The 72,089-nt window shown below is 36.8% G+C and overlaps 2 protein-coding genes and 1 pseudogene across 2 annotated transcripts; 1 reads left to right on the top strand and 2 right to left on the bottom strand.

The window, feature by feature from the left end:
- Olfr1169-ps1 (olfactory receptor 1169, pseudogene 1) lies at positions 6,176–6,481 on the bottom strand (annotated as a pseudogene).
- On the bottom strand, positions 18,128–19,066 carry Olfr1168 (olfactory receptor 1168). The gene has a single exon (NM_146531.2). The coding sequence runs from the start codon at positions 19,064–19,066 to the stop codon at positions 18,128–18,130; it is 939 nt and encodes a 312-aa protein (NP_666742.2).
- Positions 19,067–53,861: 34,795 nt separating this feature from the next.
- Positions 53,862–54,961, top strand: Olfr1167 (olfactory receptor 1167). Its single transcript, NM_146294.2, has one exon. It carries the CDS (start codon positions 53,928–53,930, stop codon positions 54,876–54,878), a length of 951 nt encoding a protein of 316 aa, NP_666406.2. The 5' UTR covers positions 53,862–53,927; the 3' UTR covers positions 54,879–54,961.
- The last annotated feature ends 17,128 nt before the right edge of the window (positions 54,962–72,089 follow it).

The following is a 72,089-nucleotide window of genomic DNA, read 5'->3' as shown; positions in this document are numbered from 1 at the left end:
CACAGTGTATGATGAAATTATTGACCATCAACAAATCTATGATTTCTTTCAAGAAGCTTTCCTTTATTTTTCTCCATATTCAGCCTTGCTTAAATATCAATTTTGATTTTTGTAATAATATCCTTAAAACATTATTTAATGTTATTTTGTTTCTTGAGTACATATGTCTAATATTTCAACTTAAGTATTCGTAGCTAAGGTCCATCAGTTCAAAGCACTAATATATTATGTTAACTATAAAAGGTAAATGCAAAGGGAAAATAAAATAAAATGTTCAAAAATATATAATTATTTTGGGATGAACTAGGTGTTGATAAAATTGAATAATGGTGTGTTAAGTTCAAGCACACATATACACAAACACACAAACATACACATACACACACACAAACACACACACACACACACACACACACATACACACACACCACATGTGTTGTTACTACATCTCAATATAGGTTTGTCAGGAGCCATCTGTCTTAGTTAAGGTTTTACTGATGTGAATACACACCATGACCAAGGCAACTACTATTAGGACATCATTTAATTGGGGCTAGCTTTTAGGTTCATAGGTTCAGTCTATTATCACCAAGGTGGGAACATGGAATCATCCAGACAGTCATAAAGCAGGAGTATCTGAGTGTTCTACATCTTCATTTGAAAACTCTTAGCAGAATACTGACTTCAAGGCAGCTAGGACTAGGGTATTAAATCCCACACCCACAGTGATACATCTATTCCAATAAGGCTGTATTCCTGACAGTGCTACTCCCTGGGCAAATATACACAAACCATCGCACTATCATAATAGTATTTAATAACTACTAGGTGATCTCCCTGACATAAGACAAGACACAAGAGAAATTAATTTTAGGAAAGTTTCATGTCATTGATATTTTCCTTGTTATTATTAAAACTATATAATCATCATGGGATATTAGTCCACACTTTTGAGCATATCTTTGCAGAACAACAAATATGTAGTCTGCTGTAATAATGCTATGTAGACAAATAGATGACTTCTTAATTCTTAATGATGATCCAATAAGAATTCCTAAAATTGCACCAGTATTTATTAAGTTCTTTTATAGTAGAACTGCTGATAGGTTCTCTCTGATAATCAAAACTTAATAGAGAATTTTTCCAGTCTTTAATATCGGGAATTAGTTAGTTGCTTCTGAGATAGCAAGCAGGTATCTACTACTCAGAACTCATTCCATGAGTTTGTAAAACCATTAACCAAAGGACATAGATAGGGGACTAACGATCTACTAAAGGTGCTAGGAAAGAAGATTCAAATATTAACTGTGTCTATGTATACAAAACTTTACTAATACCTTGGTAACAGGAGTTATGTTATTTAACTCTCTATGAACCTGCAAAGCAGGAGATAGGTGATGAATGCTTAGCCAGCTAATTACTCCTAATGGATGTACAATGTAAACATTCTCTGTTGTCAACTTTTTATAAAATTTATGACTTAGACTTATGTTTTAACTTGTGGTGAATTTTGGCCATGTGATTTTGTATTCTGAAAGATGTATAAGTGCTGAGGACAAATGGATGAAACAGATCAGAGATGAGAATACCTTTTTTGACAGAATATCTTAAAGACAGGATTAAACTGGAGAATTTTTTTTAGACAGAGCTGAAGAATTTAGATAGAACTGAACTCAAGAGCTTAGAAGTAAAGGCATAGCATGGGTAGGAATAGTATTGAGAATAGGGATATTATTGTGATTGCAGAGTACGAAAAGAGTGCAATTATAGAATAAATGCAGAGTGGAATAACTTAGAAACTATATGCAACTTAAAAAAAAAAAACTAACAGTGCAATACAGAGAATGCTAAGGAAAAAAAGTTACAAAGAGAGCAGAAAGAGCGGGCAGACTTCTCCTTACCATGGCACAGAACAGCTCTTTTCTTAATAGCAAGGGAAGTTTAGTCTTAATGAAGAGAACAAAGCTTTCTTCTTATAGACTTTCATTTAATTCATTTAGCAGTAAAAAGGTAGAATTTTTTTCTCTATATGCAATAAAGTTTTGAGCAGTTTTTTCTTCCAGAATGAATGAGTTATTGCTTCTTGGTCTTTTGCTTCAAATTACAAAAGTAAGTATAGGTGTGTTTGTGTGTGTATAGGTGTGTTTGTGTGTGTGTGTGTGTGTGTGTGTGTGTGTGTGTGTGTGTGTGTGTGTGTGTATAAATATGTAATTATATATGTGAGCTGAATACAACTGGTTTTAACAGAAAGATATAAATATGTATGTGTGAAACTGTATATGGCTTTTTATGAGTTTATGTTTATTGGCCCATGTAAAACTTTTTCTCTTTGCAAATGTAACGATTCTCTTCTCCTGGCTCAATAGAAGTTTACTTCTACAAACTTCCCCCTAGCCTGACAAGCAAGAGGCATGTGGACAAAAGGGAAAGGATCTAGCATATAATCCTTTACTTAATACCCTACTGTTTTATGATGAGGTGCTAAATGCCAGAGACTGCAGTTTCTGGCCTTATAGGGACTCAGGCAGGTTAGCTACTATAGCAAAGTAACCTAGTCTTAGATAGATGAATGTCTTATTATTATACAGCAACCCAAAATATTTGAAAGGACCACGTCTTGCACTTGCTGAAGTACTTTGCTCTCTGCTCCCTTAAGACAAAAAATTGTCAACCCACTACTTGCTCTGCTTCCAAGGTGTGGCGGGGCAATGGAGACGCAGAGCTGTCAAAGTGGCCAATTAATAGAAGGTATAACTTTAGGCTCAAATGATAAGAAGAGGACATGTCCCTTACTGCCTACATCCAAAGAGTCTGAAACTTGCTGGCTTAAAGACATAGGGTAGAACCCAGCACCACTGACCAGAAAAAGAAAAAGTTGATGAAATTATTCCTAATATTATGTTATACTCACAGACTGTTGCCTACCTTAATAACCATCACAGGGGCTTCTTCTGGCTGCTCTTTGGAGTAGATACAGACACTCATACTGAAATATTACATGGAGTTCAGGGACGCTTGCAGAGGACAGAGAGGGAAGATTGCAGGAGCCTGAAGACAGAGGCATACCAGAAAAACACCACCCACAGAACCAACTAAGTAGTACTCATAGGGGTTCACAGAGACTGATGCAACAATCATGGAACCTGCATGCATATATGCGAGGTCTTCTGCATAAATGCTGTTTAGCTTGGTGTTTTGGTGGGACTCATAACAATTGGCATAGTGGTGTGTCTTACTCTTTTGATTGCTTTTGGACTCTTTCTCTACTACTTGTTTGCCTAATCCAACTTTAATATAATGGTGTGTGTCTAGTGTTATTGCATCTTGTTATGTTGTATTTAGTTGATATCACTGAGAAGCCCGATTTTTCTTAAAGGGAAACTGAGAAGCACTGGAACTAGAGTAAGAGGAGATGGAGGAAGTCTGGCTGGAAGCAGTAGAGGGAGATGAGGCAGGATATACTGTAGGAGAGAATAATAATTAAAAATGAACACACACAAATAAAAAAACAAACATACAGACATATAACTGTATGTGTTTGTTATGCCTATGAACTATGGAGCCCAAAATATTTGTCCAGATTAGTGGTGTCAAGATTGGGTTCCTTTGAATTGAATTCTCAAAAATTAATAAAATAATAATAATAATCCTTAAAAATCACTATTTTCATGGGACATCCATCACTTTGAATGAGAAAAAATAAAAAGAGAGAATGTAAAATGAAGAAGTGAGCTAATTTCAAGTGAGGATAAACAAAATAAGTAGCAGACACTGGCTCAGAAACTCAAGGTATAGATGACACATATTTTTACACAATGCTTACAATTTTGAATAAAAAAACAAAGGAGAGAACTTAAGGCTGTGCTGTACAAACGTTTTGGGCTGTGTACTCAACAGTCCTAAATTATCATATATTTGTAGAGATGATTCTGTTTACAAATCATTGCCAGTTGTAAACAGAACTGCTCCAAACATAACCAAGAGTACCACAAATCTACTCAAATATATGTAAATAGAAGACAGTGTATACAATGGAGTACTACTCAGCTATTAAAAAGAATGAATTTGTGAAATTCCTAGGCAAATGGTTGGACCTTGAGGGCATCATCCTGAGTGAGGTAACACAATCACAAAAGAACTCAAATGATATGTACTCACTGATAAGTGGTTATTAGCCCAGAAACTTAGTATAGCGAGATATAAGATACAATCTGCAAAACACATGAAACTGATGAAGAACGAAGACCAAAGTGTGGACACTTTGCCCCTTCTTAGAATTGGAAACAATCACCCATGGAAGGAGTTACAGAGACAAAGTTTGGAGCTGAGAGAAAAGGATGGACCATCTAGAGACTGCCATATCCAGGGATCCATCCCATAATTAGCCTCCAAACGATGACACCATTGCATACACTAGCAAGCGTTTGTTGCAAGGACCGTGATATAGTTGTCTCTTGTGAGACTAGGCCGGGGCCTAGCAAACACAGAAGTGGATGCTCACAGTCAACTATTGGATGAATCACAGGGCCCCCAATGGAGGAGCTAGAGAAAGTATCCAAGGAGTTAATGAGATCTGCAACCCTGTAGGTGCAACATTATGAACTAACCAGTACCCTGGAGCTCTTGACTCTAGCTGCATATGTATCAAAAGATGGCCTAGTTGGCCATCACTGGAAAGAGAGGCCCATTGGACAGGCAAACTTTATATGCCCCAGTACAGGGGAATGCCAGGGCCAAAAAATGAGAATGGGTGGGTAGGCGAGTGGGGAGGGGGTAGGTTGTGGGGGACTTTTGGGATAGCATTGGAAATGTAATTGAGGAAAATACGTAATAAAAAATAGAAATTAAAAAAAAATGGTATGGGTGGGGGAGCGGGAACATGATCTGGTATTGGGAGAAGGAAAAGGACTCAGCCATGAGGACCAGCAGAAAGTAGAAACATGCAACCTCGGAATGTAGGAGGTTGGGGGTACCGTCTAGAATCTATCAGAGACCTGGGAGTTGAGAGGCTCTTGGGACAAAAGAAAGGGACCTTGGATGAAATGCCCTATACTGGGGCAGAGGGAAGTTGTAGAGCCCACCTCCACCAGGAGAAAGGGAATTATGTGAGAGAGAGTGTTGCCATCTCATAGTCAAAACTATGACCCATAATTGTTCCTTTCTGAAAGAACTCCAGGGATGAAAATGGAGAGATTCCTGAGGAAAAGAAGGTCTAGCGACAAGCCCAAATTGGGATCCAGCTCAATGGGAGGCCCCAAGACCTGACATTATTAAGGAGGATATTTGACACTCACAAAAAAGGGGCCTATCATGACTGACCTCTGAAAAACCCAACAAGCAGCTGAAAGAGTCAGTAGCAGATATTTGCATCCAACCAATGGACAGAAGCTGCCGAATATTGTTGAATTGGGGGAAAGCTGGAAGAACCTAAGAAGCAGAACAGTCTCAATTAACCTGGACACTCCAAAGATCTCTCAAATACTCGAACACCAACCAGACAGCATACACCAGATGATATGAGGCCCCCATCACACATACAGCAGAGGACTGAGGGGTCTGGGTTTAGACAGAGAAGATACACCTAATTCTCAAGTGACTAGTCTCCCAGGGAGGTTAGTGTTCTGGTAGGGTGGAGGTGGAGATGTGGCATCTTCCTGGAGAAAGGGGGTCGGGGAGGAGATATGGGATGTGGAACAGTCAGATGGTGGACCTGGGACCCAAGGGGGAATAAAATCTGGAGTTTTAAATTGAAAGAAAGAAAGAAAGAATAGAAAGATAGGTCAACTGCATAGAAATTAGCAGAAGTTAAGCTTTTCTTTAAATTTCAATGTATTTCAAATAATGTCTTCTGCCATGTTGTTGATTTTACATTTAGAATCATGCATACAAATTAGAAATACTAGTTACTTTATATTCAGCCATAAAATATTTATCACAGTCTAAGCGAGAAGTCTGTAGTCCAGCCAGTGGCAGAATCGGTTATGGTTCAATCCTACTATCTGGTTCAGAAAGCAGGGATTCCACTATATTTACAAAGTAGACAGGCTAAGTAGAAGTCCAAGTATGTTTTGTGAGGAAATCTCCCAATTTCTAAATGTTCTACACTTACGAATTAATCATTTCTCAAAAATTTCAGCTTCTAATAGCATCATTTTGAGGGTTGTAGTTTCAAGATCAAAGGAAGCAAGCCATGAGCATATTCATACATTCTATTGTGAAAAGATTAATGAATGGTTAATTTTAAAAAGAGGTACACATTCAAAAATCAGAGGTCACAGAAGGAGAGATTGGTGAGAAAAAAGTACATGGGTGTGTGAAGCTGAGCATCCACTCTAATTAAAATTATCATTCCAAGATTGGCAAGAAATGCAATGAGATAAACAAGTAAAAATGTGATGAACAGGGCCACTTTTGTGTCAGGGTTATTGGTAATTCCTGAGAAAATGAATTTGTCCACAGAGGAGCAATTTCCCCTATCCATTCTTCTTTGTATGTAGATCATAAAAGCTAATTTCAAAGTGGGCTAGATGCATTGTTAGTTACCTCTAGATAAAAGAAAAAAGAAAAGAAGATGAGAGAAAAAAAAGAAGAAAGGGAAAAAAGAAAACAATAGCAATTCATTTTCTGTGTTGGTTTTCCTCAAGAAATCTTGCCAGCCATATTACTCTGTAAGTAGACTTTTATGATATTGATCATAATGAAACATATCTGATAGTCAGAGAGTTCAGTTGTCATGTGTGAAAGCCACACACCATTGTGAAAATTTTAACTTCTTACAATTTTAACATTTTAAATCTGTCTTCTGTTTTGAAATAATACTTCTGATTTGATGGAATTTTAATTCATCTTCAACATTTGTGTACATAGATCAATCATAGAAATATTTGTCTATATAAGAGTAGACATTTCTTCATGTTTAAAACAATGCATTCACCTGAACAAAATATTAAATATAAGTATTCAGATTCTTCAAATTCTTGACTGTATTAAAGAATATTCATCATTTCAAATGCAATGGAAGTCTCTGGCACTGTTTGGCAAAAATGAAAATCATTTTATTCTGATGCTATGTGGTCTGTATCATTCAGTAACAACGGAAAGAAATCAGATTTTAACTAAGAATATATTTTAATTTCACATGTATATGTCTGCTCCAAAGAGTGTTCTAGAGATAAAGTATTAGACTATGATCACCCATGGGGCATATTAAAATAAAATGTTATAATGTATAAATCAACACACTTATCTTTGCCTTTTATAAAGTTTATAAGACAAAGATCTCTTTTAAATTTGAAAAGAGAATAAAGAAACATGAATCTTTCAGAGATACATATGTTTGTCTTTAATATGTGGTGGATTTGCATTCTTAAATCTGTACACATAAATGAAATATGGGGAGTGGGAAATAGGGAAAGATATACATTGAAGATAATTTTTGTTATTTTGCCTTTATAAGTATTATTTGTAGCTTACATGATATAAAAGTGAAGCTGTGTCATCATGTATTGTTACTTATAGGTGATACCTATTAAAAAAGAAACTGCCAACAGAGAACAATAAAACTTCAGTTAATATGCATATCCACTTATGGTCAAACAAACAAAGAGTTGCTTGTGAACCTAGATTAAGATAAATTAAGTAAATAGCTATCTGGATAATTCTAACAGTTTTATTCAAAGTCTTCTACTTTGGAGAACAAACTTTCATCTATTCATTACACTTCAGATTTTACTAATATAAATAATGAAAAATTGGTTCATCTGTATGGCTTTTATCTACTCATCCCAAATCAATATTATTACCTGTGCTTTTAATTGTTGAAACTCATTAACCTACCTTAGCTGAACAGTTAAATATGAGTGAACGCTAGCTGGTGTTTCTCATATCAGTGCAAATTTGATGTCTATATAACTGAAGCTTGTTCCCTAAGGCTTTTGTGTAATGAAAACATTTAATTTATTATTTTCTGGTTCTGTATTTTCCCCATTGAATAAATGAACATCTTAGGCAAAGCTTGAACTTCAGTTTTGATGACAACAAATTGATCTGTGTCGTGATGAAACAGAAAATTAATTTTATTTTCTAAAACATAATTGGTAAAAACATATGTACTAAAATATGTATTTCAAAGAGAAATTAGTTAAACCAAAATGTTTGCAAACTTAAACATTAAAATTGTCCTTCTAGTATTTATCTCATTTTTAACCACTACCATAAATTCTATATTGGATTATTACTAACTTTCAGTCATCAGGTTTTGAGACAAAATTAATATAGAATAATATGAACAGTTTTGAAAGTAAACACTCATTTAATTTTTAATCTTTAAATTATATCATTACTTTTCTGTATTTCTACACATTCATTACTTCAATATGAACCATATGTCTTTCATGTGTACCACACTTTATTACTTTGTCAGTCCTTACGAAGTTACAAAGTGTTTCTGATTCTTTGAAATTATTTGTTTATATTAAAAATGTACATGATACATATAATATATTAGTGTAGTTACATATATATATATGTAAATAATACATAGTATATACATTATATATTTATATATGTTAATGAAGTTAAATATATTTATTTGTGTCTAATATAACATCATTTATATATAACATCAGATACAATAAGTTTTATATTTATTGTTAGTCTTTCATATACTGTGGACTGTACAACTACTGGCTTCTTGGCCCTTTATGTTGGTAGACCTTCATTGTTTGAGTATCTGGACAATAGCCTATAACCCATACTTATAAGTCACATTTTATATGAATGTATATAGATATTCTAAACAATCTCTTCCTCTATAGAACACAGACTAATTCAAGGAGGGTAGTCAGTATAGAAGAAACAGTATGGATGAGAAATAAATAACACTAAATATTTCTAAAAACTGAAAAGAAAACTTATTCTATATTTACCTATATTTTCATATTATATATAATATATATTATATATATTTATTATGTATACAACACATGAGAAAATTCCATTTGAGTAGTTTTTCAGGAGATACTAGGACCTGGATGGATGTTACCCTGCTTTCTATTAAGATGCTGTGATAAATCACTTATTTCTGAATACACTTTATACTTATGACTCAGGACTTAGAAAATTCTAGCTGCATCTGACCCTATTTGCCACAACAATGACCCATAACCCTATAATGGTGGACTTTGTATTGGCATTGACCAACAGCTCAATGATTGAACTTAATCCTTTACCAGTAGGGAAAATCATGCCTGAAAGTGGAAACCTAACCAACCACTCATGGTTAGTGGGGTCATAAGTCTCACAGAAAAAAAAACTATTAATGTCAATTTCCAAATTAGTTATGCTATTTAGTACATTCTCAATTACTCTCATGTTAATAGATAAGTTTAGTTCTTATTTCTCATCTAAGAAGCTTCATTTGCACCAGAATAAAGACTGATAAATAAAAAAAGACAATATTTTCAACAGATGATGCTAGCACAACTGGCAGTTATCATGTAGAAGAATGCGAATTGATCCATTCTTATCTCCTTATACAAAGATCAAGTCTAAGTGTATCAAAGACCTCCCCATAAAACCAGAGACACTGAAATTTATAGAGGAGAATGTGGGAAAAGCCTCGAAGATATGGGCACAGGGGAAAAATTCCTGAACAAAACAGCAATGGCTTGTGCTGTAAGATAAGGAATCCACAAATGGGAACTCATAAAATTGCAAAGCTTCTCTAAGGCAAAAGATACTGTCAATAACACAAAAAGGCCACCAACATATTGGGAAAGAATTTTTACCAATCCTAAATCTGATAGGGGACTAATATCTAATATATATACAGAGCTCAAGAAGTTGGACTCTAGAAATTCAAATAACCCCATTAAAAAAATGGGGTAAAGAGTTAAAAAAAAAAAAAGAATTCTCAACTGAGGAATACCATTGGGCTGAGAAGCACTTGAAAAAATGTTAACCATCCTTGATCATCAGGGAAATGCAAATCAAAACAACCCTGAGATTCCATCTCACACCAGTCAGAATGGCTAAGATCAAAAATCCAGGTGACAGCAGATGCTGGCGAGGATGTGGAGAAAGAGGAACACTCCTCCATTGCTGGTGGGATTGCAAGTGTGTACAACCACTCTGGAAATCAGTCTGGTGGTTCCTCAGAAAATTGGACATAGTACTACTGGAAGATCCAGCAATACCTCTCCTGGGCATATACCCAGAAGATGTTCCAACTGGTAATAAGGACACATGCTCCACTATGTTCATAGCAGCTTTATTATTAATAGCCAGAAGCTGGAAAGAACCCAGATGCCCCTCAACAGAGGAATGGATACAGAAAATGTAATATATTTACACAATGGAGTACTACTCAGCTATTAAAAAGAATGAATTTATGAAATTCTTGAGCAAATGGATGGATCTGGAGGGCATCATCCTCAGTGAGGTAACACAATCACAAAAGAAGTCACTTGATATGCACTCACTGATAAGTGGATATTAGCCCAGAAACTTAGAATACCCAAGATACAATTTGCAAAACACAAGAAAATCAGGAAGAAGGAAGACCAACATATGGATACTTCATTCCTCCTTAGAATAAGGAACAAAATACCCATGGAAGGATTTGCAGAGACAAAGTTAGGAGCTAAGACTAAACGATGGACCATCCAGATGCTACCCCACTCGGGGATCCATTTCATAATCAGCCAACATACACAGACGCCATTGCATATGACAGTGAGATTTTGCTGGAAGGACCCTGACATAGCTGTCTCTTGTGAGGCTAGGCCAGTGCCTGGCAAATACAGAAGTGGATGCTCAAAGCCATCTATAGGACGGAACACAGCTCCCCCAATTGAGAAGCTACAGAAAGTACCCAAGAAGCTGAAGGGGTCTGCAACCCTATAAGTTGAACAACAATATGAACTAATCAGTACTCCCAGAGCCCGTGTCTCTAGCTGCATATGTAGCAGAAGGTAGCCTAGTCTGCCATCACTGGGAATAGAGGCCCCTTGGTCTTGCAAACTTTATATGCACCAGTACAAGGGAACGCCAGTGCCAAGAAGTGGGAGTAGGTGGATAGGAAAGCAGGGTTGAGGGAGAGTATAGGGGACTTTCAGGTAGCATTTGAAATGTAAATGAAGGAGGACATCATGCTGAGTGATGTAACACAATCACAAAAGAAGTCACTTGATATGCACTCACGGATACGTGGATATTAGCCCAGAAATTTAGAATACCAAAGATATAAGATACAATTTGCTAAACGCATGAAACTCAAGAAGAACCAAGACCAAAGTGTGGACTTTGCCCCTTCTTAGAATTGGGAACAAAACACCCATGGAAGGAGTTACAGAGACAAAGTTTGTACCTGAGACGAAAGGATGGACCATCTAGAGACTGCCATACCTGGGGATCCATCCCATAATCTGCCTCTAAATGCTGACACCATTGCATACACTAGCAACATTTTGCTGAAAGGACCCAGATATAGCTGTCTCTTGTGAGGCTATGTCGGGGCTTAGGAAACACAGAAGTGGATGCTCACAATCAGCTATTAGATGGATCACAGGGCCCCCAGTAGAGGAGCTAGAGAAAGTCCCAAGGAGCTAAAAGAGTCTACAACACTATAGGTGGAGCAACAATGTGAACTAACCAGTACCCCCTAGAGCTCGTGTCTCTAGCTGCATATGTATCAGAAGATGGTCTAGTCGGCCATCATTGGAAAGAGAGGCCTGTTGGTCATGCAAACTTTATATGCCTCAGTACAGGGGAATGCCAGGGCCAAGAAGTGGAAGTGGGTGGGTAGGGATGAAGTGGGGTGGCTATGGGGGACTTTTGGATAGCATTGGAAATGTAAATGAAGAAAATACCTAGTGTAAAAAAATTCATCAAGACAAAACTAGAGTGGGAATGATAAGAACTAGATATACACCTGTCTTAGTCAGGGTTTCTATTCCTGCAAAAACATCACGACCAAGAAGCAAGTTGGGGAGGAAAGGGTTTATTCGGCTTACACTTCCATACTGCTGTTCATCACCAAGGAAGTCAGGACTGGAACTCAAGCAGGTCAGAAAGCAGGAGCTGATGCAGAGGCCATGGAGGGATGTTCTTTACTGGCTTGCCTCACCTGGCTTGCTCAGCCTGCTTTCATATAGAACCAAGACTACCAGCCCTGAGATGGTCCCACCCACAAGGGGCCTTTCCCCCTTGATCACTAATTGAGAAAATGCCTTACATTTGGATCTCATGGAGGCGTTTCCTCAACTGAAGCTCCTTTCTCTGTGATAACTCCAGCTGTGTCAAGTTGACATAAAACTAGCCAGTAAAATTGACCCCTTGTCAACTTGACACACAAACACATCACTAGTAAGCCTCAACCCTTACAATCTTATTCATCCCCATTCTAAATAACTTTAAAAGTCCCACAGTCTTTATATATTCTTAAAATTTCAATCTCTTTAAAATATCCACCTCTATTAAAATTCAAAGTCTTTTTACATATTAAAAGTCCCTTAACTGTGGGCTCCACTAAAACAGTTTCTTCCTTCAAGAAGGAAAATATTAGGGCACAGTCACAAGCAAAAGCAAAAGTCAATCTCCAACCGTCCAATGTCTGGGATCCAACTCACGATCTTCTGGGCTCCTCCAAGGGCTTGGGTCACTTCTCCAGCCAGGCCCTTTGTAGCACACACGCCGTCCTCTAGGCTCCAGATGCCTGTACTCCACTGCTGCTGCTGCTCTTGGTGGTCCTCTCATGGTACTGGCATCTCCAAAACACTGCATGACCCTTCAGTCCTGGGCCTTCAATTGCAACTGAGGCTGCACCTTCACCAATGGCTTTCCATGGCCTCTCACAGTGCCGAGCCTCAGCTGCTTTGCGTGACCCCTTCATGCCTTCAAAACCAGTACCACCTGGGTGACCCTTACATATTACCAAGTCCTGCTGCAGCAAGAGTACAACCTTGGCCATCTCTGGAACACAGCCTCTTTTTGCTTTCAGAAAACACTTCCCAGAAGATGTCACCTCAATGAAGCTGGTCTCTTCTTAATCACTGCTAATTTCTTAGCTCCAGCTAACCAGCATCAATAGTCCCAGTAATGCAAAGTTTTTGCTTTAGTAGTTCTGGTATCTTGTTAATCACAGCTGATTCTTCAGCCCCAGCTAACCAGAACTACAGAATCTTCACAATCAAAACAGCAATGGCCCTGAAAAGGGTCTTTAATTTTCCCTCTGAAATTTCACAAACCAGACCTCCATCTTCTGCAGTGTTCTCAACATTATCTTCCAAGCTCCTACACAACATCTGATAGAGCTCTTAACAATGGATGGATCTTCAAGCCCAAAGTTCCAAAGTCCTTCCAAAGTCCTCCCCAAAACATGGTCAGGTTGTCACAGGGATACCCCACTCTGCTGTTACCAATTTGTCTTAGTCAGGGTTTCTATTCCTGCACAAACATCATGACCAAGAAGAAAGTTGGGGAGGAAAGGGTTTATTCGGCTTACGCTTCCATACTGCTGTTCATCACCAAGGAAGTCAGGACTGGAACTCAAGCATGTCAGGAAGCAGGAGCTGATGCAGAGGCCATGGAGAGATGTTCTTTACTGGCTTGCCTCACCTGGCTTGCTCAGCCTGCTTTCTTATAGAACCAAGACTACCAGCCCTGAGATGGTCCCACCCACAAGGGGCCTTTCCCCCTTGATCACTAATTGAGAAAATGCCTTACAGTTGGATCTCATGGAGGCATTTCCTCAACTGAAGCTCCTTTCTCTGTGATAACTCCAGCTGTGTCAAGTTGACACAAAACTAGCCAGTACAACACCTGAGAAGTAATTTGGACATACTGAAATAATGTCTTCAGGTTTACATTAATTTGATGCTGTGTCTTAATAGGAATGGATACAGAAAATGTGGTACATTTACACAATGAAGTACTACTCAGCTATTAAAAAGAATGAATTTATGAAATTCCTAGGCAAATGGATGGACCTGGAGGGCATCATCCCGCGTGAGGTAACCCAATCACAAAGGAACTCACACAATATGTACTCACTGATAAGTGGATATCAGCCCAGAAATTTAGAATACCCAACTTATAAGATACAATTTGCTAAACGCATGAAACTCAAGAAGAACCAAGACCAAAGTGTGGACACTTTGCCCCTTCTTAGAATTGGGAACAAAACACCCATGGAAGAAGTCACAGAGACAAAGTTTGGAGCTGAGACGAAAGGATGGACCATCTAGAGACTGCCAAATCCGGGGATCCATCCCATAATCAGATTCCAAACGCTGACACCATTGCATACACTAGCAAGATTTTGCTGAAAGAATCCAGATATGGCTGTCTCTTGTGAGACTATGCCGGGGCCTGGCAAACACAGAAGTGGATCCTCACAGTCAGCTATTGGATGGATCACAGGGCCCCCAATGTAGGAGCTAGAGAAAGTACCCAAGGAGCTGAAGGGATCTGCAATCCTATAGGTGGAACAACAATATGAACTAACCAATACCACTCCCCCGCCACCCCCCAGAGCTCATGTCTCTAGCTGCATATGAATCAGAAGATGGCCTAGTTGGCCATCAGTGGAGAGGCCCATTGGTCATGCAAACTTTATATGCCTCAGTACAGGGGAACACCAGGGCCAAGAAGTGGGAGTGGGTGGATATGGGAGTTGGTGGGGAAGCAGATGGGGGACTTTTGGGATAGCATTGGAAATGTAAATGAAATAAATACCCAATTAAAAAAAGAGAAAAAAAATTAAAAAGATAAAAAGTTAAAGAAAAAAAGTTGAAAAAAAGATAAATCCATAAATACTAAAGAAAAAGAAATACATAGAAGAACTGACTGGTGATGCTGCTCTGGCCAAGAAGATACAACTACAATATTACCTTAATATCTCAGGCTCAAGTAACATAGCCTATAGGGGGAAGACAGATCTATATAATAAGGATATCTACTGAACAATTTTATTTTTTAGATAAGACAGGATAGATATCCCCATGAAATTTCAACAATGTGGTAGCTTAAATATCTTGAATAATAATGACACCAATTGGCATACCACAGTGAATAGGTAAAATCCCTAGAGATAAGCCCCTGCATATTTCTCCAGTCTCAACTGATCATCCTTAAGATATTTCTATAATCTTTATTAAATTGATGCTTCAGATTGCATTTATTTATGTATTTGCAAATATACATATTAAAATTAGTAAATAGCCATATATTAATCAATAAATTAGTGAATAGTTTAAAAATACTAAGATAACATGAACTTGAAAGGGAACAGAGGGAGGGGGTCATAGGCAACGATACAATCATTGTTCAATTAAACCAAAAAATACTAAATATGAAAAGAAAATCTAGAGAAAGCAAAATAAGATAAAAAAATTATTCAATGTGGTTTTAAACAAAAACTTTATCAATACAAATGAATAATAACGCTAAGCAATATGCTTAATACCCATATCAATTAAGAAGGTCAGAGGTAAATTCAAATTCAGATATTATAGCATTCCTGGACAAAAAAAATCTGTCAAAATTTAAAATCAACAAAGTGATAGCAACTGTTAATAAAATGTTTTATAATCTCAGTTATTTTAATTTATTCTTATTTTGTGCCTACTATTAAACACAGATTCTCCATATCAGCATGAGAAGTGGCCTTTGACGTTCTGCAAAGAATTGTGTTGAAATTTGATGGGTATTACATTGAATCCATAGATTGGTCTTCTGTATTATTTAAAAAATTGTCAGTGTGCTCAGACTGAGAGATTCACTTTTCATTAAGTTTCTGATGTGATAGATTGATCATGTTCTAATAAAGGTCAAATATCCAAGAATATAGGCAGCAAAAACTCTATTTTGTTTTTTTAGGGGGAATAAATTAATTTGTAGTGAAGGAAAAATGGATTTGAGAGAATTAGGTTGCGTATATACACACACATCACAGCACATCATATCACATCACATCACACCACACCACACCACACCACACCACACCGCACCACAACACACCACACCACACCACACCACAACACACCACATCACAAGAATAAATTAACAAGAATCAGCAAACATTGCTCCTTGATCTTTCAATAGCAATAGTCTTAATTCTCAAATTAAAAGAGTAATTGAATGGATGTGAAAACAGGACCTGTCTTTCTGCTACACCCAAGCAACATCCATTAACACCAAGGATAGGGTTAGAACAAAATTATTAAAAGCAATAGACCAAATGAAAAAGCTGATGTAGTTAATTTTAATATTTGACAAAATTGATTTCAAACTAAATCTCATATGAAGAGACATGGAAAAACACCACATACTCATTGAAGGAAAATCCATCATGATGGAATTACAATTTGTAACATCTTAACTGAAAACAAAGAAACAAAGACACACAGTTTATTTAAAAACAAAACAAAACAAAAATCAAGATGATACTACAGCTTAAGCCACATGCTAACACTTGCACACTGTAGAGGCAGACTTTCATTTTTCCCTTTAAATAAAAATGAAGAGTTTCTGCTCCCTGTATATTATTATATATTTGACCTTCATTGGAACATGATCAATCTACCAGACACTGAAAACTTAATGAAAGGTGAATAATTTCTCTCCAAGAACATAGACATTTTAAGTTCTTATCTTTTCCTTTATTGGATAATTTCTTTACTTAAGTTTCAAATACTATCACCTTTCCCCATTTCTCCTCCAGAAACCCCCTACCCGCCTGACTCCCCTGCTTCTATGAGGATGCTCCCCCACCCACCAATTTCTGCCTCCCAATAGAAGACTAAGACAAATGAAATATTTTAAAAAGATTCATTCACATTAGTAGTGCAATGCAAACCCATCTAACAAAACTAGTCTCAAAAATGAAGAAATACATGTCGTACTTTTAGACAAAATTTTGTCAATTTGGATTAATGACTAAAATAAAATTGAAGAAAAGGATGAAAGAGGTTTATGTGTAACTATCAAGAAGAGTTTTAGTAATGAGAATTTCAAAACTGTAAACAATATATTTTATTGGAATTAACTCACAAAATTTTAAACAACAATAAAGACTATTATTGTATCTCATTGATTAAGCCAGCAAAGTAAGTACATATGTTGTTTACTAATGACTAAAAATGAGTAAAAGTTAGTGATCAATGTTATATTTTAAAAATACAAATTTTTGTCTATAATTGGAAAATCCAATCCAAATGGCATAATCTGCAACTCAATATCAGATTAAAAACATAACCATGTATTTAATAAAACTAATCTGTGATTGATAGTATATATAAAGAGAAGCTAGTATCAAATAGAGTCTGTTAATACTTAGAAAACTGAAAGCAAGAAAATGATCTTCCCCAGGGAAGAGCACATGAACAATTTATTGGCATGTACCAAACTATTAATGTTTTTGAAAACATACATAAAAGTACATTATACAATCTGAAATATTATGTTCAGGAATATATACATATGTACATGTAGGTAGGTAATGACAATGGCCATGAACTTGAAGGAAATTACAGAGACTTACATGAGAGTGTCTAGAGGTCAGAATGTGAAGAGAATAATGGAGCTATAATCTCAAAAGTAAAACAAAACAAAGTGAAATTACTATATATTGGTGATAGTAAACATTTTGACATATGATTCCTTATAGTCAGAATTTTCATAAAACAAATTTTTACCATTAATTTACACACTATATAATATCATATATCTGTTTTATAGAGCATTCCAAGTAAAAAGTAAAGGTTAGTTGTGAGGACTTGAATGTTGGTGCAATAAAAGAGCTAAAAGTCAGCTCTAGAGGCAGGATTGCTATAGAGCTATAAGGAAATATTATTTTCTTTTTCATTATTATTTATATAACTCTAATTGAAGGGATTTGAAATGTTAACTTTTCTTTACTGTTCAATGAGCTTGAATCAGAGTACAGAACATTTGTATGAAACTATAAAAAAAATCCAATCCAAATGGCATAATTTGCAACTCAATATCATATTAAAAATATAACCATGTATTTAATAAAACTAATGTGTGATTGATAGTATAAATAAAAAGGGTTTTTTAGAATATGAATAAATACACATTAAACTGAAAATGCATTCTAGTTGTATTATATTGTCTGAGAGTGCAATTTTGAGCTGATGAGCCTCTTGACTGTCTCTTTTACATCTTTGTTCCTTAGGCTGTAGATGAGGGGGTTCAGCATGGGTATAAGGACTGTATAGAGTACAGTTGCTACTTTGACCAGCAGCTTTGAGCTCTTTGCATTGGGTATACAGTAGAGAAGGAGAATAATCCCATGGAAGATGCTGATGGCAGTCAGGTGTGAAGTACAGGTGGAGAAGGCTTTTCTGAGTCCATCTTTAGAAGGCATCTTGATGATTGTGACAACGATGAAGACATAGGAGGCCATAGTGATAAGAAGGCTACTACCCTCACTTAATATGGAAATGACTAAGCATACCATCTGGCTGAAGGAGGGGTCAGAACAGGATACAGAGACAATGGCTGAATATTCACAGCCAAAGTGATCAATGATGCCAGGTTCACAATAAGAGAGCTCTACAAGAGTGTATGTGATTATCACAGCACACAGACCTCCCCACATATAACTTCCAGCTACTAGGAGAGCACACAATTGATGAGACATAGCAACAGTATAGAGCAGGGGGTTGCAAACAGCCACAAACCTGTCATAGGCCATCACTGCTAACATGAACATCTCTGTAATCACACATGCACAGCCAAAGAAAAACTGTGTCATGCAACCATTTAAAGAAATAGTTCTATGTTCCACAATCAAGATCTCTAACAATTTTGGTGTAAATACACTAGAATAACATATATCCAAAAATGAAAGATGGCTCAGAAAAAAGTACATGGGTGTGTGAAGCTTAGGGTTGATCCTTCTGACCAAAATTATGCCTACATTTCCTACCAGAGTGACTGTGTAAATGGTCATTATCATAAGGAAGAGGGGTGGCTGTAGGTGTGGATATTCTGAGAAACCCACCAGAATAAATGTGGTTACAGAACTCTGGTTTATCATTTCATGGGTTACCAGTTACACAAAAATGAAGAACAGGAAAAAAGTAGGAATTTAGTAAGTAGGACTCGGCAGGGTTGAATAGTATGTGTGTAGATAAAGCTTGAAATAAACAACAAAGGCAGATGATGGTCGAGTATTCATAAATGTTCTTCTTCAGTTTAGATTCTTTACCTCAAATTCTCTATGACTCTGCAAGCTATATATGTTCTTTAATTCTATATTTTTCTCATCTGGAATAGAAATGATTAACTATATGAATTGCATATAAATTCCACATGATTTCTTTTCTGAGTTTTGAAATGCTTAATAATAGACAATAATTGCCAAGGGCTCAATTAGACAATCAATGAAATCAGTACTGTCATGTTCTCACATTTGAGAAGTCACCAGGAAAGCTAAGTGTATGCAAGAAAAAGGAAATAATAAAAACTAGTCATAAAATGTCTGAAATAAAAAATAAATCCATGATTCTTCATAATAAAGTTGTTTTGTTTTAGTTGTTTTTTATTTACTGATTCAATCTATTCTAGTGTTGTGAATGCTGGACACGAATGTAACATTGTAGCTCTACATTTAATTTTTTACTTAAAAAAAATAATAATTGAGACAGAGTCTTAGTTGAGTGCCCAAGTGGGCTGGCCTTGATCTTGTTTCAAACCAAATGACTATTAATGATTTTTATAATATTTACTTGATTTTAGTTAAAAATATTTCCACCATATTTTTTAACATGAAGCTCCTCTGCTACCAAATATAATGCCTTTACTTTGCCTTTGAAAATAATAATTACACTGATCATCAAAATTAATTTCAAATTCAATTCAGTAACTTAGAGGACCTTTTGTAGTAGTGATAGCAGTAGGGTTAGTAGTAGTAGTAGTAGTTGTTGTAGTAAGAGGAAGAGCAATAGTTTTATTTGCTTACTCAAACTAATTAAATATATATCTCATATTTGTTCACCCTCTATACAGTACTATTTTCATTCTTTGAGTTTTTTGTATACACATATGTGTTAATCAAATTCCCGTCTTTCTTCTCAAATTTTTCACATATAACCCCATCATTTTACACTTCTAACTTCAAGAGTTTTTTTTTTTTAAGTATTAAAATATTATCTGTCCTGTGCTGAAGTTAATACTAAAATCTGTATCTACTAACTTAGGAAAAACTTACTGTAGCCAACAAAATTATGAATTAGAGTACCTGCTATGGATTTGTGACTTCGCAAAAAAAGTTTAAATCAGAAAGTATACTAGTTTGAACTTATTTATTTCATAGGTCTGCAAAAAAAATCTCTTCATGCATTGTTCATTATTTCATTCTAAGACATTTTTAAAAATTTTGAGACTACCAGTTTATTGATAAATTGTAAATCCAGATTTATTCTGTCTTCTCTTAATACATAATCTGCATATTACAATTTACATATTTTGTTGAATTTTTAACAAATTCTTGCCCTAATACATGACTGCCCAAATACACAGAATCCTTGACTAAAATTCCAGTTTCCATATTTTTTTCTAAATATTTGTGATCATCCTATCTTTCTACATAACATTAAGATTTGAACAATATGTTCAGTTTTTTTTTATTATCATCTCAATGTAGAATCCTAAGATACATATACATACCCTCTTCTTGGTTAAAATATGTATGCAATGAGCATAGTTCTGCATATTCAGAACCCCAAAACTCAGTAGTCTTAAGCAAGAGAATAATGAAAAATGAGTGTAGAATGGTCTGAGTAACATTGTAACACTTTGCCTCAAAACAATTATGGGAAAATCTACATAAGCATAATAATTAAAATATATGGGTAATGAAAAAAGGTTTTGAGTATAATAAAAGTATTCTTTGTAACTAATTAAATTCCTCAATTTCATTTTGGATTGAGTGTTTATAACCTTCAAAATAGAAATAAAAATAAAGGGATGTCAAAGATGTATGTATTGTAACTCTCTTAATTTCGTAAGTAAGATTCAATTTTGTACTCTGATTCCCTATGATTCTTACCAGGACTCTGGGTTAAGTCCTCTGAAGCTCCCCCAGGGTTTTCATTCACTATCAGAGAGAACTGTGCTGATCTTTCCAGTATCTTCATTCATGGGTATTGTGGCGTATACCAGGATAATTTAAAACTACCCAGAAATGTGGACAAATGCCCCTCCATCACCCTCACATTTCTAGCCTTCATTTAAAATAAAAATCCTTGTTATTTGTCAAATTATAATCAAACTTTTACTTAGATTTTTATATAAGAACTGATAAAATTTTGACCATTTATTACAAAATTTATGAAATTAAATATTCTAAATGGATTTCTAGAAGACATATAGTTCATGATCAAGATATTAATGCCGTATCATGATTCTATTCTTATAGTTAATTTCTTAATATTTTTTCAATTGTGATTTTCAATAAGACTTCCCAAGGAAGATGTTGCTTTAGTAAGAATATTGCTATTTTCCACTACTTTCTTTTCCTTGTGTCTTCAGTTCTTAATATCTAAGTTGCATTGCATATTTAACTCTGCGATGTGTATATTCACATGTATGTTGACCTAAATTAATCACATTTCATATTGACACAATTTATATTTAGCATTCAATTTTAAAGTCTTTATATTAGTAATAGCAAAAAAGAAATGGCTCAAACAAAAAAACAGTGTTGCTAGGAATTAAGTATATAGAATTTAGCACCTTAATGTATGCTAAGTATTCAAATGAGGAAGTACCACTTTCTCAACTCACATTTCTATTTAGCACCTCTCAATTTCTGAGGATTTTTCAAATACCTCGTTGAAGATTCAAAATGTGGCAAGAAACTCACCAACAGCAAAATATTCTTGATGTGCATTAGTTATTGTGCCACTTAGTTATTAATAAATGAAAACAATTTCCTTGAGAATTAAAATGTTTTAAGTTTCTCAAATAAAGGCAGAAACTGACCTTTGTAAAGTGAAATTAGGTAAAGGAGGCAAATGTCAAACTCCTTTGAAAGAAACATAAAAATATGTAGAAGAAGACACACATTTTTAAGCTGTATTCATAATAGTGTTGTTTATGATGAACGAAGTCATTGGCTTTGGGGAAACATACCCTAGAGAATCCTATTGATGATTGCCTTGGACTACAGAAAAATGTATAATTAGAGGAAACTTCATTTTTCTTTTTAATTAATAGTTTGTTACTATGTTCAAAATGTTTTATGCACAGGCATGAAAATAACAAAATATACACTGCTACGTAGATATATGCTAGGAAAACATTAACTGTAAATAGGTTCATTTCAAAAATTAAATTTTTTTATATAACTATCATTTAAAATATAAAATACATCCATAATTATTGCCATATGATACTAGAATTTTGAAACCTTGTATTTTATTCTGAAACACTAATTAATATATTTTATGGATGCATTATATATTAGCAAACAATTCTAGTAATTTCTAGAATCTAGTAATTTCCCATAACCTTTCCTCATACATAATTAAAGAGTGATTGTTAACATCTTGTGGTATTCTTTTGTAAGTAACTACCAATGCAGTGTTCATGAGTACAACTCTTACATTATATTCAGAAGGCATGGTTCTACAGCATTCCTTCAAAATCCCTCACTCTTAAATTCTTTCCAATTCTTTTCTATAATGTTACTTGCACTTTGGAAAGAAAGGTATTCTGTCTAGTCCTGAACAATCCACAGTCACATACCCCACATTTAGAACAATGGTCAGTTTCTACAATAACCATTGTTCACTCCAGAGAGACACTTCAGTGATAAAAGCAGAGAGGAACACTAATATATGGGTATAAAGATAGGTGTTCAGAACTGAATATGGCATCATGTATTTAGCCAAGACTACAGTTCTAAAATCTCTGTGACTTAGGCCAACCATAGGCGCTAGACAGTTTACAGTATTAAACAGAAGCTTCCTCTGTAAAGCAGGAGTAAGTCTAAACAGAACACGCGTGATTAACTCCATAAGAGCCATGCTACTGTTGCATTAGTGGTCATATCTTGTGAGAAAAGTCATCACTACAGTTCCCAGGCGGGTAGAAGCCCTGATGACTTTTCTCCCTGCCAGGTTAGATACAGCCTTCTAGGACTGAGAAAACAAGCCAGCAATGCAGAAAATGGCAACTAACAGAGCTTAATTTCTCACTGTCTTGTCAATCTATGTGTGCAGTATCTTTAGGGATCACATCGTTAGATGTATTTCTAGTAGAAACCAATAGCCTGTATGACTGTGGGATATGCTGTGGTCTACCTTAACTACCAGTTCAGACAGAAAATAGTTCCAAATGATTGTGAAATTTTCATTTAATAACTGTATTCTGCTGCAGTCTTGTTATCTATCCTTATCTCAATTTAAATTTATTTTTCTAAGATTTTTTTTTCCATTTTTTATTAGGTATTTAACTCATTTACATTTCCAATGCTATACCAAAAGTCCCCCATATCCACCCACCCCCACTCCCCTGCCCACCCACTCCCCCTTTTTGGCCCTGGTATTCCCCTGTACTGGGGCATATAAAGTTTGCAAGTCCAATGGGCCTCTCTTTCCAGTGATGGCCGACTAGGCCATCTTTTGATATATATGCAGCTAGAGTCAAGAGCTCCGGGGTACTGGTTAGCTCATAATGTTGTTCCACCTATAGGGTTGCAGATCCCTTTAGCTCCTTGGCTACTTTCTCTAGCTCCTCCATTGGGAGCCCTATGATCCATCCATTAGCTGACTGTGAGCATCCACTTCTGTGTTTGCTGGGCCCCAGCATAGTCTCACAAGAGACAGCTACATCTGCGTCCTTTCAATAAAATCTTGCTAGTGTATGCAATGGTGTCAGCGTTTGGATGCTGATTATGGGGTGGATCCCTGGCTATGGCAGTCTCTACATGGTCCATCCTTTCATCTCAGCTCCAAACTCCGTCTCTGTAACTCCTTCCATGGGTGTTTTGTTCCCAAATCTAAGGAGGGGCATAGTGTCCACACTTCAGTCTTCATTCTCCTTGAGTTTCATGTGTTTAGCAAATTATATCTTATATCTTGGGTATCCTAGGTTTGGGGCTAATATCCACTTATCAGTGAATACATATTGTGTGAGTTTCTTTGTGAATGTGTTACCTCACTCAGGATGATGCCCTCCAGGTCCATCCATTTGGCTAGGAATTTCATAAATCTAAGATTTTTTATTACATATTTTCCTCAATTACATTTCCAATGCTATCCCAAAAGTCCCCCCCCCACGCCCCCCCGCACTTCCCTACCCACCCATTCTCATTTTTTGGCCCTGGCGTTCCCCTGTACTGGGGCATATAAAGTTTGCCTGTTCAGTGAGCCTCTCTTTCCAGTGATGGCCGACTAGGCCATCTTTTGATACATATGCAGCTAGAGTCAAGAGATCCAGGGTACTGGTTAGTTCATAATGTTGCACCTACAAGGTTGCAGATCTCTTTAGATCCTTGGATACTTTCTCTAGCTCCTCCATTGGGGGCCCAGTGATCCATCCAATAGTTGACTGTGAGCATCCACTTCTGTGTTTGCTAGGCCCCGGCCTAGTCTCACAAGAGACAGCTATATTACAGTCCTTGCAACAAACGCTTGCTAGTGTATGCAATGGTGTCATCGTTTGGAGGCTAATTATGGGATGGATCCCTGGATATGGCAGTCTCTAGATGGTCCATCCTTTTGTCTCAGCTCCAAACTTTGTCTCTGTAACTCCTTCCATGGGTGATTGTTTCCAATTTTAAGAAGGGGCAATGTGTCCACATGTTATTAGACGCGTTCTCACGACCGGCCAGGAAGAACACCACAGACCAGAATCTTCTGCGGCAAAACTTTATTGCTTACATCTTCAGGAGCCAGGGTGCAGGAAGCAAGAGAGCAAGAAGCAAGAGAGCAAGAAGCCAGAGAGCAAGAAGCAAGAGAGCAAGAAGCAAGAGAGAGAGAAAACGAAACCCCGTCCCTCTTAAGGAGCATTCTCCTTCGCCTCGGACGTGTCACTCCCTGATTGGCTGCAGCCCATCGGCCGAGTTGACGTCACGGGGAAGGCAGAGCACAAGTAGTCATAAGATACCCTTGGCACATGCGCAGATTATTTGTTTACCACTTAGAACACAGCTGTCAGCGCCATCTTGTAACGGCGAATGTGGGCGCGGCTCCCAACATCTCCCCCTATCCTTTTAATAAGAGCAAATAGGCCACCCATATTAATGAGAGTGGAGATAGAGGTCAAATCCCCAGTGTGTAGGTAAAGGAGCCATGTACAGGATTAGCTCTTAGGCTTACAGGCTTTTACCCAGAGCAACCCTGACCTGCTCCCGTGTCGTTTTGCCTGGGGGAAGGGAACTAGGACACTGAACCTTCATGAAAGATGACATGTCTCCCTAGAATAGGCTCATATATGCCGCAGAGCCTTTCCATTGCAGTGCTTAGCCGTGCAACTCTCTCGGGCTGCTGAAGCACACTCACTCTATCCCGTGCAATGAGTCTAGCCTCATGGGATATAAGAGCTGAGTGGCCAGCGACCTATTGCCTAAGCATAGATAACCATATATCAGGGGGAGCTCCATGTTCTAGTCCTGCAAGCGCCTGGGCAATAACCACCTTGTCTCTCCTAGTTTGGGCCTTAAGCTTACAGACCAATCAAAGAAGCAACACTAATCCACAGCAAAGTGTATCTCCAAATAATATTAATCCCACCCATTTTTTAAAGAAAGAAAATGCTGAGGAGATCCAATTGGGTAATCCTTTGGTCAGCGACAGGTCCAAGCGCGTGGAGTTGACCTGAAGTCTCAATTCCCGAAGGATCTGTTCAAATTCAGCCATCCAATTCTGTAACATATACTGAAAAAGACTTTTTGACAAATTAGCTGCCCTAGTAAATTTAACATACTGAATGGAAATAACACACAATCCCGGAAACTTTTGTTCACATCCCTGCTGAGTTATTTGTCATAATACATCTAGTTGTATCTGGACAAGATCTATGAGTTGATTAACCAGCATGAGACCTCTCTGTATCTTGACATTAGCTGAGGCCTGTTCATCTATGACTGTAGTCACTGAGGCTGACAAAGTGTTAATGGTGTCAGTCATCTGGACCTGTCCAGACAGAGCCAAGGCTGTCTGAATTAAGGCCAAACCCAGTTCCTAGTTAGTGGTAAAAAAGCAGGAGAATACTTGAGCATTATACATCACCGTCATTGGGAGTGGAAATGTCGACATTATCCCCCAACGCTGCTCTCTCTTTATTATTGACGCCCTGGACATCACCAAGACGAGGGACATTAGTATTCCCTTGGTCAGTCTGGATTTTTCGGGTGAGTCTTTCTGGTACCCAAAATGGGTTGTCTTCATTCTGTGGGAAAACACAGATAGCTCCCCTGGATCTTATCAAGATAGGATCCGGGCCATACCATTTATTATCAAGGACATTTTTCCATTTAACCATCTCATTGGGCCTATCTGGCTCTGAACAATGACGTTCAGCCGCAGTATGGCCATGAACATCAATATTTAAAAAATTGAGTGTAAAGAGTGCCAAAGACACCGACACTCTTGGTGCTCGGGGTACAGTCTCCTCAAAAGTTCCCCTCTTCTGTTTTATAAGATAGGCTTTGAGGGTGCGATGCGCACGCTCAACAATACCCTGTCCTTGAGGGTTGTACGGAAGTCCAGTCAGGTGGGTTACGTCCATCTGACGGCAGAACTGTTGGAATTTTTGAGACGTATAAGCTGGTCCATTATCAGTCTTAAGGAGTCTGGGTTTCCCCCAAGCACTCCATGCCTCAAGACAATGTTGAATCACATGTGAGGCTTTTTCTCCGGTTAACGGAGAAGCAAACATGATGCCAGAACATGTGTCAATGGACACATGGAGATATTGAAGTTTTCCAAAGGAAGAAACATGTGTAACATCCATTTGCCAGACCTGTAGAGGTCGAATACCGCGTGGGTTAATTCCCACATGAGGAACTGGCAAGAACTCACAGCAGCTTTGACATTGAGTAACAATGTCACGGGCTTCTTTTCTTGTCAAGGAGAAACGACTGCGTAATGTTTCAGCCGTCACATGAAAATTGTTATGAAAATTTCTTGCAGCCTCTACCGGGGATGATAGGGCAGCAGCCACCACTTTAGTGGCCTTATCTGCCAAATCATTTCCCAGAGCCATGGGGCCAGGTAGGCCTGAATGGGCTCTAACATGAGTAATATAAACAGGAGATCTTCTAGATAACAAAACTAATTGTATCTGCTGAAAAATATTGGCAACTCTACTGGAAGGCTTAATCACTCCAGCCACTTCTAAAAGATTTACTGCATTTACCACATAACAGGAATCTGACACAATATTAAGGGGTTCTAAAAAGGTTTTTAAAACTTCTAAGACCACTAAACATTCTACCACTTGAGGTGAATTTTCATTATATTGTTTGGATACCACTTTACCATTAGCCACATAGGCACCTATGCCAGTTTTTGATCCATCAGTATATACCACAATCCCATTTTTAAGTGGGTTTCTTACTGTTATTTGTGGAAACACAACAGATTGATTTTGGGCAAACTGTAAGATTGGATGTTTTGGATAATGGTTATCTATTTTTCCTGAAAAGGAGGTAACTAAAACTGCCCAATCATTAGATGTGGCTGCCAAGGTTTGAACCTGTGCAGCGGTATAAGGTACAATTAAAAGATATGGACTTTGCCCAAAGTGGGTGATTGCTGCTTTTAGGCCTTTAAGGGCAAGCTGTGCAATTGCATCAGGATACCAATCTATTATTTTAGCTGGGGATACGTTTGGATGGATCCACAACAATGGCCCATTCTGCCACAAAACTGCAGTTGGCAATTGTGCTGTCTTAAAGACACACAAACTGAAAGGTTGCGAATCCTCAATACGTTGTAATTGTGCATTCTGTAAGGCCTTTTCCACTTTTTGTAAGGCCTGGTTAGCAGCTAGAGTAAGAGTCCTAGGGGAGGAGATATGAGGATCTCCTTCTAAAATACTAAACAAAGGCCTTAACTCAGCGGAAGGAATCTTTAAAAAAGGTCTAAGCCAATTAATATCTCCCAACAGCTTTTGAAAATCATTTAAGGTATGGAGGTGATCTCTTCTTATCTCTACCTTTTGGGGCACAATCTTATCTGGGGACACCACAGAGCCCAAGAATTGTCCTGTATCAGAAATTTGGACCTTTTCTGTGGCTATCTGTAAACCCCACTGACTTAAAGTTTTAAGTAGAAAAGGATATGCCTTTTGTAGCATGGTAAGGTCTTTATGGCACAGGAGGATGTCATCCATGTAAAGGAGCAAAATTAAAGAGGGGAATTGTTCCCTCACTGGCAAAAGAGCTTCTTGTACATAAAGTTGACACATTGTAGGACTATTGGACATTCCCTGTGGTAAGACCTTCCATTGATACCTCTTATCAGGTTCCATGTGATTAATAGAGGGGATGGTAAAGGCAAATCTGGGCCTATCCCTTGGACACAAAGGTATAGAAAAGAAACAATCTTTAATATCTATAATAATTAAATTCCAGCCACGTGGTAAGGCGGAAAGTACAGGGAGACCCCTCTGTACTGGGCCAAATAAGTTCATTTGCTCATTAATGGCTCTGAGGTCATGGAGCAGTCTCCACTTTCCTGACTTTTTCTTAATTACAAAAATTGGAGTATTCCAAGGTGAGGTAGAGGGTTCAATATGGCCTAGTTTTAATTGTTCCTCTACCAGTTGAATCACAGCTTCTAGTTTTTCAGAGGATAGGTGCCATTGAGGAACCCACACTGGGTCCCCTGTTTTCCATGGTATGGGTCGTGCTGCCCCAATGGCCGCTAAGGAAAAACCCAGACCCTGTCTGTCTTGGTTTCCATTAGGTGAGATGGGCTCTATCCTTCCCTGTTCTTGATGTCCTAACCCTTTTCCTTCTTTATAACCCATCTTTGCCATGATATTTTTTGCTTTAGCTGAATACCCTCCCGATGGGGCGTTTTCATTGGACAAAATAAGGCCCAAATGCTGCATAATATCCCTTCCCCAGAGGTTAACCGGGAGTGGGAGCACATAAGGTATGAATTTCCCTTGCTGCCCTTCAGAGGATTCCCACGTCAAGGCAACGGAGCTTATAGTGGGACATGATTGATAACCTAGGCCCTGTAATGAATGAGATGACTCTGTGGTGGGCCATGCTTTGGGCCACCAATGTGTAGAGATTATACTTTTATCTGCTCCGGTATCAAGGATGCCTTCAAACTCTTTTCCATTAATCTTAAGGCGGAGCTTAGGTCTATCATTTAAAGATACAACCAAATAGGCAGAATCATTTCCTGAGGAGCCCATTTTCTTTATCTCAGGTCCTGCAGATTTCTCCCTGGTATTATCAGGGAGGAGCAGCAGCTGAGCTATCCTATCTCCTTTACTAATAGAAAAAACGCCCTTAGGGCTTGAGCACAGGACCTGTATTTCAGGGGAATGTTGACAATCCATAACTCCAGGGTGGACTACTAAGCCCTGCAAGGTGAGTGAACCTCGGCCGAGAATAAGGCCCATGGTTCCCGGGGGCAAGGATGGTATAGGCTCCACCGGTACCGGCTGAATACTCATTTGAGGCATTAGTAGGAAGTCGGAGGCGGCACGCAGGTCCACCCTTGTGGGTCTTCCTGGGTCGCCTCTCTGACTGCTTCCTGGGTCCTGACAAACCGGTTCCCATATCTTTGAGGGCCCTGGGACCGAGGGCCCGATGACCCGTTTTTTGGCACATCAGTTGATTGACTATCAGGTGGGGGAAGGACTCTGCCCTTTATATCCCTCACAGAGCGACACTGGTCAGCTCTATGATAACCCTTGCCACACTTAGAGCAAAGAGTGAGAGTCCCTCCCTGTTTATCTGGAGCTCTGCAATCTTTCTTAAAATGCCCAGGCTTTCCGCAATTAAAACATGTCCTCTGATCATTTCTGCTCATGGAGCGGTTCTGAGATTGGAGGATGGCGGCCGCTAAGCCTGCATTGGTGAGAGGTCCCCCAAGCTCTCGACAGACCCTGAGCCAGTCTTGTAAGCCTTTGTTCTTTCTTGGGGCTATGGCCGCTCGGCACTCCTTTGTGGCTTGCTCATAGATTAGCTGTTCTATCAGAGGCGCAGCTTGCTCTGACTCTCCAAAAATACGCTCTGCTGCCTCTGTCATTCTGGCCACAAAATCTGAGAAGGATTCCTGAGGTCCCTGGACAACTTTTGTTAATTGACCAGTGGTTTCACCTGCTCGGGAGAGCGCCTTCCAGGCCCTAATAGCCGTGGAAGAAATCTGGGCATAAGCTCCCCAATGGTAGTTTGTCTGATCAGCAGAATAAGCTCCCTGACCCGTTAACAAGTCAAAAGTCCAATCTCTCTGCTCTGGAGTCAAAGCAGCTGCGTTTGCTCGGGCCTGCGCTTGTGCAGCTTCGTGCCAAAGCGCTCTCCATTCCATATATTTGCCCATACTAGGGAGAGCGGCTTTTACAACCGTTTGCCAGTCAGCAGGAGTTAGTGCCATGCCAGCGAGCCTGTCTAACTGCACCAAGGTAAAATTAGCATTGGTTCCGTATTTACGGACCGACTCGGCAATTTCTTTAATTTGTAAGTATTCTACCGGAGCGTGGACACGCCCACCCTCGGCTCCTTCAAAGACCGGAAATGCCTGTTGTATTTTCCTTTGTTCCTCTCTGGGAATGAATGAGTCTGCGCACTGCCTCTCTGCGCATTGCTGACGCACTACGCAGGGCGGGGACTCCGCATAGGGCGGACCTTGAAGCCGACTGCCCTGAGGTTGAACAGTACGCTGGCTTTCGCCAGCCGCTTTTGGCTTTTTTCTTGACCAATTAGCTGGCTGGTAATGGGCTGCTTCTTCCTCCCAGTCTGTTTCCTCAGAGGAGAATTCTTCATCTGCTTCAGAACTACTAAGAGCTGGCTCCCCGAGCTCATCTAGTGACGAGTATCTCCTAGAGACCTCCGCTAATTGATCTTTCTTCTTTTCCCTTTTTCCTCTTTTTCTTCTAATCTCTCTCCAGGTATTCCTACCTAACCTTAACTTTTCCTCGGGTTCAAGACCCTTGGAAAGGCCTGTATACTTATTTTGTGTACCATATTTCCTCTTTGCTCCTACTCTCTCTCCCCGCTTTACTTCTGATAGCTTGTCCTGAATTTCCTCTAGAATCCGCCCTATCTTAACCACTTGATAACATGTGAAAAGGAACAAAAGGGCTCCTAACACCAGAAAAAATTCAAGGCCAAACATATTCCACTTTACTTCTGATAGACTGTCTTGAATTTCCTTAGAAAGTTCAAGATCAGACTTACCTCGTAAAGCTGTACTCACTGGTACTCTCGTTCCCCAGCTGAAAAGTTCTGAATTCATACAGTTGAATCCTTCTTAACAGTCTGCTTTACGGGAACCTTTATTACCGCGACCCGCAGTTCTGGTTCTGGAATGAGGGATCTTCCTTGCGCCAGTCCCGAGTTTTTTCTCGTCCCGGAATTCGGCACCAATTGTTATTAGACGCGTTCTCACGACCGGCCAGGAAGAACACCACAGACCAGAATCTTCTGCGGCAAAACTTTATTGCTTACATCTTCAGGAGCCAGGGTGCAGGAAGCAAGAGAGCAAGAAGCAAGAGAGCAAGAAGCCAGAGAGCAAGAAGCAAGAGAGCAAGAAGCAAGAGAGAGAGAGAAAACGAAACCCCGTCCCTCTTAAGGAGCATTCTCCTTCGCCTCGGACGTGTCACTCCCTGATTGGCTGCAGCCCATCGGCCGAGTTGACGTCACGGGGAAGGCAGAGCACAAGTAGTCATAAGATACCCTTGGCACATGCGCAGATTATTTGTTTACCACTTAGAACACAGCTGTCAGCGCCATCTTGTAACGGCGAATGTGGGCGCGGCTCCCAACATCCACACTTTGGTCTTCATTCTTTGTCAGTTTCATGTGTTTTGCAAATTGTATCTTATATCTCAGGTATACTAAGTTTCTGGGCTAATATCCACTTATCAGTGAGTACATATCATGTGAGTTCTTTTGTGATTGTGTTACCTCACTCAGAATGATGCCCTCCAGGTCCATCCATTTGCCTAGGAATTTCATAAATTCATTATTTTTAATAGCTGAGTAGTACTCCACTGTGTATATGTACCACATTTTCTGTATCCATTCCTCTGTTGAGGGGCATCTGGGTTCTTTCCAGCTTCTGGCTATTATAAATAAGCCTGCTATGTACATAGTGGAGCATGTGTCCTTCTTACCGATTGGGACATCTTCTGGATATATGACCAGGAGAGGTATTGCAGGATCCTCCGGTAGTACTATGTCCAATTTTCTGAGGAATCGCCAGACTGATTTCCAGAGTGGTTGTACACGCTTGCAATCCCACCAACAATGGAGGAGTGTTCCTCTTTCTCCACATCCTCGCCAGCATCTGCTGTCACCTGAATTTTTGTTCTTAGCCACTCTGACTGGTGTGCGGTGGAATCTCAGGGTTGTTTTGACTTGCATTTCTCTGATTATTAAGGATGCTGAGCATTTTTTCAGGTGCTTCTCACCCATTCGGTATTCCTCAGGTGAGAATTCTTTCTTTAACTGTGAGCCCCATTTTTAATGGGGTTATTTGATTTACTGGAGTCAACCTTCTTGAGTTCTTTATATATATTGGTTATTAGTCCCCTATCTGATCTAAGATAGGTAAAGATCCTTTCCCAATCTGTTGGTGGCCTTTTTGTCTTATTGACGGTGTATTTTGCCTTGAAGAAGCTTTGCAGGTTCATGAGGTCCCATTTGTCAATCCTCAATCTTACAGCACAAGCCATTGCTGTTCTATTCAGGAATTTTTTTCCCCTGTGCCCATATCTTTGAGGCTTTTCCCCACTTTCTCCTCTATAAGTTTCAGTGTCTCTGGTTTTATGTGAAGTTCCTTGATCCACTTAGATTTGACCTTAGTACAAGGAGATAGGAATGGTTCGATTCACATTCTTCTACATGTTAACAACCAGTTGTGCCAGCACCATTTGTTGAAAATGCTGCCTTTCTTCCACTGGATGGTTTTAGTTCCCTTGTCAAAGATCAAGTGACCATAGGTGTGTGGGTTCATTTCTGGGTCTTCAATTCTATTCCATTGGTCTACTTGTCTGTCACTATACCAGTACCATGCAGTTTTTTTCACAATTGCTCTGTAGTAAAGTTTAGTTCACACATGGTGATTCCACCAGAGGTACTTTTACTCTTGAGAAGAGTTTTTGCTATCCTAGGTTTTTTGTTAATCTAGATGAATTTGCAGATTGCTCTTTCTAATTCATTAAAGAATTGAGTTGGAATTTTGATGGGAATTGCATTGAATCTGTAGATTGCTTTTGGCAAGATAGCCATTTTTACTATATTGATCCTGCCAATCCATGAGCATGAGAGATCTTTCCATCTTCTGAGATCTTCTTTAATTTCTTTCTTCATAGACTTGAAGTTCTTATCATACAGATCTTTCACTTCCTTAGTTAGAGTCATGCCAAGATATTTTATGATATTTGTGACAATTGAGAAGTGTGTTGTTTACCTAATTTCTTTCTCAGCCTGTTTATTCTTTGTGTAGAGAAAGGCCATTGACTTGTTTGAGTTAATTTTATATCCAGCTACTTCACGAAGCTGTTTGTCAGCTTTAGGAGTTCTCTGGTGGAATTTTTAGGGTCACTTATATATACTATCATATCATCTGCAAAAAGTGATATTTTGACTTCCTCTTTTCCAATTTGTATCCCCTTGATCTCCTTTTGTTGTCGAATTGCTCTGGCTAGGACTTCAAGTACTATGTTGAAAAGGTAGGGAGAAAGTGGGCAGCCTTGTGTAGTCCCTGATTTTAGTGGGATTGCTTCAAGCTTCTCACCATTTACTTTGATGTTGGCTACTGGTTTGCTGTAGATTGCTTTTATCATGTTTATGTATGGGCCTTGAATTCCTGATCTTTCCAAGACTTTTATCACGAATGGGTGTTGGATCTTGTCGAATGCTTTTTCTGCATCTAACTAGATGATCATGTGCTTTTTATTTTTGAGTTTGTTTTTATAATGGATTACATTGATGGATTTTCGTATATTAAACCATCCCTGCATCCCTGGAATAAAACCTACTTGGTCAGGATGGATGATTGCTTTACTGTGTTCTTGGATTCGGTTAGTGAGAATTTTATTGAGTATTTTTGCATCGATATTCATAAGGGTAATTGTCTGAAGTTCTCTATCTTTGTTGGATCTTTCTGTGGTTTAGGTATCAGAGTAATTATGGCTTCATAGAATGAGTTGGGTAGGTTGGGTAGAGTTCCCTCTACTTCTATTTTGTGGAATAGTTTATGCAGAACTGGAATTAGATCTTCTTTGAAGGTCTGATAGAACTCTGCACTAAACCCATCTGGTCCTGGGCTTTTTTTTTTTTTTTTTTTTTTTTTTTTTTTTTTGGCTGGGACACTATTAATGACTGCTTCTATTTCTTTAGGGGATATGGAACTGTTTAGATCATTAACGTGAACCTGATTTAACTTTTGTACCTGGTATCTGTCTAGAAATTTGTCCATTTTGTCCAGGTTTTCAGTTTTGTTGAGTATAGCCTTTTGTAGAAGGATCTGATGATGTTTTGGATTTCTTCAGGATCTGTTATCATGTCTCCCTTTTCATTTCTGATTTTGTTAATTAGAATGTTGTCCCTGTGCCCTCTAGTGAGTCTAGCTAAGGGTTTATCTATCTTTTTTATTTTCTCAAAGAACCAACTCCTCATTTGGTTAATTCTTTGAATAGTTCTTCTTGTTTCCACTTGGTAGATTTCACCCCTGAGTTTGATGATTTCTTGCTGTTTATTCCTCTTGGGTGAATTTTCTTCCTTTTTTTCCTAGAGCTTTCAGATGTGTTGTCAAGCTGCTAGTGTGTGCTCTCTCCAGTTTCTTCTTGGAGGCACTCAGAGCTATGAGTTTCCCTCTAAGAAATGCTTTCATTGTGTCCCATAGGTTTGGGTATATTGTAGCTTCATGTTCATTAAATTCTAAAAAGTCTTTAATTTTTTCTTTATTCCTTCCTTGACCAAGGTATCATTGAGAAGAGTGTTGATCAGTTTCCACGTGAATGTTGGCTTTCCCTTATTTATGTTGTTATTGAAGATCAGCCTTAGGCCATGGTGGTCTGATACTATGCATCGGACAATTTCAATATTTTTGTATCTGTTGAGGCCTGTTTTGTGACAAATTATATGGTCAATTTTGTAGAAGGTCCCTTGATGTGCTGAGAAGAAGATTTTGTTTTAGGATAAAATGTTCTGTAGATATCTGTCAGATCCATTTGTTTCATAACTTCTGTTAGTTTTACTGTGTCCCTGTTTAGTTTCTGTTTCCATGATCTGTCCATTGATGAAAGTGGTGTGTTGAAGTCTCCCACTATTATTTTGTGAGGTGCAATGTATGCTTTGAGCTTTTTGAAGTGTCTTTAATGAATGTGGCTGCCCTGGCATTTGGAGCATAGATATTCAGAATTGAGAGTTCCTCTTGGAGGATTTTACCTTTGATGAGTATGAAGTATCCCTTCTTGTCTTTTTTGATAACTTTGGGTTGGAAGTCGATTTTATCCGATATTAGAATGGCTACTCCAGCTTGTTTCTTCAGACCATTTGCTTGGAAAATTGTTTTCCAGCCTTTCACTCTGAGGTAGTGTCTGTCTTTTTCCCTGAGATGGGTTTCCTGTAAGCAGCAGAATGTTGGGTTCTGTTTGTGTAGCCAGTCTGTTAGTCTATGTCTTTTTATTGGGGAATTGAGTCCATTGATATTAAGAGATATTAAGGAAAAGTAATTGTTGCTTCCTTTTATTTTTGTTGTTAGAGTTGGCATACTGTTCTTGTGGCTGTCTTCTTTTTGGTTTGTTGAGGGATTACTTTCTTGCTTGTTCTAGGGCGTGATTTCTGTCCTTGTATTGCTTCTTTTCTGTTATTATCCTTTGAAGGGCTGGATTCGTGGAAAGATAATGTGTGAATTTGGTTTTCTTGTGGAATACTTTGGTTTCTCCATCTATGGTAATTGAGAGTTTGGCCGGGTATAGTAGCCTGGGCTGGGTTTTGTGTTCTCTTTGTGTCTGTATAACATCTGTCTAGGCTCTTCTGGCTTTCATGGTCTCTGGTGAAAAGTCTGGTGTAATTCTGATAGGTCTGCCTTTATATGTTACTTGACCTTTCTCCCTTACTGCTTTTAGTAGTCTATCTTTATTTAGTGCATTTGTTGTTCTGATTATTATGTGTTGGGAGGAATTTCTTTTCTGGTCCAGTCTATTTGTAGTTCTGTAGGCTTCTTGTATGTTCATGGGCATGTCATTCTTTAGGTTTAGGAAGTTTTCTTCTATAATTTTGTTGAAGATATTTGCCGGCCCTTTAAGTTGAAAATCTTCATTCTCATCAACTCCTATTATCCGTAGGTTTGGTCTTCTCATTGTGTCCTGGATTTCCTGGATGTTTTGAGTTAGGATCTTTTTGCGTTTTGTATTATGTTTGATTGTTGTGCCGATGTTCTCTATGGAATCTTCTGCACCTGATATTCTCTCTTCCATCTCTTGTATTCTGTTGCTGATGCTCGCGTCTATGGTTCCAGATTTCTTTCCTAGGGTTTCTATCTCCAGCGTTGCCTCGCTTTGGGTTTTCTTTATTGTTTCTACTTCCCTTTTTAGGTCTAGTATGGTTTTGTTCATTTCCATCACTTGTTTGGATGTGTTTTCCTGTTTTTCTATAAGGACTTCTACCTGTTTGGTTGTGTTTCCCTGTTTTTCTTTAAGTACTTATAACTCTTTAGCAGTGTTCTCCTGTATTTCTTTAAGTGAGTTATTAAATTCCTTCTTGATGTCCTCTACTATCATCATGAGATATGGTTTTAAATCTGGGTCTAGCTTTTCGGTTGTGTTGGGGTGCCCAGGACTAGGTGGAGTGGGAGTGCTGCGTTCTGATGATGGTGAGCGGTCTTGATTTCTGTTAGTAGGATTCTTAAGTTTGCCTTTTGCCATCTTGTATTCTCTGGAGCTAGTTGTTATAGTTGTCTCTGGTTAGAGCTTGTTCCTCAGGTGATTATGTTAGCCTCTATCAGCAGACCTGGGAGACTAGCTCTATCCGTAGTTTCAGTGGTCAGAGTACTCTCTGCATGCAAGCTCTCCTCTTGCAGGGATGGTGCCCAGATATTTGGTGTTTGAACCTGCCTCCTGGCAGATGTTATGTTCCACTCACCAGAGCTCTTAGGATCCCGTGGCGTATCCTGTGTGGTCTTTGTGGGTGTCCGGAGACTCCCCGGGCCATGGACCCCTGTGCTGCAGTGGGCCGGAAGGGACTTGAGCCCCGGATCAGGCCGAGTTATCTTAAATTTATTTTTATTAGTCAAAGATATTTTTGTTCGTTGATGTTTTAATGCGCATATAAAAAATGTAGATCCACACTTTAGTTTCCCTAAGACTTCCAAATCTCATATTCCTCCTGGAGTGAGACAGAAGCTAAAAGTGGTTTAATTCTATTTATGTTCTGATAAGTAAGACTGATGAAAGTGTAAAAAACTAGTTATCAGCAACTTGTATGTCTTTTTGAGAAATGTCAATTGAAAAGGGTTTTTTTTTTTTCATTTCATTGTATATACTCGATAATAATCTTCTACCCCATGAATGTTAGTCAAAAGCTATTGTTAGGCTTTACTTCTAGGAACCCTCCCTCAGCAGCGTACAATAAGCTGCAAGGGACCTGGCTATCTAAAACTATAACTTGTGATATGGTCCCAACTCCTTTTAAAGTTTTGTTTGTAAATGTACACCTTAATATGGCGGTCTGTAAGTGATATTTAATAGATTGATATGATGTACTATATTTGAAAAATATATCTGTAGAATCTTGCCCAAGTTTACACTACAAAAGATTCAAGATACAAGATTCGTTTTGCAAATTGTATATTATATCTCAGGTATACTAAGTTTCTGGGCTAATATGCACTTATCAGTGAGTACATATCATTTGAGTTTTTTTTTTTTTTTGTGATTGTGTTACCTCACTCAGGATGATGCCCTCCAGGTCCAACCATTTGCCTAGGAATTTCACAAATTCATTCTTTTTAATAGCTGAGTAGTACTCCATTGTGTAAATGTACCACATTTTTTGTATCCATTCCTCTGTTGAGGAGCATCTGTGTTCTTTCCAGCTTCTGGCTATTATAAATAAGGCTGCTATGAACATAGTGGAGCATGTGTCCTTATTACCAGTTGGAACATCTTCTGGGTATATGCCCAGGAGAGGTATTGTGGGATCCTCCGGTAGTACTATGTCCAATTTTCTGAGGAACTGCCAGACTGATTTCCAGAGTTGCTGTCCAAGCTTGCAATCCCACCAACAATGGAGGAGTGTTCCTCTTTCTCCACATCCTCGCCAGCATCTGCTGTCACCTGAATTTTTGATCGTAGCCATTCTGACTGGTGTGAGATGGAATCTCAGGGTTGTTTTGATTTGCATTTCTCTGATGATTAAGGATGCTGAACATTTTTTTCAGGTGCTTCTCAGCCATTTGGTAATCCTCGGGTGAGAATTCTTTGTTTAGCTCTGAGCCCCATATTTTAAGGTGGTTATTTGATTTTCTGGAGTCCACCCTCTTGAGTTCTTTATATATATTGCATATTATTCCCCTATCTGATTTAAGATAGGTAAAGATTCTTTCCCAATCTGTTGGTGGCCTTTTTGTCTTATTGATGGTGTCTTTTGCCTTGCAGAAGCTTTGCAGTTTCATGAGGTCCCATTTGTCAATCCTCAATCTTACAGCACAAGCCATTGCTGTTCTATTCAGGATTTTTTCCCCTGTGCCCATATCTTCAAGCCTTTTCCCCCATACCATTTTACTCCCAGGTCCCTCCATACCTGTTTGTGGTTGCTTTCGTCTCCCTCCCAAGTCGGACTGAGGCATCCTTACTTGGGCCCTTCAGTTTGTTGACCTTTTTGAGTTCTGTGGACTGTATCTTGGGTATCCAGCACTTTTTTAGTGGCTAATATCTGCTTATTAGTGAGGACATACCATGCACGTTCTTTTGGATCTGAGTTACCTCACTCAGGATGATATTTTCTAGTCCATCCACTAATCTGCAAAACTCAGGATGTCTTCATTCTTAATAGCTAAGCAGTATTCCATTGCATAAATGAACCACATTTTCTGTATCCATTCTTCTGTCATGGGGCATCTGGGTTGTTTCCAGCTTCTGGATACCACAAACAAGGCTTCTATGAACATAGCAGAACCCGTGCCCCAGTGGCAGCTTTTAGGTATTTTCCCAAGAGTAGTATTGCTGGTTCTTCAGGTAGATCTATTTCCAATTTTCTGAGGAAGTTCCAGATTTATTTTCATAGTGGCTTGGAGAAATACCATCAGAAATAGAGGAAATTCAGTCCTTCTACAAAAGCATATACTCAACAAAACTGGAAAATCTAGATGATATGGATGGTTGTCTAGACAAATACCACATACCAAAGTTAAGAGGAGGTAAATTATCTAAACAAGCCCATATCCCATAAGGAAATAGAAATCACTAAAAACCTCCCAACCAAAAAAGCCCAGGGCCAGATGGACTTAGGGCAGAATTCTACCACCTTCAAAAAAGACCTGATACAATTATTCCCCAAATATTCCTTAAAATTGAAACAGAAGGAACACTAACTCATTCTATGAAGCCATAGTTTCTCTGATACTTAAACCACACAAGGACCCAACCAAAAAAGAGAACTTCAGAACAATGTCACTTATGAATATTGATGCTAAAATACTCAATAAAATTCTTGCAAACAGAATGCAAGAACACGTCAAAACCACAATCAAGTAGGCTTCATCCCAGGAATGCAAGGTTAACACAATTCACTATATAAACAAACTCAATGAATAAAAATAACATGATCATCCCTTAGAGGCAGAAAAAGCCTTTGACAAAATACAACACTCTTTCATGTTAAAAGTATTGGAGAGATCAGGCATTCAAGGCCCATACCTAAAAATAATAAAAACAATATATTGCAAACCAACAGCCAGTATCAAATTAAATTGATAGATACTTGAAGCAATTCCACCAAAATCCAGGACAAGACAAGGATGCCCATTCTCCCCATATCTATTCAATGTAGTACTCGAAGTGCTAGCTAGAACAACAAGACAACAAAAAGAGATCAAGGAGATACAAATTGGCAAAGAAGAAATAAAGGTATCACTATTTGCAGATATGATAGTATATATAAGTGACCTCTAAAACTCTACCAGAGAATTTCTCCAGATGATAAACAACTTCAACAAAGTGGTCTGATATAAAATTAACTCAAATAAAACAGTAGCCTTCCTTTATACAAATGATAAACAGGCTGTGAAAGAAATGAACAAAACAACTCCCTTCATATTAGTCACAAATAGTATAAAGTATCTTGGTGTAACTCTAACCAAACAAGAGAAAGATCTGTATGACAACAAGTTCTAGTCTCTCAAGAAAGAAATTGAAGAAAAACTCAGAAAATGGAGAGATATTCCATGCTCATAGATTGGAAGAATTAACATAGCAAAAATGGCCATCTTACCAGAGGTAATCTACAGATTCAATTAAATCCCCATCAGAATCCGGAAAATTCTTCAAAAACATTGAAAGAGCAATTCTCAAATTCATCTGGAAAGACCTGTATTTCTTTCTATTGCAGCATTAAAAATCAACTTGAGCTGCACGTGACCCATAATTTTAGGTGAGGTGGCTGAAAAGTAAATAAGTTACTTAAAATGTTAATGCCACCTTCAACAAGATGATCTGGTTGTAAGCATTATGTTTGTTAATTCCCACATTTGAAGCTCCATTTGGTGGAGTTAAGACTGAAACATAGACTAACAACTAATATTCTTCTGAAACCATCAGAGTTGAGCTTTATGTTCTCATTCATCTATCACCAGTTCTATAAACTATATCATTCTATCATTCTTCAGTAAATGGTTATGAGTATTATTTTATTATAATACTGTCAGATTATGTTGGTAGGGTAAATGATGTAACTGTCTTTCTGTGTATTATCACTTCCTTTATCCTTGCTGCTGGAATGACTAAACAAAGAATGAAATGTTGTTCACAAGCTGTACTTTGGACCTGTGATAGAAGTAGCAATAATTCTAATTAAGTCAGTTCAAAAAGGTGAATAAACAAAATGTAAACATTACTAACTGTACTGGCTAGTTTTGTGTCAACTTGACACAGCTGGTGTTATCACAGAAAAAGGAGCTTCAGTTGAGGAAATGCCTCCATGAGATCCAACTGCAAAGCATTTTCTCAATTAGTGATCAAGGGGGAAAGGCCCCTTGGGGGTGGGACCATCTCTGGGCTGGCAGTCTTGGGTTCTATAAGAAAGCAGGCTGAGAAAGCCAGGGGAAGCAAGCCAGTAAGAAACATCCCTCCATGGCTTCTGCATCAGCTCCTGCTTTGTGACCTCCCTGAGTTACAGTGCTGACTTCCTTCAGTGATGAACAGCAATGTGGACCTGTAAGTTGAATAAACCCTTTCCTCCCCAGCTGCTTCTTGGTCATGATGTTTGTTCAGGAATAGAAACCCTGACTAAGATAGTAACTTATTGCAGTATTTTCACTCAAAAAGACCCAACAAGGAATCTAATTAAAAACTGACCAATAACACAGAGGAGTTAAGGAATAGGTTTATCAGATGAAAGTCCCAATGTCACTGGAAGAAATAAAACATCATCTACATAAATTTACATACCACTGATAAGAAAAGAAAGACAAATCTCATGTTGGTTTCTTGGTGATCATATTAAAATCATAGAGGAAAATACAACTACTTTCATTTTAAAACAAGAAATCATTATTAAATAATATGGAAGTTAATTTCATACTTGTCTACTCAGTTAAATAAAATCTTTGACTTAATGGAAAAGGATTCTTTCCTGTCAAAATTGTGTGGATTTTCATGACATCACTTCTTTGTGTGTAAACTCTGTCCAGGTTTTACTAGTATTCTCAGGTTTTAGCTAGTATTCTCAAATTATTTTTTCATTTTAAAGTTACTAAAAAGTGATGCACTACATGTAACTTTAAAATTTACTAATTTTATTCATTGTCATCAGTTAATACAAAACATGAATGTTTCTTAATTCAGCCTTTGTGGACAATATACTACATGTAACTCAAGAAAAAATAAGTGATAAAAAATAAGTGATAGCTCATCACCATAGTCTATTTTTTAAAAAACAAACACACAGACATCCTCTAATATCTACACATGAATAAATAAAAACAACATAAGAAATTGAACCCTATGTGTCTCAGAAATATTGTTTTGGTTTACCAATCTTGATTTCTTTTTTAAAAAAATGTCAAGCTTAAACCTGGTGACATTCTATCATATATACCAATCTGTTGTTCTCTTACTTATTTTGCATAAATGTGAATGCATTTAAATTCTTATGGATATGGTGCACAAGTGTTTACAAATGCATGTGGATGTATGTGTAGGATAGAAATAGCCATTTCACATGATAAATTAAGCAGAGTGTCTCATGGAACACAAGGCTCACTATTTTCACTAGAACCACTGTCCTTTTCCAGGGGATTCTGACTAATCCTCTTCAGTGCTGAGATTATATGTTGGCAAGAGCACATGTCTGACATTGCATGAGTCTTAGGCTACCTCTAGTCCTTACACTTCTAGGTTAAGTTTTTCACACTCCGTGCTGTATATTCAGCCTTATACTTTTTTGACGATATTTATTTCCCATTTTTGGGGTTTTGTATTTCCAAATAAGATGGAATTTATGATAGAATTATAAAATTTCTGTCATAGTGGCACCAAGTATTAGACATCTCTAAATGACATTTAACTTTCCATAAAAGTTTGATAATAAACTTTACCAGACTAGTTTTGTTTATTAATTTATATAAAAAAAACAGTATGTGTATGGCAGAGATTTAGATAACTTGAGGAGAACAAGCTAGACACAGGTGAAGATAGAACAGGTCAGAGAATGAGAAGGAGTGAGACGATTAAAACATTGACAAAGTTAGTATGAGGCCAAGCAGAGCATTTCAGGCAGAAGCTAAGAAAAGCTGAATTGAATCAGTCAGTTTGTCAGATTAGATTTTAGGGATATTAGAAGCTTCCAGACCTAAGCCTAGGTGTAGTAAAGATAGAAAAGGAAATGTTCTGGACTCAACCTAAGCCATGTATTCAGAGCTTGGATATAGTTCTCATCTAAACAATTCATCTGAGAAAATAAAAGAAACATTTATGCAAAATAAATATTGTTCAAATTTTATAGAATACTAAAGTTGGATTAAACTACAAAATAATATCAAGAATTAAAATGACCATGACAAATCACTCCATATGATGAAATTATTGACCATCAATTACTCCATGATTTCCTTCAAGACACTTTCTTTTATTTTGTCCATATCCAGCCTTGCTTACATATCAGTTTTTATTGTTTGTAAAGATGTCCTTAAAACATTATTTAATGTAATTTTGTTTCTTGAGTACATATGTCTAATATTTCAATTTAATTATTCTTTGCTAAGGTCCATCAGTTCAAAGCACTAATATAACATGTTAGATATAAAAGGTAAAAACAACGAGAAAATAAAATAAAATTCTCGAAAATATATAATTATTTAGGGATCAACTAGGTGTTGATAAAATTAAATAAAGGTGTGTTAATTTCAAGCCCCCTCCCCTACACACACCACACGTGTGCTTACTAGATCTCCACATAGGTATGTCAGAAGCCATCTATCTTAGAGTTTTATTGCTATAAACAGAGACCATGATGAAGGCAACTGTTAGTATAAGGACAGCATTTAACTGTGGCTGGCTTGCAGGTTCGGAGGTTCAGTCTACTATCACCAAGGTGGAAACATAGAAGCATCAAGCTGGTAATAAAACAGTAGGATATGAGAGTTCTACATCTTGATTTGAAAGGTTCTAGCAGAATTCTGACTTCCAGGCAGCTAGGACTAGGGTATTAAATCCCACACCCACAGTGACACATCTATTCCAACAAGGTTATACTTTCTAGTAATGCCACTTCCTGGGCCAAATATACATAAACCATCATCCTATCATAAGAGTATCTAATAACTAGTAGGTGATCTTCCTGAACTAAAGAACTTAAAAGTAAATGCATAGTGTTGGTAGGAATGGAATTGAGAGTAAGGGCATTGTTGTCATAGCAGAGCAGGAGGAGAGACAATACTAGAAGAACAATGCAGAGAGGAATAACTTAGAGACTATAAGAAAACTTTAAAAAAAAATCTAAGAGTGTAATATACATAATGCTCTAAGGGAAGGAGGATAAAAGAAGCCACAAAGAGAGCAGAAAGAGCAGAGAGGCTTCTCTTTATCATGGGACAGAACAGCTTTTTTCCTTAATAGCAAGGCAAGCTTAGCCTTACTAAAGAGAACTCTTTCTTCTTACAGAGTTTGGTTTAATTCATTTAGCAATAAAATGGTAGAAACTTTTTCTTTCTCTATGCAATAAAAATTGGGACTGATTTTTTATCCAGAATGAGCGAATTCTTTCTTCATTGGGGCTTGGTCTTTTGCTTCAAATGCATAAGTAAGAAAAGTTATGTTTATGTGTGTGTGTGTGTGTGTGTGTGTGTGTGTGTGTGTAAATATGTAATTATGAGAATTTATGTAAGCTGAGACCAACTGGTTTAAATGTAAATATATAAATATGCACTGTGAAAGTGTGTATGAATTTATGTGAATTTATGCTGATTTGCTTATGTAAAAGTTTTTTCTTCCTTGAATGTAGTGATTCTCTTCTTCTGGTTCAATAGAAATTTACTGCCTCAAACTTCCTGACAAGCAAGAGGCATCTGGACAAAAGAAAAAGGCTCTAGCAATTAATCCTTTACTTAATACTCTACTGTTTTATGATCAGGTGCTAAATGTCAGAAAGTGTAGTTTCTGGCCTCAGAGGGACTGATACAGTTCAGCTACAGTAGCGAAGTAACTTAGATTTAGATAGATGAATGTCTTATTATTATACAACAACCCTAAATATCTCATAAGACCAGTCTTACCCCTGATGAAATTATTCCCCTTCTGCTGACTCAAGAAAAAATGATGTCAATTCAACTACTTGTTCTGCTTTCAAGGTGTGCTGGGGCAATGGAGACTCAGAGTTTGTCAGTGTGGCCAACTAATGCAAGGTATAACTTTAGGCTCAAATGATAAGAAGAAGTCAGGTCCAATACTGCCTATGTGGCCAAGATTCTGAAGTTGGGAGGATCAAAGACCTAGGGTAGAACCAAGAACAACTGACCATTAAAAGAAAAAGTTGATGAAATGATTCCTAATGATGCTATACTCACAGACTGTTGCCTACTCCAATTACCATTAAAGAGGCTTCTTCTGGCTGCTCATTGGAGAAGATGCAGAACTCATACCCAAACATTACATGGAGTTCAGGGAAGCCTGCAGAGGAGAGAGAGGAAAGATTGTAGGAGCCAGAAGAGGCAAGCATACCAGAAAAACACCACCCACAGAACCAACTAAACAGTACTCGTATGGGTTTACAGAGACTGATGCAACAGTCATGGAACCTTCAAGCATCTATGCGAGGTCATCTGCATGAATGCTGTTTGGCTTGGTGTTTGGGTGGGACTCATAAGAGTAGGAGTAGTGGTGCAACTTACTCCTTTGCCTGCTTTTGTGACTCATCCTCTACTCCTTGTTTGCCTAAACCTAATTTAATATAATGTTGTGTGTCTAGTGTTATTGTTAATTGATATCACTCAGAAGACTGATCCTTCTTAAAGGGAAGCTGAGAAGAAGGGAAACTGGAGTGAGAGAACGTGGGGGAAGGTTGGCTGGAAGCAGTACAGGGAGATGAATCAGGATATATTGTGTGAGAGAATAATAAAAAGAAACACACACAAAGAAACAAATATATAACTGTATGCTTTCATTAGGCCTGTGACCTTTGTAGTCTAAATATTTTGGTCAGTTTCACAGTATCAAGATTGGGTTCCTTTGTATAAACTTCTCAAAAAATTAATTAAAATATTCCTTAAAAATCACTATCCTTATGGGATAATCATCCCTTTGCATGAGAAAAAAGTTAAAAGAGAGAAAAAGAGGGAATACAAATTGAAGAACTGAGCTAATTTCAACCGAGGATACACAAAGTAAGTAGAAGGCCATGGATCAGAAACTCAAGGTATAGACAGCACATATTTTTACATAGTGCTTAAAGATTTTAAATAAAAAGCCAAGGAGGGGTCTTAAAGGTGTGCTGAAAAAGTTTAGGGCTGTACACTCAATAGTCTTATATTCTCATGTATTTGTAGAGATAATTCTGTTTGCAAATCATTGCCACTTATAAACAGAACTGCCCCAACCACAATCAAGTGCAGCACAAATCTACTCAAATAAATGTAAATAAAAGATAGTTTAGCAGCATGTCCTTTTATCATAATAATAGTAATGGATTCCCCCAGGACTTATGATGCCCCAGCTGTTAGATTTTTATTGATGTGTTTGTTTGTTTTTTTCATATTTACTCTATACACATGAGTTCTCTTCTGGGATGTCCAGATCTGAAGACTAATCAGAAAGCAGTTGGTTACCCTGAGAGCATTGATGTCACTGCTGCATCAGTGGGTATCAATGGGTATGATATATCTGTGAAGTTAGGGTTTAATTCACAAGCATCATAGTGAGATACAACCATGCTGAATTCTCCAGAAGACTGAGTAGCATCTTCAAGCAATATGAAAGTTATGCTCCAGAGATCTGCTCTCCTGTGCTTTGGGAGAATAGTTCTCCCAAGAGTTATAGCTCTTAGGACAAACGTCTCAGATGATGGAGTTAGGATTGGAGTTAGTTAGGATTGCATCCCTAATCCTTCTAGATAGGATTCTTATATAGAGTTTTGGGATGGGTAAGGGTCTAACAACAGGTACTCCTCATTGGTTTGGTCTGAGATCTTTGGGGAAACCTTATTTGCATGTGGGAGGGCTTGGTGCTACTCCTGTATGACTGATGGCCACATAAATCTCTGCTTGGGAGGGAGGTGGGGCAGGGGGGATGCTGTGAGAGGCTGAAGCTACATGACAGGAGCCAGGGACCCAGGAGGCATGGCCAAACACCCACTGCCCCATGCAGGTGGAAGTCACCACCCATCGGGTTACTGGAGTTCCAGACCTTTGCTTGACTGGCGTCCAGGCTGTCTGTGCACAGCCCTCTGTCCCATATTGTGGTAGGATAAAGTTCTTTCTTAGGCATGTACTCAAGAGTGTGTATACTCTTGCATGCCCAAGAGTGTTATAGCTGGATCTTAACTTAATTGATTCCCATCCCTCTAAGTAACTAACATACAAATTTTCATAGTGGCTGTTCAAGTTAGCCCTCCGACAAGTAAAGAATGAGTATTATTCTTTTTTTTTTTTGTATCTTTGCAAGCATGAGTAATAATTTTCTTATTGACCTTAGACATCTAACAAATGTAAGATCATGTATACAGAAACATCTATTTTGATATGTGCCACAATTTTAATTGGGTTATTTGGTTTTCATATCTTGTTATTTTGCTATTTATATAGTTTTATTAAGTAACCCTTTATTGAATCTGTAACTAGCAAAAATATTTCCAGTTCTGTGGTCTGACACTTTGAATGGCAATGTCCTTTACTATGCACTGGATTCTTAGTTTTATGATCTTCTGTTTATTAACTGTTGATATTAGTTCCTGTGCTAATGGTATTCTGCTCATCAAGTCTTTCTTGTGCTAGTGAGTTCAAGGCTATTCTCCAAGTCTCTAACTGGAGTGGCCTATATGTTAGCAGGGAGTGACTGATGGAGTTTGGGGATAGGAAAAAGCTTCAACTAGGAGTGGGGGAAAATAAGGAGGACAAATCTGTGGGATCCGCCAGAGAAGACATGAGAGGAGGCTGCTACAGATACTCAGCTACAGAGTTAGTCCTGAGACTGAGACTGCTCTATGGGATTTGAAGCAATGGAGAGAGAGAGAAGTAAAGCCTTTGGTGTTAGTTTGTTTTCCTAACTTGTGCCTGTCTCTTGAAAAATCAGCAGATGTCCAGACAAGATAAACAACATGAATACTTAAAACAGAACTGTTGCACTTCATTTCTTGTTCTGATATACATAAATGAATATATAGAACGATTGTGACAATGTTTTCGAAGCCAATAAAGGTCTAATTGAATACATATTTAGTATATAACTCCTAGTCAATATGTGTTTGGGAGAGCATGTCCATGTTTTCATGTAAATAATGTTTACTTCTCAATCATATACCAGTTTTCATGAAAAGAAACCATATAAATTATAATTATGTTGATATATTAGAATAACTGTTATATATTTATTGTTATTTCCTTTTAACTTGAAAATATATCATCTATATGGGGTTAGGATTTATCAAGTCATGAGAGAGCCTAATAATGATTATTGAGAGGAAATTATATTTTCACTAACAGAGTCTAGATTTCCTTTAATTGTTTCTACATGATTCATGACTGCACACAATTTGAATTCCTCAGGGTTTATGTCTCAAGTGTCACGCAGTTACAGATGAAACAATAAACAATATCATGAAATAAATTTTCAGGTTTCAGTCTTCTGCATGACTCCTAATTGTTCTTCAGAAATATTTTCCAGTTGCTAAAATATTAGTATTTGTATATTCAGTTGAATTCTATTTCACTGATTAATTGCTATTGTAGCTGGGAAAATTATAAAAACATTTTAATTTTGACGTAAACTATACATGTGGTTTATTAATTGTATTAACATTATCAAAAATGAATATCAGGAAAGACCCTATTTTGGTGAGTTACTTTAAAGTTGTCTCTGTTTTCAGTCTGTGGATGTACACAGGATCCACATACTAGAGAGAAGTGTAAACCAGTGTGAGCTATTTTATTTAATGATGCATATTTGAGTATTAAACTTGAAGCATATTTTTCATTTCCACTGTACTAAATTTAAAGCTGTTTTCTTACTGTTAAGTTATTGTTCAAAAAATTAAACCAATTGTTACCTAAAAGTTTATCCTAATGTCTTTAGTGAATTTATATGCAGTATATAAAGCCCACAAAACATGTCCAATTAAAGTAACAGTGTATGAGGCATATTATATAAAACCGAATATAATAATTGCAAATAAAAATGAAGTTGTAGTAAAAATACTGGAATTGATAAAGAAAAAGCAGTTTTCTGAGAAGTGTTGTGTACAAAGCTTGTGAGGAAAACAGAATATAAAACATCAAACAGTAATTTTTTCACAAATTATATCAACTTAAAATACCTCTGAAAGTTAATGTGGACCTGTTGAAATGTTATTCCACTATTAAAACTTATTTTAGTTCATTTTTTTTCTTTCTCCAAATACTCTCTTAAAGTCCTTCCTGTGATTTTTCAAAATCATGACTTCTTTTTTGTTATGTGTTCATATATTTTATCTAAGCTATTGGGAAGCACAGGCAGGTTTAGTTTTGTAAGTTTAAAGCTAACTTAAACTTCAGTGAGTTTCAGACTATCTCTATATAATGGGACCTTGTTTTTGTTTTATGTTCTGTTTTGTTTTTAAAGCAATGAACATACTGACAAAAATGAAGAAAGTCATTTGGTTTTTGTGCTTCTTACGTGATTCATTGTAGTGTGTGCAAAGCAGTATTAATTTGTGAATTTTATAAAATTATGTTAGACTTGGGGAAATTAGTATATTTTTTTAATTAAGCAAAACATGGATTATTCAATAATTAGAGATTAGTGAGCCCTTAATCAAAATGACATGAAGTTGGTAATGACAGAGAATAGCACAGAAGGCACATAGTGTTATTTCTTTGATTTGCTGTTCATTGATGTGGAGTACTTTCCCACAGCATAACAATAAGCAGGATAATCAATAAGCACTAGAGAATAATAGGAAAACATTAAAAACCTTTGATGTATCACTGGCATTAGGGGAAGCATCAATGCACATACAGATCCAAAAGTGAATCTTAATCCTAGTTCTAAAAGGAGACAGGATATAGCTCTACAGATCTTATTTTGTTTGATTTTTAAATGCTATAAAATCAGCATGTCTTATTGCCTCTAGTAATCTACCAAGATCCTTTGTTATTTACTGTAATAAACTTCAAAGAACATCTCAGCTATTGTACAAAACTTTACCATCAAAACATCATTTCAGCAATACTTGTTTTAGAAGTCTTGGTGATATTTTTCTTGTTTTATTTTTCTTTGTAGTATTCTCAGCAATAGAAAAAGACATGACTGAAAAATTCAATTAGAGAATGGATAGCTAAAACTTTTCTGAGTGTTTCTACTTTTTAGATAGTTGTTATATTGTGCACTATTTCTTTTGGATGCTTGGCACAATTTATAATGCTCAAATCATACTTCAGGTATTTAATATTTCCCTAGAAATGGGATGCACCTATGGGCGCTTCAATAGATAATGAAAATGCAGCATATACAAACAATAGAAGTTTATTTACGTCTAGCAAATTATAAAATTAATTATGTTTTTATGTATTGATATTTTATCAGTATTTCCAAATAATTTCCTCAAATTCATGAAATTTCTATACCACAATTCTGAATACAGGGGTGCAGGTATTCAGCATCATAGTGCACCTATAATAACTCAGGGTTCAGGGCTGATGAAGAAACTTGTTTATTGTATTCTGAGAATTATCTAGTGTGAGAAAACAAGTAAAAAAGCTAAAGAAAAAGGAAGGAACAAAGGCACAAAAACAAGTGTAAATCTATTTTTTTAGTTAAAAGGAAGAGCAGGCTTGTAGCTTGAAATCTTTGTAAATGTACTTGAAAGTACACTAGGATTCTAATTATTCAGGAACATTCAAAATAAAGCATAAAACTCATAAAAAAGAAATATAAATAAATAATAATAACGAGGAATTATTATGCTATGTATATATTTAAATATAATATTAATTATAGTCAGTGTTTAGGATTCTATAGTGACAACATTAAAAATTATATCTCGGTATGAAGAATGTAACTATTGGGAAAATAGTGGAAATTTGCTAATAAAAAGAGAATACAAGAAATCTAAATTTGTAGGAATCCTTTTACTTTAAACATGCTTTGCTTTGTTAGAGGTCAGAAAATTTACTTAGGTCATTTAATTAACCTATTTTGTAGTTATTCTGGGTGGTCTTTCTGTAATGACTATTGAAGAACATTTATGTATAAAATGGTTTTATCCAAATTATCTATGGTAATTACCTAGTGATAGCAGAATTTTGTCAGTGGCTTTTCAAATTGTATACTTTTAAGACAGTAGAAGAAATCTAAATTCAGATGAGATATTCTTGCCAACACAGCACATATGTCTGACTAAATACATTTCTTAGAGGTCCAATAAACTCTAATGCCATTGGCAGTATGATTATATAGATGATGGTCTATGCTAGAAAATGAGTGACTTGGATTAAGGCAAATTATTTGTTGTTAGAGACAAAATCAAAAGATGTGTCAGTTCTCCTACATACCCAACATATGCAATTGTAATTATTATTTAATATCTTTGAAAAATATACAGAACAGTCACTTATTTTTTAATTCATTTATCTTTATTAGATATTTTCTTTATTTACATTTTAAATATTATTCACTTTCTTGGTTTCCCTCCAAAAACCCCTTCCCCTATCCCCCACTCCCTGCTCAGCAACCCACCCACTCCTGCTTCCTTGCTCTGGCATTTCCCTACACTGGGGTGTAGAGCCTTCATAGGACCAAGGGCCTCTCCTATCATTGATGACCAACTAGGCCAACCTCTCCTACATATGCAGCTGGAGCCATGAGACCCACCATGTATACCCTTTGGGTGGTGTTTTAGTACCTGGGAGCTCTGGGGTTACTGGTTAGTTTATATTGTTGTTCCTCCCATGAGGCTGCAAACCCCTTCAGCTCCTTGGGTACTTTTTCTAGCTCCTCCATTGGAGACCCTGTGCTCGGTCAAATGGTTGACTGTGAGCATCCACTTCTGTTTTGATCAGGCACTGGCAGAATCTCTCAGGAGACAGCTATTTCAGATTCTTATCGGCAAGCATTTGGTGGCATTCACAATAGTGTCTGTGTTTGGTGATTGTATATGGGATGGATCCCCAGGTGGCACAGTCTCTTGATGGTCATTCCTTCATTCTCTGCTCCATACTCTGTCTCTGTAACTCATTCCATGGATATTTTGTTCCCCCTTCTAAGAAGGAATGAAGTATCCACACTTTGGTCTTCATTCTTGAGTTTCATGTGTTTTGCTAATTGTATCTTGAGTATTCTGAGCTTCTGGGCTAATATCCACTTATCAGTGAGTGATTACCACGTGTGTTCTTTTATGATTGGGTTTCCTCACTCACAATGATATCCTCCAGGTCCATCCATTTGCCAAAGAATTTCATAAATTCACTATTTTTAATAACTGAGTAGTACTCCAATGTATAAATGTACCATATTTTCTGGATCCATTCCTCTCTTGACATCTGCATTCTTTCCAGCTTCTGGATATTATAAATAAGGCTGCTATGAACATAGTGGAGCATGTGTCCTTATTACGTGTTAGAGCATCTTCTGGATATATGTTCAGGAGAGGTACTGCTGTTTCCTCGGGTAGTACTATGTCCAATTTTCTGAGAAATTGCCAAGCTGATTTCCAGAGTGTTGTACCAGCTTGCAGTCCCACCAGCAATGGAGAAATGTTCCTCTTTCTCCACATCCTCACCAGCATGTGCTGTCACCTGAGTTTTTGATCTTGGCCATTGTGACTGGTGTAAGGTGGAATCTCTGGGTTGTTTTGATTAGTATTTCCCTGATGATTATGGATGTTCAACATTTTTTTAGGTGCTTCTCAGCCATTCAGTATTCCTCATTTGAGAATTCTTTGTTTAGCTCTGTACCCCAATTTTAATAGGTTTACTTGGTTCTCTGGAGTCTAACTTCTTGAGTTCTTTGTATATATTGGATTATCACTTATTTAACCTTGGATGTGATTCATTTTTATCTCAGGCAATGCTCTTAAGTTGGCTACATGACCAAAGCATTTATAGTTGTTTCAAATTAAATATTAATTTTGTATTAAAATGAGATTTTTATTTTTTAATACTAAAGTATTTCTTTTTTATTCATTTTAATGCTAAAGTATTTCTTTTTGTTTATAATTTTTTCTAATGCTAAAGTATTTCTCTTTGTTTCTAATTTTATTTCTAATGCTAAAGTATTTCTTTTTGTTTCTAATTTTGTTTCTCATTGCTATAGCTTGCTATATTCTCTTTTAATATATACACATAATGGTAAAGGTAAGAAACATGAAGACTTTTCTGGTATATTTCCACTTAGTGTCGGACATTTGACATTTGTAACCTTAGTTGGATATTGAGTTTGTGCGGGCATTCTCTCACTTGGACTAATGTCCATTGCAAACTTCTCAGTGCTTACATAAGTTTGTAATATGTTTCAGATGATTATTATATTTTATCATGAAGTATGCTAGCATCAAATATATGGATATATGATTTACACGTGCATATAAACATAATTCACATATAATGATAATCTACATTTTAATTACAGATGAGAAAAGTACAATATTGAAGAACAAAGGACATTTTCCTAACTTTGGTAAACACTGACTGGCCACATGAAAACCGAAAACGAGGCAGAACATTCACAAATGGAATATGTTCACTTCTGACTTCACAACTTATGGTGAGCCTCACATGAGTTTCTACTGCTCCACTCTCTCCAGTTCCATAAGTCTCATTTTCTCTTCTTCCTCATGTTTAATCTGGAAAGTGATGGCTTATGAAGTGGTGAATCAGAGTTCTGCTACCACATTCATCTTGGTCGGTTTCTCAGAATATCCACAGCTCCAAATACCCCTCTTCCTCCTGTTCTTGACCATCTACTCAGTAACACTGATGGGGAACCTGGGCATACTTGTGGTTATAAAGGTTAATCCCAAACTTCACACTCCAATGTACTTTTTTCTTAGCCACCTATCATTTTTGGATATATGTTATTCTAGTGTATTTACACCCAAACTTTTGCAGATCTTGATTATGGAAGATAGGACGATTTCTTTTATTGGATGCATGATACAATTTTTCTTTATTTGTACATTCGTGATTACAGAAATGTTCATGTTAGCAGTGATGGCCTATGACAGGTTTGTGGCTGTTTGTAATCCCTTACTCTACACAGTTGTAATGCCTATACAATTCTGTGCTCTGCTAGTAGCTGGGACATATATGATCGGTGGACTATGTACTTTGATAATTCTATATACTCTTTTGCAACTCTGTTATTTTGAATATGGCATCATCAATCACTTTGGCTGTGAATACTCTGCTGTCATCTCTGTGTCTTGCTCTGACTCCTCCTTTAGCCAGTTGATATGCTTAGTCATATCTATTGCTAGTGAATTTTCTAGTGTCCTGATCACTTTAGCCTCATATGTGTTCATAGTTGTCACTATTATAAAGATGCCTTCCAAAGGAGGACTGAGAAAAGCCTTCTCCACCTGTACTTCCCACTTGACTGCCATAACAATTTTCCATGGGATCTTACTCCTCCTATACTGTATTCCCAACTCAAACAGCTCACGGCTCTTTGTCAAAGTGGCCACTGCTCTTTATACAATCATGATCCCCATGTTGAACCCCCTTATCTATAGCCTTAGAAATAAAGATGTGAAGGACACAGTCAGGAGACTTATCAGCTCAAAACTTCACTCTCACTTGACATAGTTATGAATACTGTAGGATGTGTGTATGTGTGTATATGTGTGTGTTTTTATGTAGACACAGGAAGAGGCCCACACTGAAGCAGAAACATTGTGAGAGGCAAAGAGAGTTGAGAGGGGGTGATTGACTGTGGTAATTTTCTAAGTTCAAGTGGATTTACATTTTCTATAATTTATATAAATATTGTGTAATTTGACTAAGTATAAGCAGTTTCAAATAAGGAATATTTAGAAACTTCTAGACACTCTGGATGTTAGGATTTAGAAGTTTAAAAGCACAATTCATTACTTACATTATTTTTAATATGAGGTTGGTACATGCAGATAATAGTTATCTCTCAGGAATACATACTCTTGTGTTCATAAGTCACAAATTGTTGCAGTGCTATGTTGTGTAACGTTTACTTTTTCTTTATCTTTTAATTTTTTATCTGTTTTTCATAGAGCAATCCTATGTGTTTTGTGTTTTTTTAAATTGGGTATTTATTTTATTTACATTTCCAATGCCTTCTTAAAAGTCCCCCACACACTCTCCCACCCACTCCCCCACCCACCCACTCCCACTTCTTGGTTGTTTTGTGTTTTATTTTCTGAAAATATCATTTCATATTAAGAAAGTCAATAAATCTAAACTACTAAATTTAAACTAAATTTCTCACCAATTTTAGATAATAATATACTATATTAAATGTTGAGGCACAATGATATCAATTAATTGCTCCATTTTATTTTAATAGAACATAAGTCAATTATTTAATAACACAAAATCATATTACTAATTTGCATCTTGAATTGTGCATTTTATCCCTGAATCTATTACTAAGAAGTTAATTATATATGAAGCTACTTCATTGATGGACCAAATATAATAAATATTATTTATTTCTTTTCTTACCAAATTTTTTAAGTGATAAGATTTACATCACCAAAGTAGATCTTATCTTCATACAGGGGTTAAAGTGGCCCCCCAAAGAGGATAGAAACTCCACAAGAACACCAACATAATCAACTAACTTGGACCCTTGGGTTCTCACAGAGGCTGAAACTCCAACAAAAGAACATACCTGGGCTAGACCTAGGCCCCTTGATAGTATGTGGAAGTTGTACATCTAGGCCTTCATTTGGGTCCCAAAATAAACGAAGCAGCAGCTATCCCTAAAGTTGTTGATTATATGTGTAATCTCGTCTCCAAACTTGGATTCCTTGCTTGGCATTAGTGGGAGAAAAAGGGTACAGTCTTGCAGCGATTTCATGAGCTCAGATGGGAGACACCTGGGACTGCTGATTTCCACTCTCTCAGAGGATAAGCAGAGGAGGATTTGAGAGAAGAATTGTGGAAGGTGGGACCTGGAGGTGGGAGAGAGATCAGGATGTAATGTGATTTTTTTTTAAAGCATATCCCTCAAATTTCCAAGTGATTTCCTGTATCTTTTTTTAAAGATTTATTTATTTATTATATGTAAGTACACTGTAGCTGTCTTCAGAGACTCCAGAAGAAGGAGTGAGATCTTGTTACGGATGGTTGTGAGCCACCATGTGGTTGCTGGGATTTGAACTCCGGACCTTTGGAAAAGCAGTTGGCTGCTCTTACCCACTGAGCCATCTCAACAGCCCATTTTCCAGTATCTTAAGTATCTTAAAAATCAATTATTGAAGTATCTCCTCTAGTTATTAGCACTAAAAGAAAGGTTCCGTTAATATAAAGCACTTAGTATTTAATTCAGAAAGTACAATTCAGAGGCTTCTCAGCCATTCGTTATTCCTCAGTTGAGAAATCTTTGTTTAGCTCTGTGTTCAACATCCTTAATTATCAGGGAATGCAAATCAAAACAAGATTCCACCTCACACCAGTCAGAATGGCTAAGATCAAAAATTCAGGTGACAGCAGATGCTGGCGAGGATGTGGAGAAAGAGGAACACTCCTCCATTGCTGGTGGGATTGCAAGCGTGTACAACCACTCTGGAAATCAGCCTGGCAGTTCCTCAGAAAATTGGAAATAGTACTACTGAAAGATCCAGCAATACCTCTCCTGGGGCATATACCCAGAAGATGTTTCAACTGGTAATAAGGACACATGCTCCACTATGTTCATAGCAGCCTTATTTATAATAGCCAGATGCTGGAAAGAACCTAGATGCCCCTCAACAGAGGAATGGATACAGAAAATGTGGCACATCTACCCAATGGAGTACTACTCAGCTATTATAAACAATGAATTTATGAAATTCTTGGGAAAATGGATGTATCTGGAGGATATCATCCTTAGTGAGGTAACCCAATCACAAAAGAAGTCACTAGATATGCACTCACTAATAAGTAAATATTAGCCCAGAAACTTAGAATAACCACGATACAATTTGCAAAACACAAGAAAATCAAGAAGAAGGAAGACCAACATGTAAAATACTTAATTCTTCCTTTGAATAGGGAACAAAATACACATGAAAAGAGATACAGAGACAAAGTTTGGAGCTAAGACGAAAGGATGGACCATCCAGAGACTGCTCCACCAGGGGGTCCATCCCATAATCAGCCACCAAACCCAGACACTATTACATATGACAGCAAGATTTTGCTGAAGGGAGCCTGATATAGCTGTCTTGTGTGAGGCTATGCCATTGCATAGCAAATACAGAGGTGGATGCTCACAGTCATCTATAAGACGGAACACAAGGCCCCCAGTGGAAGAGCTAGAGAAAGTACCCAAGTTGCTGAAGGAGTCTGCAACCCTATAGGTAGAACAACAATAAGAACTAACCAGTACCCCCAGAGCTCGTGTCTCTAGCTACATGTGTAGCAGAAGATGGCCTAGTCATCCATCAGTGGAAAGAAAGGCCCCTAGGATTTGCAAACTTTATATGTGCCAGTACAGGGGAACACCAGGGCCAAGTGGGAGTTGGTGGGTAGGGGAACAGGGCAGGGGTAGGGTATAGGGAACTTTTGGGATAGCATTTTAAATGTAAATAAAGAAAATATCTAATAAAAAAAAGAAAGTACAATTCATATGGTATTAAGGCAATGAAGCCTGCTGTATGTGTTATAAATATCTTATTTGTCAATAATTAGAACATTTACCAATGTCAGAGTGCTTCTGTTGGGCACTATATCTTGGGGAGAGATTAACAGTGAAAACACAATAACAAAATACAGTTTTCAAGATGCTAAATTTCTGTTTTCATAAAAACTTAGCATGCTCCTACTTTATCAACACACATTTTTTTCTGTGCCTCTCTTTTAAAAGAAAGTTGGTATATTTAGCTTTTACACATACATACTATTATACCTCAACTATATCCTCATTAGAATAAACTTCATACACAGAGTAGTCTTTCATTAACCAAAAGTATAAGAGAAGACAAATTTTGAAATATAAAGCATAATTCAATAATGCAGTTGAAACAGTGAGAAAGTAGAAAAGAGTAATTGTGGAAATATGGCCAATAAATGGAACACACAAACACTGTGAAAATCATGATCAACACAAAGTGTAATAGAATCAATGAGTTTTAGAAGAAGAGGAAAAGGCCAAAATGGTAGCACTGTCAGAAATATAGAAGGAACAGTGCAAAACACCAGTTCTGAAGTCTGCTATTAGTTCAAGAGATCAAATATGAGATTCTGTGTCACAAAAAGAGCTGAGGTATAATAAAAATGTATTTCTTGATTATCTAATTGCAGCGAAAACATCCATGAACCCACAAAAAGAAGTTAAATCATAGATAGTATATTTAAAATGTGCAGCATGCTAGGTTAATTATTGAAGAAATCATTATTAATAATTCAGTAGCTAGGTGCTGTTGATAAATACCTTTAATTCCCAGACTTCAGAGGCATAGGAAGGTGGATTTCCAGGAATTCATCGCCAGCCTGATTTTCAGAGCAAGTTCCCAGACAACCAGGGATACACAGTGAAACCCCATCTCAAAAACAAAGAAAAAAATCAAAATGAAAATAAAATGAACAACATAAATATTCACTAGATAAATTTCTTAAGTCACAAATAAACCATTCACAATCTTATTACAGTATGTTCATTTTTATTTTGTAATTAAATAATTTTTATTCTTCTTTCATAAAATATGTCTCCCATAGTATTCTCCCTCTTCACTCCTTCAAGTACCTCCTCCCTTCTCTCCCAGATCCATTCTTCCTCCATTTCCATTCAGAAAAGAGAAAGAGGGCATAACAAGTTACAATAAAATTTAGCACAAATTTTCATATTAGAGCTGGGAGAGGCAGAGACTCAAAGGGCAGACAAAAGATTCAGAGACACCTCAACTATCACTTCTAGGAGTCCCATAAAGACCAAAAAATACCAGGTTAACAACTGTAACATATATGAGAGGACCTCGTGCTAACCCATGCAGTCTCCCTTGTTTGCTTCTTTTTTCTCTGTGAGGTCTATGAGCCTTGTTTAGTTGATTCTATGAGCTGTGTTCTTCTGGTGTCCTTGACTCCTCTGGCCCCTACAGTTCTTCTTTCTCCTCTTCTGTGGACGACTGAAATCTTCTGAAATGTGGATTAGACACTCATTCAAATGTGATACCAGAAGTGTCATTGCCTTTTCTGTATTATATTTTACCCATCATTACCCAGATCCATGTTCAGTTCTTTTTTTTTTTCCTCTGTACAATTTGTCTTTATGGACATGTAACAAACAGCCTGCTGCCTTTCTAACCCTTAGTATGGACATTCCACGTATAGGTCACTATAAACTTTGGAGAAATGTGGAATTCTAGAGATGGTCTGAAAGACTATATTGTAGAATAGGAAGTCAGGTTCATATATATTAAATTTCCATACTAAAACATGTTTCATATGACCAACACATATTTTAAAAGATATTTATTTCTGATTGTGGAGCATTGGCATTGACATTTATTGGAGATAATGTATGTAATAAATATATACTGAGATGGAGAAAGGATTCAGTCATTTGTTCATATTTTTTCTAAAGAGAGAGAGAGTGTGTGTGTGAGAAAGGAAGGCTCTTAGTGGGTAGGGAGGTTTCTGAGGGATGGGATGAATAAAAACAAGCCAAATACTGTCTAAAAACATTTTCTCAAAAAAAAAAGAAAGAAAGAAAAAAAAAAAACAATCCAAGGAAAAAGCTCAATTCAGAACCTAAATGTCAAGAAACAGATTGTCATTCAAACTGGTGGCTGAATATTATCTTTGTGTTGTGAAAGAATCTGTTGTTGTCAAATTTTAGTGTTATGTAATGTATTTTCTCTCCATATATCATGAAAAGACAATTTTCCATGATTTACAAATTCAAGATTATTCTCTGTGTCTTGTAATTGGTGTGTATGCATTTATAAATTATGTATCATTAATTGAAAACTTGGTACTATTTTATATTTATCCTTAATTTGAAAAATAATGTGGTATGAATTTCATTCTACTAGTTTCACCCTTAAAATGGCAATATATCAACAAACACATATATCCTAACACAACACAAAGATAATATTCAGCCACCAGTTTTTAGCTGATAAAAAGAAACAAATATATTCTCCAAGGATATTCAGTGATAGATTATTATATCAAGAATTGACTAAAGTAGCCATGGGTGTTTATAGAAATTTGTGATTTGAGAGTTGATCAGCTAACTTCTGATATGCCTGTGTGACCTTCTTTAAAGCACCTTTGCCTACCTGTCATTATTTAAAGCAGTAATCATAGATTATTTTCTGTAAATATCAAAATTATCCCTGAAGAATCTGAACCAAATTTATTTGCAGGTTATGAGTTGAATAAAGTCCTATGGCTCAGCCCCAAACTGAGTGTGCTGATTGTTGAAGTCAACATCAGTGATCGTGTTGTAATGCTCAATGTTGTAACAATGAAATTGCTTTTAATTACCAACAAGCTTCCAGGCACTCTTGTGACTCATCTAGATAAAGTTAGCCTCTGACCATGTACTATGAGGGATTGCCCTATATAGGTTAACTAGGATGGCAGTAGGATTCTCTGGGATATTGTAATACATTTTATAAAATAGAGGAAATGATATGAGAACCAGCATTTACTCAATGTACTTCTACCATGATAGACTGAACCTAGAAAGTATGATTCAAAACAAAGCCTACCTCGAGTGCTTTTGTAAGGTATCTTTCGGGAACAAGAGAGGTAACCAATACTAGTGGTACAGAATTGTTGTAGCATATCCCCCTTTTTCTCCAGATATACCAAGATCACCCCTTGGTGTTGATAAGTTACTTGAGATTAGTTACTTGGACAGTGGAGGGAATCACAATAGCCATGGTGTAGTCTGCATTTAATTCAGTGAATTGGTAAATATATTGAAAGAGAAATGAAAAAATTCTTATGAGACATGTTAGTAGACTTTAGGATGTGGGGATAAATGGAATCATTGCAAGCATTGTGAAAACAGAGAATTATTTAGTTTTTAGCTGTTAGAGAAACAGTCATAGTTATAATATTCCAACCTAGTTTTAAAAGCTCTGTATTTGGTATTATACTATTTATCATTTAATACAGAGCCTAAAACTATTTAAAATTAGCACCAATACTTCAGTGTATTTACTAAAGTAGTTGAAATGGATTAATAATTATATACATTGCACTATAAAAAACAGAGCATAAGAAAATTCATAGTTTAAGTGGTTTTCAGAGATTATTTATTAACATCATCATTATTATCATACCTTATACACCATAATGTTAGAATTGATAGTATGTCTTGTTTAATAATTTTTGGTTGCATGAATTAAGATTTTATTAATAAGGAAGAAACAACAAGATTGTTGGGAATGTTACTTTATAATTTCATAATTATATTATATATCATTGTTAAATGTGCATTTTGAGATTTTCCTTCTGAATTTTCTTTTTTATTGATTGCACTTGTTCTTTGAAAATGCCCTGTGGTTATATAAGACATTGTTTGTTTTAAAATTGTAACCCTTGCAATTTTGTTTCTTAATGGATATTTTAAATGTACTGATTCTAGTTTCAAAAAATAGAATGTTTTTGAAAACATTCTTATCATTGCATGCTTTTGTAGTTGCAAATTATTTATTTTTTAAGGTTCATGAGATATGAATTAATTATTATTTTATCCTCTCTGGGATAGCTTACTTAAAATTAAACACTAAAAATAATCTGGATACCGCATTATCATGGTTTATTATTCTAATCTATTTTAATTCATGTCATATTTTGTCTCTGGGATTTGTACGTGAGTGAGGAATGGGTACATGTGTGGACAAAATGTATGTATATGTGCATACATATTCATGTCTATGAATTGAGGCTACACATGCCTTAGCATGTGCAGAGGTCCCTACTCCAATTTTGTTTGGTACTCATTTCTCCCTTGTTGGAGACAGAGTCACAGTGCTGCTTGCTGCCATGCACACCATGATGCCCTCCCAGTGAGCTTCCAAAGACTCTGCTGTTCTCCCTCCATCTCACTATTGAGCTATTGGTATAACAGTGTATGCATGGTAGCACCTCTAGCTATTCAAAAATATTTCTTATATTTTTGAGATTATATTAAAAATATATATTTCAGTCTTTTTTATCATTCAAAATCCTCTCATATGCATCTCCATGCTCTTTCAAATTAATTGTTGTTGCATGCTTATATGTATATGGTTTTACATATTTACTCTTAAATACACAGATACAACCGCCAAACTGTGTAATGTTACATGTTTCTATGTTTTCAGTTCTCATGTAACCAGTTGGTGTGCTCTACCCAGGGTAACTCTATTTCTCCTACTCAGCATTACTTCATTTCCACTCATAAAACTCTTTCTTAGCAACAGATGAAGAACACATCACAGAACACCTGGTTTTTTGTTTTTTTGTTTTTTTTTTTAATTTGGGTTTTGAGAATTTCAACTCAATCTGTCAGGCATGTGTGGCACGTCATTTATTGAGTGAGTCATTTGCACTTTCGTATTGTCATTTTATTGTATATGAAAGTGCATCCTGTGCACTCAAGTCCGATCCCTTAATAAGTGAAACACATTATCATTAACAGATAGAGTGGATCTCTAGAGTTATTCTTTTAACATCTGTCCTGCCTTTCTGCGTAACAACTTGAAAATATTACTTTCTAAAATATAGTCCTTCTTAAAAATATTTTCAATAAAATACTATTTTCTTCTCAATTATTCTACTGTCTTTTTTAGTACACATAAACTGAGCTTGTGTACATAAAACACCCACAGCTTATGGTATTTATCTGTTAAAGCTACAATAAAGTGATAGTTTTGAAGATGAAGATATTATCAGCATGACATATTATTTACATAAACCTGGACCCAATTCTGAGAAATTTTGTAGAATAATAATTTTGAAAAGTAGCATATTCTGAAAAGTAATTTTTTCAAAAAATAGAAACTTCCGGAGAGTGTTTCTGTTTCACATAGGAATCAAAACCGCTCTCATATGTCTTGCTTTTGCTTATCTAATATCTACTTTCATACTAGTGATTATGCAATATGAAAAAGAGCAAAAAATTATAGTGAAATCAACAGCTGTTTTCTGCAAAATTTAATTTGTTCTAATGTAGTTATAGCAATAAACATTTTTATTTTATTTTACCTTGATCAACAGAAATAGAGTCTCCTGAAAATATAAATCTGTTTATCTTCATTTAAAATATTTTATACAACATCTTTTTCACTCTAATTAGTTTATTTTTTATTTACTTCTCAAATGCAGTCTCCCTTCAAAGTTTCTCCTCATAGAGTTTCATCCCCCATCCTCTCTCATTTTCATCTCTGGAATGAAGGAACCTCCCTGGGTATCCCCTGATGCTACATCATCAAGTCTTTGCAGGATTAGGCACATCCTTTTGCACTGAGGCCAAACAAGGCATCCTGCTGCTACATATGTGCCCAGAGCCTCTGGTCAGCCCATGTATGCTCTTCAATTGGTGACTTAGTCTCTGAGAGCTCCAAGGCCACTGGGTTGTCATTGTTGGTCTTCCAGTAGAGTTACTATGCTCTTCAGGGCCTTCAATCATTCCCCAAACTTTTCCACAATGGTCTCCATCTCCATTCAATGCTTGGTTATAGGTATTTGTATATGTTTCAGTCAGATTCAGTGTTTGGTTATGGGTATCTGTATCTGTTTGAGAGTCTCGGTAGAGGCTCTCAAAGGACAGTTATGCTAGGCTCCTGACTGTAAGTATAACAGAGTATCATTAATAGTGTCAGGGATTGGTGATTCTCCATGGGCTGGGTCTCAAGTTGGGCCGTTCCCTCAATCTCTGCTCCATATTTGTCCTTGAATTTCTTTTAGACAGAACTAATTTTGGTTTAAAAGTTTTGTGGGATGGTTGGTGTCCTTATCCCTAAACTGGGGGTTCTATCTGCCTACAGTAGGTAGCCTCTTCAGTTTCCATGTCCCTAGTGTTAGGCATCTCAGCTAAGGTCATCTGCATTGACTCCTGGGAGTCTCCCCATCCCAATTTTCACGGACTTCACTGAATCACAGTTTTCCTTCCCCCAATGCCTATCAGATCTTCCCTAGATCGTTATCCATCCCTGTCTAAGCATCTTCTTTCTCTCTCATTTTAGAAAAGAAACAGACAAACCCAGAAATAATAAAGCAAACAAATAAGTCAGATTAAAACTTAATAAATAAAAAACAAAAGAAACATATATATGGTTGTTTAGTAGTTTTTTTCAGACATGAATATCAGTATAGTAATGATTTGGAAGTTACTGTGTTCTTAATAAGAGATGAGGGAGTTCTCTTTAATTACATTTATTTAATTTCAGTTCATGATTACAACCTGTTAGGATTCTCCAAGGTCTGAATCCCTAATGTTGAGCAATTAGATGTTAGTAGATAGAAAGTGCATAATGCATAATTTCAAGGCCCAATCAAGAGCACCAATTCATAGCTGAAACTATTAATATTTTGAAAGAAAGGGCACTTTATTGAATTGTTTGTGAAAATTTACTATTGTCATTAAAGGAATACCATTCTTGAATATATAGAACCATTTTAATTTTGAGCAATATTGTTCACACCACTCACAATGAATAGAAGGACATAATTTAAAACTTACTATAAGAACATCTGTCTTTGCTTAATACTTTACATTTGGGATATATTTTTGCTTTAGTATTGTGCATGTTTGATGTCACAATAATTTTAGAAGGATACGTTAATAGGAAATGAGAAAGAGTAACATCTGCTTATGGACTAAAGCTATGTTTTTTGGTACTAAACAAACTATGATGATCTCTGATATCATCTTACTGGTTTACTCAAAGCTTCTACTCAGCTCCTGAACCCATATAACCCAAAAGGCCACTATCTAAGCATAAACATTTTGTCATAATATTTTCAGAAATTAATATATATTAATTTCTAAAAATATTAGAAATTAATGTGTGTGTATGTTTGTATGATATGAGTGTAGGTGCTAACAGGCATCTGAGGAGGATATCAGATTCCCTAAGCTGAAGTTACAGGTGGTTATGAGCTGTCCCATGTGTGTGCAGGAAAATGAACTCTTTCCCCCTAGAGTAGCCACAAGCACTCTTAATTGCAAATAGGATCAGGGGCAGCTAGAATTTTCCAAGTCATGAGTCTTAAGTGTAAAGTGTACTCAGACATAGGTGATTTATTGCAACCTCTTAACAGAAATCATGGTAACATAATCCATAGCTTAATGCCTTGGGAGTCTCCTAGGCTCTCCTGACCCACTACTCAAACAGAGATTTTTCATGTCTGGTATATAAGATATATTATATATAATATGTGAATATAAGTAAATATAAAATAAGCTTTCTTTTCACTTTTTAGACATCTTTAGTGTTATTTATTCCTCATCCATATGGTTTCTTCTGTACTGACTTTCCATCTTGACTAATTCAGGGTTCAATAATAGCAGAGAATGTTATATATATATATACATATATATGTATATATGAATTTATAAGTATGACTTATAGGCTATGGTCCAGATATTTGAACAATGAAGGTCTTAAAACATAAAGGTCCAAGAACCCAGTAGTTGTTCACTCCACAGTATGTGAAAAACTAACAACAAATGTGTTGTATAATATAAAAGTTATTGTATCTGCTGTTATATACAAATGATGTTATCTTATATATAAATAAATATATTAAATTCCTTAACATATATAAATGTATATTATATAAGTATGTATCATTTACAAATATATACATTTAACTACACTCATATTTTATATTAAATGTTTTTAATATAAACAAATTCCAAAGAATCAGAAATATTTAATAACTTCCTAAGGACTGAGGGAAGTAAAAATGTACAGTACACACTAAAGAGTATGACAAAATACAACACCCCTTCACGTTTAAAGTATTAGAAGGATCAGGAATTCAAGGCTCATACCTAAATGTAATAAAAGCAATATACAGCAAATCAAAAGCCAATATCAAATTAAATAGAGAGATACTTGAAGCATTCCCACTAAAATCGAGGATAAGAAAAGGCTGCCCACTCTCCCCATATTTATTCAATATAGTACTTGAAGTGTTAGCTAGAACAATAAGACAACAAAAAGAAATCAAGAAGAAACATATTTGAGAAGAAATAAAGGTATCACTATTTGTAGATGATATGATAGTATACAGAAACAACCCCTAAAACTCTACCAGAGAACATCTCCAGCTAATAAACAATTTCAGCAAAGTGTCTGGATATAAAATTAACTCAAATAAATTTCAAGTAAACCTTCCTTTTATACAAATGCTAAGAAATAAGTTAGGGAAACAACTCTCTTCAAAATAGCCATAAATAATATAAAATATTTTGGAGTAACTCTAACCAAATAAGTGAAAGATCTGTATGACAACATCTTCAAGGCTCTCAATAAAGTAATCAAAGATCTCAGAAAATGGAGAGCTCTTCCATGCTCATAGATTGGCGGGATTAACATAGCAAAAATGGCTATCCTACCAAAGGCAATCTACAGATTCAATTCAATCCCCATCAAAATCCCTACAAAATTCTTCAAAGACATGGAAAGAGCAATTTTCAAATTTATCTGGAAAGACCTGTCATTCTTTCTATTGCACCATTTAAAAATCAACTCGAGCTGCACATGACCCATAATTTTAGGTGAGTTGGCTGAGAAGTAAATAAGTTACTTAAAATGTTAATGCCACTTTCAACAAGATGATCTGGTTGTAAGCACTATGTCTGTTAACTCCCACATTTGAAGCTCCATTTGGTGAAGTTATGACTGAAACATAAACTAACAACTAATAATCTTCTGAAGACATCAGAGCTGAAGTTTATCTTCTCATTCACCTATCACCAGTTCTATAAACTATATCATTCTTTCATGTCCATCAGTAAATGGTTATGAGTATTATTTTATTATAATACTGTCAGATTATGTTGGTAGGGTAAATGATGTAACTATTTTACTGTATATTATCTCTTCCTTTATCCTTGCTGCTGGAATGACTAAACAAAGAATAAAATGTTTTTCACAGGCTGTATCTCATTGTCTTTTGCATATAAAATGATAAAGTATAGATTATTTACATATGCACTGCATTCTGTCTATAAATTTACTACCTGGAGAGCCCATTACAATATTAAGGACATTTAAAAAAAATATACTGCTTTGTTTTCATACCAGGGGATTAAAGCATGTATTTATCCTTTTGGACCTGTGATAGAAGTAGCAGTGATTCTAATTAAGTCAGTTTAAAAAGGTGAATAAATAAAATTTAAACATTGCTAACTTATTGCAGTATTTTCAGTAAGAAATTCCCAATCAGAAATTTATTGTTTTTTTTTTTTTTTTTTCTTTTTGGTTTTTCCAAGACAGGGTTTCTTTGTGTAGGCCTGGCTGTCCTGGAACTCACTTTGTAGTACAGGATGGCCTGGAACTCAGAAATTTTCCTGCCTCTGCCTCACAAGTGCTGGGATTAAAGGCGTGAGCCACCACCACCTGGTCTGAACTAGGAATTTAAACAATGAAGAATAACACAGAGGAGTCAAGGCATAGGCTTATTAGATTAAAGTCTCAAATGTCACTGGGAGGAATAAAACATCTACATATATTCACATACCACTGATAAGAAGAGAAAGACATCTTATATTGGTTTCTTAATGATTATATTAAATCATACAGGAAAATGCAACTACTTTCATTTTAAAACAAGAGATCATTATTAAATGATATAGAAGTTAAATTCATACATGTTTACTCACTTAAATGAAATCTATGACCTAATGGACAAAGATATTTTCTTGTCAAAATTGTGTGGATTTTCATGACATCACTTTTTTGTGTAAACTCTGTAGAGGTTTTAACTATTTGTATTTTAGCTAGTATTCCCAGTTTTTCTTTTCATTTTAAAGTTACTAAAAAGTGATTCAGTATATAAAACATTAAATTTTACTTATTTTATTCATTGTCAACAGTTAATACAAAAGCATGAACGTTTCTCAATTCAGGCTTTGTGAAAAATATACTGCATTTAACTCAATAAAAAGTAAGTGATAGCTGATCATCATATTCTATTTTTTAAAAAACAAACACATAGAAAGACATCCTCTAACATCTACACAAGAATAAATAAAAATAACATAAGAAATTGAACCCTATGTGTCTCAAAAATATTGTTTTGGTCTACCAATCTTCATTTCATTTTGAAAATGTCAAGCTTATACTTAATGACATTCTACCATATATACAAATCTGTTGTTGTTACTTCTTTTACATAAATATGTATGCATATATATTTTATGGATATGCTGCACAAATATTTATAAGTGTATGTATATGTATGTGTAGAATAGAAATAGCCATTCCCCATGATATATTAAGTAGAGTTTCTCACTGAACACAAGGCTCACTATTTTCATGAGAATCAGTGTCCTTTTCCGGGGATTCTGGCTCAACCTCTTCAGTGCTGAGATAATATGTTGGCAAGCACACATGTCTGACATTACATGAGGCCTAGGCTACCTCTAGTCCTTACACTTCAGGGTTAAGCTTTTCACTCTCTGTGCTGTATATTTAGCCTTCTACTCTTTCTATGACATTTATTTTTCACTTTTGGGGAATTTGTAATTCAGAATAAGATGGGATTTATGGTGGAATTATAAAATTTCTGTCAAAACAGTGGCGACAAGTAATAGGCAACTCTAATTCACATTTGACTTTTTACTAAAACTTTTATACTAAACTTATTAGACTATTTTTGTTTATTAATTTATATGAAATACTACTACAAAATAGGCTAATAAATTTAGTATATCATTCTTCCACCAACTCTACATGTTATTATATCATCTTAGTCATTCTAGTTTTTGTTGCTGAGTTCTTTTAGGGACTTAGTGTGTATGGTCATTATCTTATAGGTTATAATTCTAAGAAATTCTAAATACACCTTAAAGGGAGTTCAGTGCGCTAACCTGCTGTCATTTCTCCTATCCTGCTGAATGTTGTCATCCTACTTTGAGTCCAAGCTGTTCTACACATATTGTTTCATATATTTGCTTAGGGGCAGATTATAATCTCCACGACCCAGAGAAGATTCCCAAATAGTTACTTCCTTGAGAGCAGGGTGTGGTACATTCAGGACTTTCTCAGGGAATACACTAACAAGAATGTAACACACAGAGACTCAAACTGAAAGTAAAAGGCATCATATCAATGATCAATGTATGTGGCTCAACTTTGCTGATACTTTCTCAAAGGACTGTGTTGGCTTCATGACTTATAACATTCCCCTAGAAAATGGCTGCCAGAAAAACATGGTTCTAACCAATTATATCTCACATACTTATCTCAAATAATTGTTCTTTCTGGAAAATTATACCTGTGAAACATAAAAATCATTTCATTGCTTTAAATTTGAAAATTTTTATGTTTGTGCTAACAGGTTGTTGCAAGTAGGTGCAGTATATCTTCTAATAAGTGTTTTATATGCCTCATACTAATATATAAATTTCTTTTTTTTAAATTTTTCTTATTAGGTATTTTCCTCATTTACATTTCCAATGCTATCTCAAAAGTACCCCATACCCTCCCCCCAACTTCCCTACCAACCCACTCCCACTTCTTGGCCCTGGCGTTCCCTTGCACTGAGGCATATAAAGTTTGCACGACCAATGGGCCTCTCTTTCCACTGATGGCCGACTAGGCCATCTTCTGATTTATATGCAGGTAGAGACATGAGCTCCAGGGGGGTATTGGTTAGTTCATATTGTTGTTCCACCTATAGAGTTGAAGATCCCTTTAGCTCCTTGGCTACTTTCGCTCCTCCATTGGGGGCCCTGTGAGCATAACTTCTGTGTTTGCTAGGCCCCGGCATAGATTCGCAAGAGACAGCTATATCAGGGTCCTTTCAGCAAAATCTTGCTAGTGTATACAATGGTGTTAGCGTTTGGAGGCTGATTATGGGATGGATCCCCGGATATGGCAGTCTCTAGATGGTCCATCCTTTTGTCTCAGCTCCAAACTTTGTCTCTGTAACTCTTTCCATGGGTGTTTTGTTCGTAATTCTAAGATTGTTCTTCTTGAGTTTCATGTGTTTTGCAAATTGTATCTTGTATCTTGGGTATTCTAAGATTTTGGGCTAATATCCACTTATCAGTGAGTACATATCATGTGAGTTCTTTTGTGATTGGGTTACCTCACTCAGGATGATGCCCTCCAGGTCCATCCATTTGCCTAGGAATTTCATAAATTCATTCTTTTTAATAGCTAAGTAGTACTCCATTGTGTATATGTCCCACATTTTCTGTATCCATTCCTCTGTTGAGGGGCATCTGGGTTCTTTCTAGCTTCTGGCTATTGTCAAAACAACCCTGAGATTCCATCTCACACCAGTCAGAATGGATAAGATCAAAAATTCAGGTGACAGCAGATGCTGGAGAGGATGTGGAGAAAGAGGAACACTCCTCCATTGTTGGTGGGATTGCAAGCTTGTACAACTACTCTGGAAATCAGTCTGGTGGTTCCTCAGAAAATTGGACATAGTACTACCTGAGGATCCCGCAATACCTCTCACGGGCATATATCCAGAAGATGTTCAAACTGGTAAGAAAGACACATGCTCCACTATGTTCATAGCAGCCTTATTTATAATAGCCAGAACGTGGAAAGAACCCAGATGCCCCTCAACAGAGGAATGGATATAAATTTCTTAATATCAAAAATTTCCCAATCATTTCTAATGTAACAATTTTGTACAGTTATTGTCTTTTTTTAATTATACTAACTTTAAGATGTGGTTATTGTCATTTAATTTTGCATATTATGGGGCTGTATATTTCATGGTAAACACTTTTCCTGGTAGACCTTTTAAAATGAAGTAATATTTTATTCTCCCTTACCCTGCTTGTCCACCTTCTGACAGTTCCACAACATATGACTGTCTCCACGTGGATGTCCCCACCCCCCCACCCTACATGAGCTCTTAACTCCCTGTGGACCCCGGTCCTGAGGGTTAAGTGCATGATCTCTTAATGAACACAGACGCTGCAGTCCTCTGCTTGTATGACTGGTGGGGGCCTCATATCAGTTGCCGTATGCTGCCTGTTTGGTGGTCCAGTGTTTGAGAGATCCAGGGGTTCCAGATTAATTGAGACTGCTGGTCTTCCTACTGGATCGCTCTTCTCCTCAGCTTCTTACATCCTTCCCTAATTCAACAAGAGCAGTCATTTGCTTCTGTCAATTGACTGGGTGCAAATATCTGTATCTGACTCTTTCAGCTGCTTGTTGGGTCATCCAGAGTGCAGTCATGAAGGTCCCTTTTGTGAGCATTCCATAGCCTCAGTAATAATGTCTGGCCTTAGGATTTCCCCTTGAGCTGGATCCCACTTTGGACCTGTCCCTGGACCTTCTTTTCCTCAACCACTTCTCCATTTCCATCTCTGTAATTCTTTCAGATAGGAATAATTATGGGTCAGAGTTGTGACTGTGGGATGGGCCCCCTCTCTCTCATTTGATGCCCTGTTTTCTTGTTGAAGGTGGACTCTGTAAGTTCACTCTTCCGGCTGTCTGGCATTTTATCTAAGGTCCCTCCCTTTGAGTCCTGAGAATCTCTTACCTCCCTGGTCTCTGGTGCTTTTTGGAGGATCCCTCAGCCTCCTATGTCCTGAGGTTGCCCGTTTCCATTCTTTCTGATGGCTCTCAGGACTTTTCCCCCATCCAATACCATATCAGGTCCCTCTCCCCACTACCTCCCCCAACCCCATGCATT

Source organism: Mus musculus, chromosome 2 (assembly GCF_000001635.26).
Source record: "Mus musculus strain C57BL/6J chromosome 2, GRCm38.p6 C57BL/6J".
In the NCBI taxonomy this organism is placed as follows: Eukaryota; Metazoa; Chordata; class Mammalia; order Rodentia; family Muridae; genus Mus; species Mus musculus.
The sequence above is the reverse complement of the archived record's forward strand: the minus strand, read 5'-3'. Positions and strand labels throughout refer to the sequence as shown.

Excerpts from the sequence above, each read along its gene's own strand:
- Olfr1168 (NM_146531.2), bottom strand. The coding sequence starts at position 19,066 with ATGATAAACCAGAGTTCTGTAACCACATTTATTCTGGTGGGTTTCTCA.
- Olfr1167 (NM_146294.2), top strand. The coding sequence starts at position 53,928 with ATGGCTTATGAAGTGGTGAATCAGAGTTCTGCTACCACATTCATCTTG.